Here is a 65,172-nt window from a genome sequence, read left to right as displayed (position 1 = left end):
AAAAAAAAAAAAAAAAAAAAAGCCCTTCTTGCTGGGATTCTCCAAGAACATTCAGAATCAGGGATTCAGAGGAAATTGGTTTGGGAATAGCTCTGTTCCCAGTTGGAGAATAAGGAGGAACTACAGCATCACGTCCTACCTCAGCAGCAGGCTCTGTGTGACTGTGGGCTCCCCCACCTGAAGTTCAAACACTTGCATGTACAGCAGACCAGGACATCTGATCCCAGTTACTGATGTACAGGTTAGTCTGAAAAGGCACCTAGCAGAATTTATTGCACCTGACCACCTTTAGACATCCACATCTTTTAACTGTTAGTCCTTTCTTCAGGACACAGAATTTCTCCTCCTTTCTCTCACAGTTTATATACACACGATATAATACACTGGGGCCTCCGGGCATGGCTAAATACAAAGACAGCACGCTTTCTGAAAAAAAAATAACCAAAATACAGTGGCATTATCAGCTTATTTGAATAGTTAAGGCCTTCTAGGGACAGACCGGGGTAGAAATCTGACCTTGTAAGAAAAGGAGTCGGTGTGTGGCTGCACAGAAACTGCTGCTGTGGCCAATGGGAGCTGCTGAAGTTGGAGATTTGGACTGTTGCCTCCTTCCATTTTGGTTGGTTGGAGTGTTTGCTTTTCAGCCTCTTTGATGCTGGAACTTCTCTTTAGAGAAGAAATATGGACTCTACTGGAACTGCCTTATCTGAGACTTGGTACCACTTCTTCCCATCCATCCTGTTTGCCTTGGACAAGCAACAATTACTTCAGTGAAGCACAAAAAAATTTCTCTGTAGCCTTTCTGCTGCTTTTCTTTCTCCACCAGACTACACCAAGATAGGGTAGGCACCACAGGCAGAAGTGTAGATAAGCCAATATTTCCAGCCAGTCAGTGTGGCAGCAAGGTTATAATCCTCCAAGGTGACACTAAGAAAAAAAAAGAAAAAAAAGAATTAGATGAAATGAACTCAATAGTCCAAAACCTGCAAATGAAATCCTGCTGAAGGATAGGCCACAGAAAAAACCCTGGGATCAACCCAAAAGCTGCACACACCAGCAGAGAAAATAGATTTTTTTAAATGCCTTCTTACAAAGTCTCAAAAACAGAACACAGACCTTGCTTTACAAGAGCTGGCAAACTGGCTGGGCCCCAAGGGTGATTTATTCAGTTGGCATTTAACATCAGGCCTTGCCATTTGGAAAGCCCTTATCAAAAAGAGTCTCCGAAGTCCTCCAAGCCCTGCTTTTCATTTCTCTACTGCCCGTTGCCTGCTCGGGAGGCAGCATCGCATTAGTCACACCATCCCCACGTGCTGGGGATGACAGTGCTGCTCTCCACATAAACTGAGGTCACGCCAGCGTAACTGCTGTGAGCAGAGTTCGGAGGCTGAATTCCTCAGGGGCAGACTCACTCTGGGTGTCTGGAAAGCACTGCACACAGCAAACCGGTCTGAAAGCCCTGTGTACCACGATGGCTTCTTCCCCCAAAGACCTCAAGGAGCACCAGGAACCCTGAGAGGGGGGACCGGTGGAAAGACCCCTGTGTACAGAGGGGATGCTGGGGGACAGACCCCATGGGGGTGTCAGCCTCACAACTGACGTGTCCCCGTTGCTCCACTCAAAGACCAGCCAAACTGGTGCAGGCTGAGCATTCCCTAGACTCAGACCCTGGGCAACTGGCCTGTGTGGCCACATCCTGAGGCAGCAGGACCCATCCCATGCCCAGGCCACCCCAACTCTCTGGGCCAACCTCGGCCTGGGAGGGACTACTTGAACTCCCAGGCTGTCCCGGCGTTAGGGGCACGGAGGCAGCACGGCAGCCTGGCCGTGAGAGGGCAGAAACACCCCGTTGTGAGGGGAGAAGGGGCTCAAAGCCGCCACCATGGCGAGGAACCCGGCTGAGGGTGCCCCTGGCCGCCCTCCCCGCCGCCGGCCGCCCTGCCCAGCCAAGATCCGCAGCCGGAACCCAGCGGGGGTTTAGTTCCCCATCAAAATCCCTCACGGAAGACTCGCCGCACCGAAGGGACAGAGGCGGCGGCCTCCCCCCGCACTCACCTGCCCCCTCCGGGAGCGGCCCGCGCCCGCCGCCCGCCCTGTCCCCATGGCCCGGGCCCTCGCACCACAACTTCGGCTCCCGGCCGAGCCCCGCCGGCCGCTCCTGCCCGCGCCTTCCCATTTGCCGCCAGACCTGTCAATCTGGGGCCGGGCCGCGGCTGCCGGCGGGGATTGGCTGGAGGGCGGGGGTGAGGCCTGGCTCAGCCAATGGGCCGAGCCCGCCTGAGGCGCAGGGTTCCGAGGGGGCGGGCGGGAGGAAGGTGCCGGGTTCCGCCGCTCCTTTCGAGCGGGGGCGGGGCCATCCTTACGGCGCGTGCGCGAAGACATCGCCCCCGACCCACCTCAGCCAACCGCGCGCAGCGGCGGCTTTAAGGGCTCGCTTGTGATTGGGCGGTTTCCGGAGGGCGCAAAGTAACGGGCGCTGTGATTGGAGGAGAGCGGGGTCGGCCGTTGTCTCGGCAACCAGGTGTACGCGTTCCCTCAGGCGCCGGTACCGCAGCCCCCCGAGACGCTCGAGCAGTCACCAGTAGGTACCGACCGCGCCCGGCCGCCTCACCGGGACAAGGAGGGGACACCCCCGGCGCGCACCTCTCTCACCCGGTCCGGTACCTGCCATTCCCAGCCTGCACCGCGCCATCACCGGGGCGGGGCCTTGCGGTGCTTCCGGTGGCTACGGAGAAGGCCTTCCCTCAGGCCGCTGCTTCCCTGCAGGCCCTTCCTGGTACTATCGGCCTGTGAGCGGGCAGCTGTCGCTGGAGCGGTTCGTTGCATGGAGAAAACAAAAGGTTCTGGCCGACCGGTTACATCTCTGCAGAAAACCAGCCCGGCCCGTCCAGGCCCTGTCTGTCTGCGGCACCTCAGTGGTTCTGACTGGTTTGTTTTGGAAACAAAATGGTGGGGCCACCCAGAGTGGTGACACTGGACGGGCAGTAGCTCTGTGACACGGACACCTGCCTTCCCACAGGTGCTTACAGGCGTTGTGAGGACAGGGGACAGGGCACATCAAGCAGAAAAGTGCTCCTCAGTAACCGTGTACAGCTGTAACAGGAACAGCACTTTTAAGCTGTTTTAAACAGTTATTTCACAGCTGAAGAAGGAAGACCCCAACCACGCAAAGGTTTTTCCTTCAAAGCACAGCAAGGATGCAAGGATTCATTAATAAAACCAACCAATTGGAAGCGTCAACTGAAACAACTTATATCCGCTGCCATTTAGAGCTGTTTCAGGTCCAAAATTGCTCCCCTTGGGGACAAACCAGCACAAGGGGATAAGGATCATCAGATCATAACCTTCTGGTTGCTGTGCGTTTTGCAAAGCAGTGGAAAGTTTGCTGTTTGCTCACTGACCTCTTCATCCTGTACATCACTTCCATAAGAGCCCTCTCCCTGACAGTTGCTCAGACCTCTTCCCCCCACTAACCTTCCCTCTAATTGCAGAGCTTACCTTAAGACCTGTACTGTCCTTGTTCAGAAGCACACATATTTTCAGTGACCTTATATTGATAGTTCCCCAATGCAGCACTAGTGCAGCTCTGTGACTGGCAGTAACTAATGCCAGAGCTTGATTAGATGAGGGATCAGTGTTTTTGTCATGATATGTCTGTGCAAGACTATGCAGTTTGAAAAATAGTAGTGACTTCACCTCACCATTTCTTGGCAGTCAACAAGAGCGCCAAGACAAGGCAGTTCATTCCAGGCCTGCAAAATGCAGTGCTTCATGGGTGGCACGAGGCAGCCCAGCATCCGAGTTCAGCAGGAGCTGGGCACTCAGCATCTCTCTTCAGATTTTTAATTTAGAGAGGGTCAGTCCAGTGAAGGGAGTTGTGAAGATGCCTGACTCAGTAAATGAGGACAATCTGCAAAAGCGATGGAACAGCACTGAGTCACCCTTAAAGCCCATTCATCAACAGTTGTGCTTCAAAGTGTTTTTTTCCCATTTGCTGCTTAAATAAAACAGGGAAATTCAATGCAGAAATGACTGCTGATTTCTTGACTTGAATACTGCATTAATGTTAGATTTGCCTTTAACTTACACATTTTAAATGAGAGCTGGAGTTGTAGTTACATGTTTCCTTTATCTCCATATTCAGAATTCTGGTATCGTTGGCTGTTCCTTTTAGGTTTTAAGATTTCCTCCAGCCCTTATAAATACCATAGAAAAGTAATCTCAGACTAAGAAAAAGAGGGATTTAACCCTCAGTCAAAGAGATTTCGGTATCACCCAGGGAGTAACAAAAATGTTTGAAGTTTATGGTTTTGTTTTGAATTTTTTTTGCAACTCATAATGGTCCTGTTTTGTAACAGGAATAGCGACTAAGTTTAGATCAAGGTTGTTAAATTAACTTTGTAATCACAACTGATAACAGGATGAGAAAAACGGTACAGGAATATTATTGGTTTAAACCTTGAAATTACTCCACATACAGCGCCCAGCTCTCTGCCATCTCCCTGCCTGTTCACCCACCTGTATTTGACCCCATTTCCAATCTTCTTGAGCTCTCCAGGACACACGTACATTGCATTTCTGAAATTCAGGAGCAAATTCAAAGAAATCAGTTGAGTTAATGCTTGTGTAGTGACAGTGCAAGATGACCCCTCTTATCTTTTGCTGTTCTTCACCCCGACCCTTCCCTGTTTTGCAGGAATTACATAGGTACTGCTGTTTTCTGGCCGGCAGAGGGAAGCAGAAAGATATTTTAGCCGTACTCGTCTCCCAGTTTGTGCTGCCGGGTTTCTTTTCAAGTCCGGCCAACGCTCACAGGTGCCAAGGGCCTCCTGGGCTTTCTGGATCCAGCTTTCAAGCTACTTCCTCTGCTGGTGGAAAAGAGGATGCCCATGGCCCCTGCTGACAGTCTCCTGCTGTCTGGTGATTACGTGGCAAACCCAGAACTCTGGAAATTAAGTACATTAAGAATTTCTGAAACTTTGTGTGCCGGGTATGTAAAGTAGGTAAATCAAGGAAGTATTTGGCATCTTCCTTCTTTCTTCTTCTGCCTTTGGCATCTTCTCTTTCTTCTCCTTCCTTTGATCTCTTCCTCCTTGCTTGTCTCTCCCATCTCAGTGATATCAGGAGTGTATTATCTCAGGTCTGAATAACAGCAATCAAGGACGTAAAGGACAAAAGATGAGGGAAAATGATCAAGGTAGAGAAGTTGCTTAAATGTCTTCTGTAGGCGCCATCAGTCTGTCTGGTCAGCTTCCAGGAGTTCCAGATGACCTGATGTTAAGTTCTGACTACAAGAGAAGTGGCAGAGTCTTAAGGTAGCTTCACAAAGCACTCCCTTCCCTTTGAGAATTTCCTGCTTGAAGGGCAGAGCGGGCAGGAAGCCAAACCACAAGCTACACAAGGGCTTGGCTGATTCTTTCTTAAGCTTTGTCCCTAGAGAAAAGTTACTGCACCAGGTAGGGGAGGGGAAGCATTAAATCCATTAACACCAGACCATTTGGGGGCTGCTGACTTAGTTTCCTCCACCAAAGGTGCTTGACCGTGTCCTCTTCAGCATGAGCCATTTTGGAGCACATTCCTTTAGCAGGGTAGTCAGGGATAAATCCCAGTACACGAAGTTTACCCACTTGTAATTTAGGCAACATAAAGAGCTTATTTGCTTCTTAGTACCTGACCCAGAATACTTCACAGGTGAGTTGACCCACTTTTGTAACTCCGCCAGTTCCCCGCTGTCTTCAATGCCCTGGTACCCGTAGGGATGTGTGGAGTTTGCCAGGTGTTGGAGGGGCTCACCTCCCACTCAGCACCCCCTTAGATGGCCAGAATACGACTCAAAGCACTCCAAGGGCACAGAGGTTTGCAGTCACTTTAGCAGGAGGTAGATTTCCAAGGGCGTGGAGATGCCTAATCTCCAATTACTTTCAACACCACTGAGGTGATGACGGGCACAGAGCTGGATGCACTGGATGGGAGAAGGGTTCTGTAGCTGTTTCTCTGACACGTGCTGTCCTGGAAGGCGCTAATCAAGAACGTGCTGCTGGAGTAGTAACTCCCCTTTATGGGGCAGGGCTGAGCGTGGGACTCCATCCAAGCCTCAGCAGGCTGGTCAGCAGGAGCAACCAAGCCTGGGCAACACCAGGGAACGGAGCTTGCAGATGCAGTTTTTTATCTGCTGCTTTGGAAACCTGCTGCAATTTTAATAGGCAGTTCTAGCAAATTGAACCAATCTTGCTTTCCTCAGCACAACCCTCTTGGTCCATGGACCACAGGGTGGAGAACCTCAAGCACGTGGCGGGGCTTCCACATGGCAGGGCCAGGTGGAGATGTGAGCCAAAGAGCAGAGCAGAGCAGTGCCTCTTCTGCTTCTAGTTCTTGGGGTTGATAAAAAAAGAGCTAGCTCAGAATCCCTGCCTACTCCGTGAGGACAAATCCTCAGACCACATCTTCAGAACTCTCCTCCTGTAAGTTTGGCATCCCAGGAGTGTCACTCAGGGGCTAAACCGAAACACCACGAAGGTCAGAGCAGCTCTGCTGAAGTTCCCCAAGTTACACCGCATACCTCAGCTTTTGGTTTGTCCTGGAGCATTCCCCTGCAGAGAAAAACAGGTGGAAAAGATTATTTGTGACTATTTGCATTATAGCTCTGGTGGCATTTTTCTGAGGAAGGCCAAATCTGCAAGGATTACATATACAAATAACAAAAACTGGAAACCTGGATTCTCTTCCAGTTTTAATGAAAGTGACACACGTTTGGGGTTTATTATTTTTAGCACTGTAGTAGGACTGTTACACTTGTCCGTGCATGTAGCAAGAAACAGCTCAGCTGCAGTAGAAAAACAGACTGGTGAAGTGATTTGCCCATGATCTCACTGTAAATCAACAGCATCTTCTCCAGCAGACAGCGCTGCCTGCCCACTCCCATCTCTTCTTCCCTTTAGTCTGCTCTTTTGCAAGACCAAGCAGAGCAAGAGCCTCCAATCTTCTCCCTGCCATTCCTGGTTGTTTCTTAAGGGGGAACGAGTCCTTCCAGGGTTGCTGCTGCTGGGTGGCCACCAGCACAGCCCTGTCTGGATGGTGATTTTTAATTAACCATATTAAATTTTAATCAATCATATAACTCACCCTATGCAGGCTGCCATTTCCCCACTTTTAACCTTGCATCTTTCCTGCTCCTTCTTGATCCTGCAAAAGCTTCTATGCAATCAAATCCCTTCACTCAGCCTCGTGTCTTTGCATGGGTGTAATAATGCCCAAATTACTTTATTTTCTACTCTCAGCTTGACATTATCTTGTTCTTCAATCCCATGCATCCTGTTCTCTTTCGCTCACTGTTAGGCCTGTGCTGTTTTTTGGGGGGCATCTGATCATTGTCTGGCTCCAGCTCTGAACTCATCAGAGTAGGAACTAAGTCACTTCCAGAAAGTTTTCCACAGGTACCTGGCAGACGAGACAATTAATGAAGTTCACATAATGGTAGAGTGCTCTCAAAGACCAGGAACTTCAGCTCTTTCCATCCTACACACTGGAATCATTTCACATTTATGTTAGTACAAAGCTATTTCTTTCATCTTTTGTGGTCCCAAATCCCACCTTTTTACCTGGGAATGGCAGAAGTAGGTCATTCTACCAAGGGCATTCAGCACTTCATGGGACCACACCTGAAAAGCTGTGTTGTATCATGTACAACACAGGCACTTTTTGATTTATTTGGCTCTATAAATAGAATCCTGCCCAGTCCTCTTTTTTTTGAAAAGCCCAAAAAGAGACCAAAGGCAGGAAAGGTGTGGTAGCTGCAAGTAATGCATCCTGCCCACATGCTGAATTAATGAGGTCCAGCTCAGATGTTACAGGTGAGATTTTTTTGATTTGCTGGGGCTCCCAGTCTATACAAATTGCCATGTAGACAGTAGGGAAATTTGATCTTCCTCATACTCGGGAAGATTCAGTTTTCCATGCAACTTGCATTAAAGGATTATAATTTTGAAACAATGAAGACACCTACCTCAATGCACATTTACAATTAAAGCGTAAAATCCAGGGGTGCAAGTGACAGCTTGGAAAATGATTTAGGAAACACAGTAATACCATCATTTATGCTCCTGGTACGCCTTCAGCTGGAATGTTACGTTTAGTTCTGGCCACCCTAACTCTAAAAAAAGGCTATGGCAGAAATAGACTCAATTTAGAAATAAGAGATATGATCATTAGAGTCCCCGTAAAAATTGAACACACTGAAGATGTTTAATTTAGAGAGAAGGCAAATAAGATGGCCTGAAGTGTATGTGAGATAATTAAGAAAAATGAAAATTAGCTTCTCCCGTATTGGCCAATTTGGCCTAAGCTACAACACATACAAAACAGAAGAATATCATCATAAACTTAAAATCCAATAAATTTAAACTTGAAAGAAGGAAGTAGTACAAACAGTGTTCATTCTCCATTTGTAAACTGGGATGGCGATTTACCATGAAAGCTGTTTGGTGCAACACGTATACTAGTAAAACATAAAATAATTAATAGTAGATCATTTGTGGAACTCACAGCCATAAGGGCCAGTAAGACCAATTTTAAGCAGGGTTTAAAAGTTTAGATACGTATGGACGTATATGGACTGTATGGACCATGGCTCTCTTCCAACATCGCTGCTCTCAGAGTTATTCCTAAAACTTGCTCCCTCTGTTTCCAGGTTCCACGCACTGCCTGCAAGGAAATCTCTATCCAGGTCTCCTACAAGATCTTGTCATGTTTTCAGTCCAAGCAAGACTTTAGCAAGGGAAATCTCTGACGTGTTCCAACAACCCATTGCTAGGAAGGCTGAGAAAATGCCCACTCCAGCACCCAATCAAGACCATGTAAGATTTGGGAGGACAGAAAATAGTGAGGTCAGGTGTTTCTGCCTGATCTGCTCTCTCACCCCAAGCTGTCGTGAACCTTGAGCACACATCTGGCAGTAACTCCTCAATACCACAGGAGGAGGAACACATCTCTGGCCCTGGGACAGCAGCAACCCCTGTCCTTGCCACATTGATACCAAAAAGACCCCATATCATCCCAGGAGATTTCATCCCAGAAACCCGACCTGCGTTGGTTGGTTAGAGGGAACTTCTGCCAAGAAGCTCAAGGCAGGTGAATGTTGCACCTGTAACAGGTACTGGGTTTTGAGGTTCAACCTCAGAGTTGGGAATCAGGTCTGCATACGTACAAGTGGTGTGATTGCCTGTGCCCTTCCACTCGCCGTGGAGCTCTGCCAGTTTAGATCAGCCCAGGACCTCACCTTCGGGTTCAGTTCCTCAACCTCCTGCTGATTCACCCTTGTGTAAGTCACTTAACTGTTCTCTGCCTGATGCTCCCCACCCATGCCACGGTCACCAGGCATCACCGGGGTGTTGTAAGCTTTGGTCCACAGGAATTCAGAATGTTTTCAGATAGGGAAGATATTAACAAAACACAAAGTGTTATTAACAATTATCAGATAGTTTATAATAATATATGCACTGCTAATGGACTTTTCTATCCCTTCAATGGTGTCTTGCTATAGCTGTGATTACTTTTTGATTGTTTTGTTATACTTTAGAGAGAGTTTTTGTCTTTTTCTGCTCAGCATTGTCTGCGTTGCAGCCATTTCCTAGTGAGCCTTCCCCTTTGAAACTGCATTTTAATGCAAGATACATCCACAAAATGCAAGACACATCCACAGTGTGGTGAGGCAGAGCATGTTGATGCTTTATGGTATTTGATGACTTTGCATAGCTGTTTAAGACAGAATGAAGACAACACGATTTAATAAGCTTAATAGGTTGCTACTCATCAGCCGAGACGTCTTAACTGGCTGCATGTGTGTTCTTGAAGCAATTCATGCTTTTATAAAGTAATTTGATAGAGTTTAAACATCAGCGAAGGTGTTTTAAACAAACACATCTTGCCTCACCATCTGGGTGTGCAAAGAAGCACACGTATGGAGTTACCAAGACTCAGCTGACATGGGGTAATCATGTTCACTCACACAACCCATACACTGAGACTCTGAACTTTCCTATAATGACTCACTCCAACTACGTACCTGCCCCGGCATGTTCTAAGTTGATTAAACTGGTTTGCAGGCCATAATTATTTTCTATATCATACTATAATGGATTCGCATCGTATTATTTTTAACATTGTAAGAATTTGCTTCTGGGAACGGCCTTCTTGAATTAATCACTGACTCATGATTTACTGTAGGAGATAATATCTAACCTACAAGAAGCAGAACAGGAAACAATCTATTTAAAAGATGGCAGTGCCTGATAATTTATGACTATAGACAAAGAGACATCTGAGAAGAAAAAGAAGGCCAGATCCTGTACATGGTCACTGCTCTCGCTCAGGCAAAAAGGAACTTTTGTCTAATAACTGGAGGATCAGCTTTTGAAGTAGTGACAGCTCTTGAATTAATCACTGACTCATGATTTACTGTAGGAGATAATATCTAACCTACAAGAAGCAGAACAGGAAACAATCTATTTAAAAGATGGCAGTGCCTGATAATTTATGACTATAGACAAAGAGACATCTGAGAAGAAAAAGAAGGCCAGATCCTGTACATGGTCACTGCTCTCGCTCAGGCAAAAAGGAACTTTTGTCTAATAACTGGAGGATCAGCTTTTGAAGCAGTGACAGCTGAAAGTTGATGAATATTGGAGAAAAAAAATGAGTGAGAAACAAAAAAAGACAGTGTCCCAAGCTGTCCTCCAAGCTCTGGGACCAAACCCTATATTAAAATGAATCCAGTTAAACATCATATCTATTGTAGGCATTTCACTAGTTGAATATAGAATCACAGAATGGTTTGGGTTGGAAGGGACCTTAAAGATCATCTTGTTCCAAACCACCGCCCTGGGTAGGGTCACCTCCCACTAGACCAGGTTGCTCAAAGCCCCGTCCAACCTGGCCTTGAACCCTTCCTCCAGGGATGGGGCAATATATGAAAGATAAGAAAAAAACCAGGGAAAAAGCATCAGCCTTTTTGCATTTGAGATGGGGCAATATATGAAAGATAAGAAAAAAAAACAGGGAAAAAGCATCAGTCTTTTTGCGTTTGAATCTTTTATGCAGTTTTCTTGCTACCTCCTCACTCTTGTGCATGAACTGGACTCCTCCACTTACATCAGTGAATTAGCCTTGGCTGTTGGACGTTTGCTCTAACTATAGCACCAGGACAGTGAGTGCAGCAAGTAGCTGAGCACTCAACAAGAGTGGTGTGACCTACTCCTCCAGGGACTTCTGGCACCTCTGTCCAAATTAATTAGCTCGGGGACCGCTAGTAGCAAAACAGCACCTTGGTGCAGGCTACAGGAGGTCAAAAACACACCAGCAGTTACCTACAGGCTTGAACCAACTGAAATACAGACTCTTCAAGTCATCCCTAGCTCAAAGGGATGCTCAAAATCCATCAGCCCACCCTGCAGTCCCAGCAGCAACAGCCACAGAGACATCCCATTTTCTCTGCAGCGCTTCCCAGGAGCTGCCACACAGATGTCCCTTTGGTGTCTTGGCAGCACCACCTGAAATTCCACGCTCAGTCTGTGACTTGAGCAAAACCGTACACCTAGAGCTGACGTCGGAGAGATCTGGAGGCAACAGTTAAACACACAAAGCCATATTTTCTGCAAGAGTTTCAAGTCCTCGGCGTCTGTGTAAATGCAACCTTTACACGCTGGGCAGTCACAAAGAGACCTACCTACAACTGGTAAGCACTCCCAGATTTTGGCCCTAATACTGCCTCCAGCCGTATCATTAGAGTCACTCACAATGGAGACAACTGGATTTTAAATGTGGGTTTTCCTTTGTTGGTAATTACCCACAGGTAAAGTCAGTTCAGAGGCATTCACAAGCCCTTTTTCTTTTTCTGAAACAGACCTCTATGGATTTCTGCAAGCAAAGCAACAACATTTCTGGCCAGACAGTGTTTGTGTCCAAAACCACAAGAGGATTACATTTGGGAAAAAAACCCTGGAAAATGGCCTTCTCCATATAGGTGAGCCTTGAGCTGGGAGGAGAAATGTTGCTGGTCATTTTAGTTCTGATTCTCCAGGGTGTAGAGCACCGTCACACACAAAATCTGGTCGCTCAGAGCTTCTCAAGGCATGTTTGATTTAAGCAGGTGTCAGGACACCAGTGAGTCTCCCTTCCAAGAGCTTTGGGTCGATCCCTTTGAACCTCTGCTGAGACAACCATCCGAAAACCATCCTGACAGTTTTGAGTAGCCGTAAGGAATCACTGGAACACCCCACAACTCGCTGTAAATGCCAGAGGCTTCAGGAGAAGCCACATTAGTGCATAATGTACCAAGCTCCACAGTAGTCCAGCTGCAAAAAGAAGCCTACCCCTGGCCCATTGCCTGGTGAGGTTGGAGACCTGGGCATGTTGCTTTGTAGCTTATCTTACAAGTTAGCCCATGCGTGAGTTCTCCTCCTGGTTGTTTGAGTCTTTAAAGTTGCTAATATCTCCATTTGTTCCTGTCCTGCTCAGGACAAAGTTTAGTGTTGCCTTATCAGTGTCCCTCGAAATAAGCTCTGCCCAAGACAGCACTTTTTAAGTCCAGAAGAGATTTCCCCACAGGGTCCTGTTATACCGGTTCTTTTTCCTTCTATTACATTCACTGGCTGATGCACTCTCTTTCCTCAGTGCCACCGTTGTGGCCTTGTTTGGTATTTACATCCCTTTCCTGTTTGTCTTGTAGGTCACTACAACATCAACAATTCCCTCCTCAAGGTGTCTCCCAAGGGTATAACATCTTGCTTCAAGTCAAAGACCTCCCGCCTAACGAGGATGGAGAGATCTACTCCAGAGCCTGCAGCCTGTTGGCCACGTAAACCTTACCAAGGGAGCAAAGAAAACTCCTTTCAGGGAAGACATACCACATTTTACCACATCAGGGGGATGGAGCACCTCTGCTACGAGGACAGGCTGAGGGAGCTGGGGTTGTTCAGCCTGAAGAAGAGGAGGCTCCGGGGAGACCTAATAGCGGCCTTCCAGTACCTGAAGGAGCCTACAGGAAGGCTGGGGAGAACCTGTTTAGAAAGGCCTGCAGTGACAGGACGAGGGGCAATGGCTTCAAGCTGGAGGGGAACAGATTTAGACTGGAGATGAGGAGAGGGTTCTTCACTGTGAGGGTGGTGGAGCACTGGAACAGGTTGCCCAGGGAGGTGGTTGAGGCCCCTTCCCTGGAGATATTCAAGGTGAGGCTCGACAAGGCCCTGGGCAACCTGGTCTAGTTGGGGGTGTCCCTGCTGACTGCGGGGGGGTGGGACTAGATGGCCTTTGGAGGTCCCTTCTGGCCTGGGCAATTCTATGATTCTATGATTCTATGATTTTTGTGGGACAAAAGGACATCAGAGAGCAGAGTGTCCCATGGTATCACTTAGTCCAACGTGGCCAGTTATTGCCACAGGTTTACAGGAACTGCCTCAGAGGTGGAAGCGTTACCGTGCGCTGCCTTGGAGGGGAGTGTGGGCTGGTGACACCCTGGAGCAGTGTATCAGAGGTACCTCTATCAGATGATCTCTCAGACATTTACAAACAGTAATTAAACACTGCACCACCCTTATGATGTAGGGGTAATTTCTTATCCCCATTTTACAGAGCAAGGAGCCGGAGCACACATGATCTGGAAAAAAAGATCCCTCACATCCCAGGCAGAGGTTTTCAGCGCTAGGCTGTGTTTTGTTTGCGTTGCCAATGCCTAATCTCACCCCCAGAGGAGGACACTGGCCTTAAAGAGTCAAATCTGGGCAGGAACGGTGGGAAATAGTCGTGGCTGCACAGCAGCTCAAGGACCCTGATGGATAAAGTATGGACATCTCCTCAGCCCCTGCTGAGGCTGGGAATTAGAATTGGAAAGAGGCTTTTAAAACTTTCAAGTACTTCCTTCAAGCCAGAACTGCCATTCCCATGTATTCCATCCTACCTCTTGTTTTAAAGAGATTAAAAAGCATGAAAGGAAACTCCCTTCTCCCAAGCTCTCCTCCCCCTTGGTATCCTTATGAGAAGACAAATAAATCTGCCTATCAGCAAATTGTTCAAGTAAATTTATTGTCACCGTGCAGTGACGTTGCCTGGCCTAAGATTAAGATCAACAATAAATTCCTGACCATGGTAAAGAATGAGAACATGAGAAAGCCCACAGCTCGCCTTACCCAACAGGTCTATCTTTACTACATCTCTCAGCAGCTGTATCTTATGAGAGGGGTTTTGTAAAAAGAGTGGGAAGCTGTAGGCTGGGAGGAAGCAATGCCAAGTGGCATTTGATAAGGACGGAGGGCTAGAGGAAAAGGCAAATTAAATATGAGGAGAGAAGATCGCCAGTGTGTATTATCAGAAAACACAAAAACACCCCACGCCCAGCTGCCAGGGTTAGAGCCTGCTCCCTCTCCCGTTTCAGTCAGTGGGAAAGAGTGGGAGGAACTCCCAGTTGGAGTCCTTTGGCATCTCTGTCTTGATTTCAGGACTATCTCGCTCTGGAGTAGCTGAGCAGCCAGGTCTCTACAAAGGCTGGACCTCTGGGAAATCTTTGTGGTTTACAGTAAACAAAGCAGGATGTCTGTGGCATTGAAATTGGACCCTTTTTTCCCCAGATCATTTCCCAAATATTTTGGCTTAGGAGGATAAAGCATCCACCTCCCCAGGGCACTTAACAAAATCCACAGCTTTTACTTCCAGTCTGGATGAGGCTTTGAGCAACCCAGTCTAGCAGGAGGTTAGACCCATGCCAGGGGGCTGGCCCAGTCTAGCAGGAGGTTAGACCCATGCCAAGGGGACTGGAACTTGATAATCTTTAAGGTCCCTTTCAACTCAAACCATTCTATGAGTCTATGATAAACCTCCGTCAGTTTGGTACAAGTTCCTCAAATCGAAGGTCCCTTCCAACTCGAACCATTCCATGAGTCTGTGATAAACCTCCGCCAGTTTGGTACAAGTTCCTCAAATCTTTTTTTCTCCTGACAGGCAGGAATTCTGTTTGACTCTCTGCTCCAGGCATCTCTCCTTCTAAAGATCCTCCTTCACCTGGGCAGCGATCACAAGAAAGCTTCCCTGGGCCAGGTGAAAATAAGAATTGTTCTGAAGTACTTCTCACTATTAGAGATAGCAAAACATGAATATGATTAAACAGCACTATTGCCCACTCAGCAGGAAAAAAACGAAGCACAGAAATTAGGAGAGCTCGCTTGCAAAGGCACGTGGACACCTGAAGACACACAGCATTTCTGAAAGGCACCTGACTCAGTAGCACATGGAGTGTAGGAGCTCTTGTGAATGAGGACAGTGGGTTTATGATGAGCACCAAGTGTCTAAATCTGTGTAAGATCAGAGTTTAGCATCTCCTGACACCTTCACATGGTCTAACATCACCCAAAGGGCCACACAGCAGTAACGTGGCAGAAGCAGCACTAGAGCCCCGACTTCTTCATCTGGCTTGTTCATCCATATTTTACAATATTATTTCTAAAGGCAAGATTGAAAAAAAACATGTTTGCAATGTAAAGGCCATTAAAGCATCACTGACTGTAGGGGCATTTGACAAACAGGTTCTGTGAGTTCTGGTGTGTGTGTAAAACTATCACATTATCCTGGCTGTTGGTACAACAGACGTTTCACCTGCAATATTTCTCTATTTGATTGGGAGAGAGAAGCACTTGCAGGAGAGAAGAGGGGAAAAAAAATCACCAAAAATTCCATCATAGGGTAGATAGAAGCTCTTGTGCCCCAGCTGGAGAGCAGCAATACAGAGCTCCTCAGCACAGCCTCCTTGGTTTCACACCCCTCTGCCTCTCCTGTCCTCCACGGGCTTCCCCACAGCTTTCCTGACGTAAAGCTGAGTAAAATGGGAGAAGAAACACATCCTGCAGCTTGTAATCAGGAAATGCCTGGGGAAGCGGGAGGAGGGACCCACCCTCGGCGAGGAATGGGTTAAACACACCACCCTGACTTACTGCTGGGCCACCAGTCCCTCCAGCTGGGCCACCAGTCCCTCCAGCCAGGACCAGTGGGGAGCTGCCTCACCCGACCGCTCACACGGGGATCAGTGATGAATTGTCACCCTCTGAGATGGGCATTGGGAAGAAGAAGGGCAGACACAAGGGTAGACCCTGCTGCTCCTCTTGAGCATGTCTTTCCTGGGCAGACACCCAACTCGTCATGGGGTGAGGCAGAGCTCACCTCAGGTGGATCATGTCCCTCGGTGCCCGTTGGCTAATTGGTGCCAGGCACAAGTAACATTATTTTTTCAGTTAGTCAGACTCCTATTTCTCACCCTGTTTATTTCTTCTAAGAGTCTCAAATCCTTCTGGGAGGTTACCAAAGGGCTGGACAAGCTGCCAACAGCAATACTGCTATTATTTCTAGGGTTTGAACTCACCCAGCTGCAGATTTTATACCAGGGAGAGAACACACCAGTGCCATTAGTGTCTCCAGAGCCCTCGCAGCAGCACAGCTGGGGTAATGGGCTTTTCTGGAGCCGTGTCCAGATCATATCCCGGACTTGCAACGTGCTGCATCAACACGCTGGCTCCCGAGAGCTCTTCTGCTGACTAAGCTGGGACAAGATCCCCAGCCAACGTAAATCAGGCTGTTTGAGTCAAAGGAGCAGAGCTAGGCCAGGTTATTCGTGCTGAAGATCTGGCCCACAACTGTTAAGGATGGTTACCAAATTAATTAAAGTGGAAGGAATGGGCTAGAAATACCTTCTGCAGGTGGCGGAGAAATACCATCTTTCATTTTTATCAATCTTTTCCGCCAACTTGATTAGAAACCCATGCAATACCATGTCAGTGCATGAAAAGGACAAGGGGACACCATGGCCACAGACAGAGCCAGCCACGTAGGCTTCACTCTGCCATTAGAAAAACCCCAACATCCAGCCTGAAAAGAGGGGAAGAAAATTCCACTGGGTGAAAACTCCCAGTCAGGAGATTAGAGGTGACTGGAGCCCTTTGCCCACAAGAGCACAACGTGTACAGAGCCATTCTGCACTGTACCACGGCGAGCAGACCTACAGGGGGCAAAATACTTCACAGTTAAATCAGTAGCAGCTTTATTAAAGGCTGGTTATTCAGCAATTGTTGGTGCCTGGGCTATTTGGAGCCAGGGTCTTGGTGTTTCCAGGAGCTCTGGGCAAGCCCTTGCTCAGGAGTCACAGTCAAATATATAATCAAGCCAAAACTCGACGTACTAAAGCTAAACTGAGGTCTGTGCACACCGAATGTGAGCACTAAACTCTGATCCTATGGCCAAGGACAGTTTCCAGCTGAAGATATCAGGGCATTCACACAAGCTGGGGTTTTAATACCCATCCGAAATTTAGTTACACGAATCCAAGGCACTACCTGAGGATGTGGGCGAGAAAGCAGAGCGTGGGGACCCTCTCTGGCCCCACTGAAGCTTTCCAGCAGCCACCAGCAGAGTTTCATTTCCCTCTGCCTTTGATCCTCTCCGATACCCAGCACAGCACCAGGGCATCTCCAAACACAACACGTGGGTGTCCTAACAAAACACGGGATGCCGCTTGGCCCTTTACGGCGATGGAGAACCACACCACAGCACGAGCTCCTCAGCTGCTTGCTTGATGATGCAAGGAATGAATAAGCATGAATAAAGGCATAGAAACTGGGTGTTATTTGTCGAAGTGAAGAGCAGCACCCTCCGCCCAGCACTGGGGATACCAGAGCTCTTGCACAACAGCCTCACACGCTGAATGTTTCTCTTTTTTTAATGCATCTCACCCAGAGAACCGGGGAAGTGTTCCCTCTCCTACAGTTGGAAGTGGCTCCCAGCACTGTGAGCAGCAGAACCTGTCTTTTTTTAATGCATCTCACCCAGAGAACCTGAGAAGTGTTCCCTCTCCTACAGCAACGGTGGGAAGTGGCTCCCAGTGCTGTGAGCAGCAGAACCCAGACACCAGCACAGGGTTCCTCAAACAGAGTGTCCATCAAACTCTGCAAAGCACGTGGTATCTCACAGTGAGCGGTCCTGTCCTCAGCCTGCAGTGGCTGGCAGCTGATGGCTCAGCAGCTAATTAGCAGGAGTTGGTAGTGTAGATTGGAATCACAGCATCACAGACTGGCAGGGGTCAGAAGGGACCTCTGGAGACCATCCGGCCCTACCCCTGGCCAAAGCAGGGTCACCCAGAGCAGGTGGCACAGGATGGTGTCCAGGTGGGTTTTGAATACCTCCAGAGAAGGAGACCCCACACCCTCTCTGGGCAGCCCGTTCCACGGCTCTGCCACCCTCACAGTGAAGAAGTTTTTCCTCATGTTCAGATGGAATTTCCCATGTCCAGTTTGTTCCCCTTGTCCTGTCACCAGGCTCCACTGAAAAGAGTCTGGCCCCATCCTCTTGCCACCCGCCCTTTAGATATTTACAGGCATTGATGAGATCCCCTCCTCGTCAGGAAGATGAGCATTGGCTAAAGCTGCTTTGAAAGTTTCCAGGTTTGCAGATTTTGAATAAATAATACAATTAACGGGCATTGCAAAAAAAATGCCTCTTGGTGCTTTCAACTGCCAAACCAAAGAGAAAACAGGAGCTGGGACTGACTGTGCCCATGGGAGACGTTACCCTGGTGGGGATCCTTTATCAGGGTGGAATATGTGAGGAGGGCAGTGTGGGCAGACCCCGTGCCTGCTCACGTGGAGGGTGGACCTGGGATGTGTCCCACGGCATCAGACCACGGTGCCCGTGCAGAACACGTGTCACACCTCTGCCGTGTCCCCGTGCCCGGACATCCTCCGCCGCGCAGCTTTTTTTTTTTTTTTTTTTTTTTCCACAAACCAGTCGAGTTGAGCGTTTCTGACCCGAGTCAGCACAAACCAGCCCCCGACCATCCGGAGCAGACACCGCTCCCCGAGGACGCTGCCCTCGTTTGTCAGCACCAACCCTTTTTGCACAACACGAGCGGGTTCATACTTTCACACGACCTTTGCTCGCTCGGAGGTGAAGCGCCTTCATCACTCCTATCTTAATCTTCAAAAGGAACTGGTGGGCTCCGGGCAAAGACTCAAGAATGCTTTCACATATTTGGGAGCTCTGCTTTACGCAACCTCTCCAGCAACTCGCCTTTGCTGGAAGGGATGAACGATACTGAGCCACTCAGCAAAACACCCACCCTCGGCAGGGGGTGGTGACTCCGCTCTTACCCTGGCGTGAATCAAGCAGCGTTTCCCTACACACAGCGGAGTTACCTTCATTTAAAACCTGGCAAAAGCAGAATTACCCAGAACCCGCACAGAAAAAGCACTGAAAAGTTCTCTGCTTCTGTCCCATGAAGAGAAAAAAAGGGGAAGGTGTTCGTGCGGTGTGGACATGCAGAGCTCCAGCCAGGCAAAACTTAGGACAGGTTCGTAGCCAGTGTGAAATGGATCACTGTGAAACCCAGCAAAATACACTATTCTTCTGCTGGGAACCTAAAAGTTAATGCAAGATGATTTTTTGATGCCATAAATGAGGAGTAATGCTCCTGGGATGAATGGAGTTGGACTAGTGTAACTGAGAAGAGAATCGGGCAAGTAGCGCTGTGCTTACACCGGTAGGAAGTTGCCTCAAAATCAACTTTTAGAACAATTTATAGAGGGATGGGAGGTCACCAAGAGCCCACAATATCACGTGCACAGAAGCCTAGAGTTCCTGCAGCCCTCCCTCCACCACGATGGAGGTTCCACCACACAGGGACCTGGAACAAGCCATCAGGGGACTCCCAGCTCCCTCCATCTGCACTTTGTACCAATTCCTTGTGTTGAGGCCCCTCAGATGGTGTGGAGGACGCGGTGCCCCCCCCAAACCACCCACCCCTTTGTCTCCAAGGGTGCTCCAACCTCTACTCTTACCTGCACAGCTCATGCTCATCCACAGGGTCAGGCTGAAATTGTGCCGTGGCAGGGCTGCAGGCAGGGCCTCGCAGAACCGACGCTGAATCAGAGAAATCCTGCTGAAGAAGGAGTTTATGATACAAAGATGAAGGAGTGCAGAGTGCTGGGAGAGATCTGCAAAGGCTGATAAAGCCTTCAAACTTATCTGGGCCTCCTCATCACGATAACAACACTTAAGTCATCTAAAATTCAACAGCCTGATGCATTTCAACATTTCAAAACCCCTTTCCCAGCGGGAGTGTGGCTGCTCTCTCTTCCCCAGTCACAAGACTCGGGTGCACATGGATGGAAACAGCAGAGGATGGAGAAGAGGGAAGAGGAAAATCCCTGGTTTTCACTGGTCAGAGGATTAATGAGAAAATGCCAGATTCCCCGTGGTATTTTTTCACTTAAATGGGAAGCAGCTGCAGACAGTTTCAGGGCAGGGGGTGAAGGGTTGGGGTGGGGAGTTTAAAGAGCCCCCGCAGCAGAGGGGAGGAGGCACTTGGGAGTGCACTGTAGCAGAGCGAGCAGTTACATTAGATGCCGCAGCAGAGGGGAGGAGGCACTTGGGAGTGCACTCTAGCAGAGTGAGCAGTTACATTAAACTCTTTTTCCCAAAGTTATCCTAATTTTTACAAAAATCCTCCTGTTGCCATTAATCTCCAGCATTCTAACAAGCACTAAATTTACTACCATGTTGTAAAAGTTTCCTTTCTGGCCACTTCCCCACTCCTTTGGAATAAGCTCAGTCTAGTGGTTTTAACTTAAGACAATAAACCAGGAACTCCAAGCTGGCCACGTTGCCATTAATCTCCAGCATTCTAACAAGCACTAAATTTACTACCATGTTGTAAAAGTTTCCTTTCTGGCCACTTCCCCACCCCCTTAGAATAAGCTCAGTCTAGTGGTTTTAATCAACCCTAATAAACCAGGAACTCCAAGCTGGCCACCTGGAACATGGCAGAGAGAGCCTGAGGTGCTCTTCTTATGACCAGAAGGAAACTGGGGCATTTCTTTTTGGCTCGCTTAAAATTTCACCAAAAATCTGTGTCACGTCATCCCTGGGTGGAAGAACTGTGCCTAGAGCTGCTGGGTAACCTCCACCACCCTGCCTGCAGCGCTGTGACGGCACGTCTGCGGCAGGGAGAGCCCAGGGCACCAGAGGGGAGGGCTCGGAAGTCCCGGCACGGGTCTGGCTGCACTGGGAGGATGGGAGGACGGAGCAGATGGGCAGCACTTGCTGTCCCTCAGCCCTTCACGGAGAGGCAGTTCAGACGGACAAACCCCTGCGGTGCCGACGACACCAAGCTCAGTGGTGTGGTCGACACGCTGGAGGGAAGGGATGCCATCCAGAGGGACCTGGACAGGCTGGAAAGGTGGGCTTGTGCAAATCGCATGAAGTTCAACCAAGCCAAGTGCAGGGTCCTGCACCTAGGACATGGCAATCCCAGGCACAAATACAGGTTGGGCAAAGAATGGCTGGAGAGGAGCCCTCAGGAGAAGGACTTGGGAGTGCTCATGGATGAGAAGCTCGACATGAGCTGGCAGAGCGCACTGGGAGAAGCACTTGCTGTCCCTCAGCCCTTCACGGAGAGACAGTGCCGATGACACCAAGCTTGGTGGTGTGGTCGACACGCTGGAGGGAAGGGATGCCTTCCAGAGGGATCTGGACAGGCTGGAGAGGTGGGCTTGTGCAAATCACATGAAGTTCAACCAAGCCAAGCACAGGGTCCTGCACCTGGGATGTGGCAATCCCAGGGACAAATACAGGTTGGGTGGAGAATGGCTGGAGAGGAGCCCTGAGAAGGACTTGGGAGTGCTCATGGACAGGAGAGCTGGGGAGGGACTCTTTGTCAGGGAGTGGAGTGACAGGACAAGGGGTAATGGTTTTAAATTGGAAGAGGGGAGATTTAGATTAGGTACCAGAAAGAAATTCTTTGGTGTGAGGGTGGTGAGAGCCTGGCCCAGGTTGCCCAGAGAAGCTGTGGCTGCCCCATCCCTGGAAGGGTTCAAGGCCAGGCTGGATGGGGCTTGGAGCAACCTGGTCTGGTGGGAGGTGTCCCTGCCCAGGGCAGGGGGTTGGAACTCAATGATCTTTAAGGTCCCTTCCAACTCTAGCCATTCTGTGATTCTAAAACCAGCCTTGAGTCCTCCTCATCTCCCGGCCCTTCTCAGCTCCAACCTCTGGAGCTGGGTGAAAACACTTCACTTTCCGCCTTTCAACCTTTATTACTACAGAATATCCAAAACAACAAAACCAACAACACAGTTACAAAAGGAGTTCACGGAGAAATGTGAAGCAGCCTGTGTTTGAAATGCTCTGTGTCACCGTACTGAGTCAAATATAAAACAACGCGTATTTATACATATATAAAATATAAAAGGAACAATACATCAGAAATGTATAAACAAGGGCTATGGAGGCCTTCGTGGTATTTACACACAGAGACACGGCGGGGTGGGGGGCACGGGGGCAGGCAGTGTCCGTTCAACAGTGAGTTTTAAATGCGTCTGTGAAAAGTCTGTGTGGAGGGGGAGAGAAGCTCAGAGCCGGGCTCAGCCCCGCTGGAAATGGTTTGAAGGTTCTGCACGACCGGTGGGTTGGGAGAAAACCCAAAGCCTGGGGTTGGATCAGTCACGGGCCGAGGCAAAGAGCGAGCGGAGGCAGCGCCCGGGCTCCCACAGCCACCCTGGTGGGGCTGCACAAGACAAGAGGAGGGTCAGGCCCATCGCCAGAAGGGAATAAAATAAAATAAAATAAAAAATAATAATAATAATAATAAACTCAACAGAGAGGAGTTCCACGTTCACATCGATAACAGATCTTCCAAGCAGTCTCCGGCCCGGTGAGGCCGAGGAGGCCCTTCCCCAGGGCGGCGTATTCAAGTAAAGGCAACGAGTTGAGTTCTGTTGGGTCAAACTCGCCGGCTTCGAGAGAAGTCCCAGTAAGTGCTGCCGGCGGCTCTTTATAGCTCCTTGAGGATGATCTGGAACTTGTCCTCTGCTTCCACCATGTCCAGGAGAAAGGCCATGTGGTTGCTGTAGTGCTGGATGATGTTGTTGTCCATGTTCACCAGGATCCTACAAGGAGAGGGGGAACGGTTGGGTCAGGACAGCACGTGGAAAGGTTTGTGGAGCAGCTTAGTCAGGAGGGATGGACCTTACTGCACACTCAGGATTCATGAACTGAGAATAACATCACTGGCAAGGCCTCATGGCACAGGGGTGGCCCTCTCTGAAGTGTCTCTACACAAAATTACCCAGAGAAGCTGTGGCTGCCCCATCCCTGGAGGGGTTCAAGGCCAGGCTGGATGGAGCTTTGAGCAGTGTGCTCTGGTGGGAGGTGTCCCTGCCCAGGGCAGGGGGATTGGAACTTGATGATTTTTAAGGTCCCTTCCAACTCTAACCGTTCTATGATTCTGAAATTCCCATTAAAACTTGCCTTTTCTGCCCTGTTATTGATCAGGGCTACATTATCCCACCGTGCTCCTCGCCAGCCGGGCTCGGGCAGGCAGAGGAAGGCACTGCAGCATCCGCCTTACCCAATTTGAGGGGCTCAGCCGTGATTAATTAATTAAAGCCGCGACACAACGCAAAGGAAACATCCTGCAGAGCTTTTCGCAACTCTACCCTCGACATGCCTAGGCCCGGCGTTCGCTAGGCAGGGAAATTAATCTGGATTTACAGCAGGGTGTGAATCCAGAGCAGAATCGCTCGCTCCTCGCCTCCCGCCCGGCTGCTTTCGGGGGTGCATTATTCTGAACAAGCCGAGGCCGCTTCGGGAGCAGATGGAAGCGGTTTGGAAGAGGACTCCTTTCTCCCAATCCAGAACAACCTCCCGTGCAGATGTGCCCTGAGCTTTGCCCGGGAGCCCTTTCTGCAAGGAACACGCTCGGGCAGCCCCAGCATCCCCAGGCAGCCGGTGGCAAATCCCTCCCCGTGCCCAGGGGCACGGCTCCAGCCCTGGAACCAGTTACAGGGAGACACACGGGGAGAAGGAAAACATTTCAACAGCTGCTTTAAACCTGAGGCTGCGGTTCCGTGCCAGGGCAGGAGCCCCTCATTACCGTAATGGAAGTAACGGGGCAGCTTTGCATCGCCCCACTGCCTTCCCATAAATCAGATGTGAAATTTGTAACCGTTTGGAGGAAACAAAGAGAACAAATTATCTTTCTTCGCAGCAAGCACATCCCCTCCAGGTTCCTGCTGGGGTCATTAATGGGGCAATAGCATTAATTGCGCAACGCTCCACCAGCCGAGATTAAAAAACAAGAAAAAGAAAAGGCTGAGCATCTCACAAATCTTAACAGTTTAACAAGCACAAACGTGGGGCCACAGCGGGTTCCAGCGACCAGCTCCTACCCATTTGCTCAGCTCGTGACAGCCCTGGCCAGCATGCCCAGATCTCAGAGGTGAAGCTGGGAGCTGTGTCTCCTTGTGTCCAGCCTGTTCTGGTGTCACCTCTCTCCCAAGGCTCACCATGACGCCGCTTCACAGCAGGACACAAACCACTTCACCCACAGCCTACGAGTCCCATCAGGGCACAGTCGGGGAAGAGCATCCCACCCAGCGCAGGGGGAGGCTGAGGTGGGGTCTGACACCACCCAGGGGTCTCCCCAGTGAACCATAACCCTCACGGCCACATCTCACCCCCTGGCACCAGACAGGGACTGCCGGGGGACAAGGACCCAGGTCCCCAGGGAGTCTGGCCTCCGATGGGTGCCAGCGTGGATGCCCAAGGGTGGGTTGTCACAAAGAGCCTTGCAACAGAGCAGCTCCAATTATCCCTGGCTATCTTAGCACAGGAAGCCAGAGAAGTCACCTGTGCCTCTTGCTGCCGTGCTTCCATCTGATTTCTCAACCACAAAAGATTCGAGGGAGTGTTGATTAGGAATCTGAGCCCTGCATTGTTTTTCTAGACCAAACCTCACCAAGATACGAAATTACTTATTATTGCTCTTGAGTCACCCTGAGACTAAGTTCATCTGAATGAGCTCATCGCCCTGAGAAGCCCATGGCTGATGGTAGGTCCTCACCCGCTGTGAGTCCAGGTAGTACCACTGAGCTTCACTAGTTTACACCAGATGAAGATCTGACCCTCAAGCTGTAATTACCAAGAGAGGATTGTTTAGGGTGGAGCAATAGGATAATATGATTCAAAGGAAAATTAAATCTGGGGGAGCAGGAAACGGCGTCCGACCCTGCCGTGGAGTAGACTGGAGAAAATCCTGTGTGTCCCCCACACTTCAGCAATAACCTGGGGCATCAGTCATGGCCAGCTTTCATTAAACTATATCTCTATTTTTTAAAAACCTAATTTCCAGGTGTTGCCTTTTCTTTTCATTAGGTACCTCTTTGCTCCTTCATTTTGGGGAAGAGATGGACAGGGCACCTGCCTGTTTTCCCTCCCAGTCATTATTAAACAACATTCACTACTGATCAGATCAAGTAATGAACAAAAACAAAGGAAAATAAAGTAGAGGTGGCCTCTGCCCTGAAGCAGTGCCATTTTCTGGTCCACTGCAAACTGATCAGTCCTTGGATCTCTCTTGCCATGCAGATGCTCACAGTCCCTGAAGCAGTGCCATTTTCTGGTCCACTGCAAACTCCTCAGTCCTCTCTCGCCATGCAGACGCTCACAGCCCGTTCAGAAAGCTCCAGCCCAAGCTGAAGTTGCCCGAGAGGAGCTGTTGGCTGATGATGGTCTGATGCCCCATGATGGCCACATCACAAGCCACCACCACAGCTGCCACACCTGGGCTCTGGCTCAGTCCTGAAGCTGAAATAATAAACTGACCACCCCTGTCATTGACAGTTGTTCTTCTTTGAGATCAGACATGAGGCACACTCTGGCTGAAGGTGTATGGGACAACCCGTCTCTAGAGGCTGCTGGTGTTGCTCTTTTAATGTGGGGAGAAAATTGCCATTTCTGGGGCTCATGGATGAGCAGCATCTGACATCACAGAGGGCCCCGAGTTCAGCAACAGGCAGAAGAGCCTCCTGTCAAATTCGGATACCTCACTGTAGCCTATCCATCATGTAAAATGAGGTCTATATCTAAAACCCCTCCTAAATGGGGATGGTTGCTCGGTTGTGGATTTAGAGATGATGGGGTTGTAACAGTGTCCCAGTTCAGTGACATCACATCACAGCTTGGAGGAGAATCACTGCCTCTCCCCGTCCCACCCTGCAGCTGCCTCCAAGTCTCACTTCAGCTCTGCTCCCCTTGAAGCAAACGGGCTAATCCCATGAGGATCGAGTTATGGTGACACCAAATGAGTTGGAAGATCCCATCCAAGGAGCTTTAGGACTTTCTCACCTCGCTGGTACCAGAAAGCAAGTGCAGAAGCAGAGCTTTGGACTAACCCTCGGCTCCCAAGGACTCTGTTCCCTTTGTCAGGCAGAGGAGCTCTCTGGGGGGCCGTGCTGGTGAGACCAGAGGGACCTGTCATCAGCTGTGCCTTTTCTGCCTGTCTCTCCCCGAGCTCCAACTCTGGACCAGGGCCAGGAACAACAATGAGTTCATCTCCCAGGCAGTCACTGCTGCTTGCGAAGCCTGATTACATCTCGCTGGCTCTGCAAGAAGGGCTCTGGATTTAGCTTTATGAAAATAAGCTTGGAAGTTTATGAGTCCTTCCCTTTCCATCAGCTGAAGGGAGAACTCGCTGCCAGAGATGGGGACGACCCAGAGGGAGTTCTTAGTCCAGAAAACATTTCTGAAAGTAGCGCTTGGCTCCACATCAAGCCCACTGCCCTCCACAGAAACGGCTGATCCTCAGCTCATGGAAACTACCACCACCAGTGCCCAGAAGGGTCCGATCCATCACTTCCAAAAGGGAGTGTGAAGTTTCCCATTGACCTGCCTGGTCCAGGGATGGGATGGCAAAGCTGGGGACAGACACTCCCCTTTCACATCTCCCCTCTTCTCCTCCCAGGCTGCCCAAGCTCTTATTTAGCAGCTACAGTCTCTTTCTGAGCCAGGGACCAGACCCTCGGTTCAGAGAAGCAAACATTTCTACCTCCCTGATGGCAGTAAGATAAAGTTCTCCATAACCTCAGGCTTTTAGACCTTTTTAGACACAAAGGATCATCCATTAAACTCCCCAAACAATTCCTCCTTCATCCAACTTCCTTTCCTTGGGAGACTTTACACTCCAAACAAATATAATACAAACAAGCATTATCCCAAATCTTTAAAGCCCAGAAACATCCAAGTTTTATATGCTCCAAATAGCACAGACTCACATGGCTTTACTTTTTATTATCTTGTTAAAATGCTGTGTCAGCCTATGGCAGGGAACCAAAGAGAATGGGGTTTTAGAGGCGCAGCATAAAAGCAGATGAGAGATTAACTTACCCTCTTTTGCATTTTTTGTAGACTTTATAAATGCTTTCTTCAGGAAGCCCATATTTTTCTGAAATCTGTGAGAGAAAACATGGCAATTCTTTGTACTTGTAAAATGAAATTCCTATGATAAAAATCAAAGATAACACTGAGCCAGGAGCATTCAGCAGCAAAGGATCCCCCCTCCCTTTTACTCAAGGAAAGAGGGCCAAGGCAAAGATCTGAACGGGACAGTGTGACCATGTCTGTGTCCCACAGTGGGCAGATGGACACGCTGCAGCTTGGTCATGGTTCTCTTTCTAAGGGCTACTGCCAGGCCAGGAACCTCGGGCAATAATCTAAATTTTCTTTCTCTCATTGCCTGGGCTGTTGGGGGCTTGATGTTTCGAGCTGCTGGGCCAGAGAGGCAAGAGAAATTACAGAAAGTGGTGGACTGTGTCTTCTGTGGATGCTTCTGCAGCTTTTGCTAAGATTTTAGCTGATCCACAAAGCTTTGACAGGAATTCTGTAGTTTTTCTCAAGCATTTTCTGTAGAGGATTTTTGACTCTTTGGGGTGAGGGATGGGGGAGGGAGAAGATGGCAAAGAATCCTCTCTGCTGACATTTTTTTTTTCCAAACTCTCTATTTTCAAAAGTTTGTAAAACCAACAGAGCTTAAAGTGCAGCCATAAAGCCTCCCCCCAAATCTGGGAGGTTTATTGTTTGTTTCCTTCCCAGCAATCTCCAAAGAGAGGGGGGTTATCAGAGATGCTGCTGATAATCATCACAGAAATATGTCTGTGCGCTCCTCAAACACAACAGAGGGAATTCCAGCAGGAGGCCAGAATTGGCTTCAGATTCCACATCCACAGCCCTGAGAACGGAAAAGGTGTTTTACAATGGAAAATATGAATGTGTTGTCGCAAGAGGAGACTTATATTATGAGCTGAAGAAAACATCTTGCCATAAGGTGTGTTCTTCTCCGCTGCAGCCTCAACAAGGTGCAGCCCATGCCAGAATTCACCTGCTACTCACAGTTTCCATTTCCATTCTCAAGAGAAAGCAGGCATGGGATATAAGCAGTCCTATATCCAGCCTCCCATATACCAAGCACCGTTGCCCTTTCATCTGCAGTTTGTTCATGTGCCACAGGTTTTTGGTAACACTTACAGCTGTTCTGAGGCCCTGGAGATCTGGTGTCTTCAACATGAGAGCATCAAACACTTCCTCAGACTCCCTCCGCACGTACAACAGGACTGAAAGAGAGAACACACAGCGCTGAGCCAGGGCTCTTCACGGCAGCTTCTCAGGGCAAAGCAGCCCCATATTCAAGATCCAAGGTTACTTGAGTCAAGTGAGACTCTACACCCAAGAAGAGTTCCCATCCCAGGGGTTACCTCTCTGAGGATCTTCTTCCTTGGTTTGCTTTGGGGGTATCGGGTCAAACTCCTCGGTGAATGAGGCTCCGTTCCGCTTTAAGGGCAGCCTAAGCAGGAGGAATACAGAGCTCTCAGGAGGACAGAACAGCAGCAGCAAAGAAAATCATTCCAACAACTGAACTATTGATTGAACAACCAATTACTCCGACAAACACCCAGCAATTAAATACCATTTTTTTATAATTATGGCAGCAGAGTGTCTACCAGAGTTGCAACGTCCTGCTTAAACCGTACAGGGAATCAGCGAGGGCAGGCAGTGGTTTTGGCATCACGTCATAAACAAAAGCCTTTTGCACCTTCATGTCATTGTTCCTCTACTGATACCATTAGACAGGGGATCAAGCCAGGGTAAATATGGTTCTCCCCACTCTGGACATATTACAAGTGGGATTTCTCCTTCATTCCAATGTATTTTACAGCAGTATCTGCCTCTGTGTATTTGAACCCTTCAGTGACAGTGCTGTGATCTTTTTTTTTCCCTCTTTCAAACATTATCTGAGTCAGAACAGCAGGACAGTCGTGGACCAGGCTCCTGATGGAGTGGCTCAATGACAGGGACAGAAAAGTGTCTGTGTTTCTGCATCCCCTGAGTCCATTCCAGGCCAAGGTTTAACCCATATTTTGATACTCAGGGCCATCAGGGAGACACTGTGCTGTGTTATTTTGCACCTGCAGATACCTACAAGCCTACGTCAGACAAACATGCACAGCCTGTACCAAACAACCACCACACACCCAAAGAAACAGAGCAGCTGAGGGATGGGAAATACAAACTGCTGCATCCTCACCTGTTCGCAGAGTTGGGACCAGCAGGAGGGAGCGCCTTGAAATGGAAAGGAAACATCAATCTTTAGTCTGCACAGGATCACTGTGTGCCAGTGAAGGGGGGGAAGGCAACATGGGTGCATTTTAAACATGATCTCCCTCCTCCCAGACCATCATTTTTCCTACACAATTAAACATCTGTATGTGTTTCTTAGATTAAATAAAACCTGATATAAAGAACCTGTCTAGATTCTCCTCCTCTGCCTAGGAGAGACCTGAACACATCAAGCCAGACCCAAAAGCAGGTCAAATCTCATCACCTGCTGGGATCAAGGAGCAGGTTTCTCAGTGAGTTCTTTGGTTGTAAACCAGGCTCAGACCCAGTCCCTGGTTTTGACGCTGGTGCATCAGTAGAGCAGCCACTGCGACAGGGTCCTACAGGATTGTCACAGATGGCTTTTCCCCTCTTTTTGACAAACTGAGTTTGTCAAGTTGTTTCTTGAGGGAATACTGATGAGCTCTGAGGGACACTGGGTCTAGGTTTCCTCAGGGTGAAGGGGATAGAGAAGGGGAGAGGACAAGTGAGAGAAATCCCAGACACACAGGGACTGATATGGTCACGTTTTATTACAGTTCACTTTCTGCTCATGTTTTTGCTGCCTCTCCAGTTCCCTGTGGAAGCTGCAGGTGATACCTGCAAACCACAGGAATATCTGGCTGGAAGGAACCTGGAAAGGTTATCTCACCCATCACTGCTGCACAACTATCTGGGCCACTCCTGACAGTTACGTCTTCAAGTTCACCACGTTTCCACAGAACTGTGGTTTGGTTTTGGTTTCTTTACATAACACAAGTCACGTCCCGGGGACTGATCAGTTTGGAAATGATGGGGGTGACAGATGAGGGCAACAGGTCGGTTGTTTTTGTGCAGGGACTTACCGTGCCACACCTCTGGAGGTTTGAAAAATGGACGTTGGGGATAAACAGGACTGGCTGGGTTTCCAGGTCAGTCTCTGGCCTCAGGAACGTGATTTCATTCCCTCTGAAGCCAGAGAGCAAACAGCCTTTCAGACCTACAGATGGAAAGTCCAGTTCAGCTCAGTTCAGACGGCAGTTTAAAAGGCAACTACATGCAGAGAAGGGAAAGCGCCTGCCCAAAGTCTCCCAACAGAAATATTAGAAAAAAGACAGGACCCCACAGAACCAGGTCTTCAGCGTTGTCTCCCCAAGGGAAGTCTCCCTGCCAAGACCCCGAGACAATTCAGAAAGGTTGGTCAGGATTAATAAAGGGCTTGGAGAGTCTTGGTGGAGACCAACCAGGCAAGGACCTGACTGACGAGCTCTTTCTGAATGGTTCTGATTTCATCAGGCTTGGAAATACCCAGGGCCAGATCTTGTGGAAGTTAACGGAGAAACCGACATGAATTTCAACACGCTACGGATCAGGTAACAAACACCAGCACTCACCATTGTTATTGGAGTCCAGGCACTTTCCTTTCCTTCTGAACTGTTTCCTTTCATCGTCCCGCATTTTCCTCTCTGCTCCCTGTGGGGAAGGGTAAGGCAAAAATTAGGACATCTACAGTTCTAATGTTGGCAAGAGAGGGTTTACTGGCTGTCTCTGGGAGGTCATCAGTAATGCAGCCTTGTTTCACAAATGCTCATCTCAGAGACCTTCTACAGAAGTTTCTGATACTTATAAATTAAAAATAAAAACCAAAATTTGCTTTTAAAAATGAAAAATGCAGACAAAAATAGCTGTGAGACATTTTTGCACGAGAAGATCTCTGAGGGTGGGGAAGAACCTCTAAGGGTTCTCCTCTCTTCTCTATTTAAGAGACTCTACTCTCTTCTGCTATTTAAAAACTTGTCAGAAATAGAGTTTATTACAAGGCACAATCCCATGTAGGTCTGATACGGGGAAAACTTTCCAATGACTCTGTTCTCCAAAAGCCTCAGCAGCGCAGACACATCCCCGCTGTCCTGTCTCGCTCAGCTGAGGGGACTGACCATCCCTGTTCCTCAGCCCTGACCTCCAGGCCATTCAGGACCCTCACAACCTTTCTGGTTTCCCTCTGGCCACCAGTTTAAAATTCCTCTTGGACAACCTGGTGGAAAAGCCGTGTTCTACCTTATCGCAGAATATCTTGATCTGGCAGACAGCACGGTGCACCAGTTGGCTGGTTCCGTTGCCGTAGTCGTAGGTGTCGATCTGGAGGTTGAGTGGGACACCCTTCACTCCCTTCTGGGAGGAGAAGTCAGTGCTCAGGCAGTTGACCCCGATAAACACCTGCAAATAGGAACAGAGATCGATACAGCTTATTGGTGCTGAAAACACTATTCTCAAACAGCAATGAGAGCCGTGGGTAGGAACCAAAGCAGCTTCTGAGACATCCTTCCAACCCTCCCGGCCTCAGCTGTTGGTTTCCCACCTGGGTGCAACCACCAGTCCTTCCCAGCCCCAGTGTCCCCCGACACCGACTGCAGCTCTCCATCTCTCCATGAACACTTGGGCCATCACTCCCATCAGCTCAGCCCAGATGCAAAGTCTGCCTGGGAATGCTCTTGCTGACATTTCTGATCTTTCATTTGAAGGAGGGACCCTCAGACAGCAGTGCCCTGGAGGGAGGGAGGAGGGCCCTCCCTCAGGAATTACAAATCACTGCTGCTGGTTAAATAAATATTCATCAAACGTTGGTCTCCTTTATCGCTAGGATGGAGTTACCTCCAGTGGAAACTTTTGAAGACAAGGTGAGCACAGATACAATCCACATCGTATCTCCAAATTACCAAACTATTTGTGTGACCTCGAAAATTCCCCTGGACTCTGGGGACAGATTTGCAGCTGGAGAAGCTCCCACCGCTCCCTCAGCAGGGCTCGGGCTGAGGACTTCAGCCCTGAAACCTAATGTCAGATCTAGACAGTATCTATATATAGAAAAGAAAACCACTTAACTGTGGTGTGAAGTTTAATTGCAAGGAGAGAAGTAACAGGTGCTACAGACAACCCAAATTCCTGACCCCTCCTGTCGCGGCTCCCAGCCCTCGCACCTCTCTGAAGTCTCACCTTTGCCTGCCCCAGGCCAGTCCAGGTACAGAGTTTCTGCTAAGAGTTAAATCCAGTTTTGCTGAGGTCCCCCTGAGGGCTTGCCACATACCTGACATATTTCCATTTCTGACAACTTTGCCTTGAAGACATTTGTTAACCTCTTGGGTTGTAAAAGACCAAGGTCGCCTTTGGGCTAAAAGAAGGGCTTATTGAGATCCCAAAGCAAACCAGGGTTTTCCCAAGCCACCAGCCTCAGATAGAGACGGGCTATTTTTGCTTTTCTGTTTTTTCTTCCTTACTTCATCTTTTTTTATATGCTCCTTTCAATCCACACTAGACACAAAGTGTTAACGAGAGGCTCTGAAGAGATGCAGAAGAGACAGCAGAGCTAGAAAGACGTTGATAAAAGCTTTACAGATTTTAAGGTCAAAAGGGATCTTGTGACCTGCCTGGCTCCCTTCCACATCACACAAGCCACAGAAGGGTGGTCAGTCATTTCTGCGTCAAAATGCTGCCTTGAAAGGAGGGTCTTTGTTCCCTAAGCTGTGGTTTATTTAAATAGGCTTCACCTACATGTGAGCAGAGACCTGATCCAGGCTCCCTGCTGCAAAAGGCTTTCTTCAGAGTTATCCATCAGCACTAAAAAAACATCTCTGAGCGAGTCTCAGGTGCACCCAGCGTGTTTATTAGCTAATGGCAACGCTTAAACACACAGAGGAGCATGGTGTCCTTCCTCACAGGCCTGGCAGACAAACACTACCTGGGGCCACTGGGATGGAATTGTTTGGATTTGAAACTCTCCCTGTCTTTCAGCTGAGAAGGTTTGGGGGGGGGACACGCCTGAGCCATCAGAAAGGAAGCTACAGCTCTGCTGTGGACCAAGGCCTCTCACATCCCTTCCACGAGCAGGTGGTTGGTTACCTTTGCTTCTTCGTGGATGTTCCAGACGAAGGACAGCGCGTTGTAGGCTAACTCCTCGATGTTCTGCACCGTGTTGAAGTTTTCTTTACAGTCAGCTGAAAGGCAATGGAGAAGCAGTTTATACTCTGGTTGCAGAACTGGTTACATGCCCGTGGCTTTTCCACTCCCCAAAAGTTGGCCTCGCGCTGACTCCAAGGCTAAAAGCAGCCTTGTAGTACAACAGAGCCCACCCCTGATACCATTGGGTGAACCTTAGTGTGTGTACGTAAGGGACAGGCCAGGAATGACTCTGGGGTATCGGCTGGTGACAGCTACTTGAGTGGTGATGTTAGATGTCAATGTAGATCCCTTCTAAATTCCAACAACCCTGTGTCTCACCCTGAGCTGCAGGGTGCTGAGTGAGGTGCTCAGCTGGATGGACAAAACCCATCTCCAGCCCAGCATAATGCTGTACAGCCTGTGTGGTGGCAGTGGAGAAAGTACCAAAAGCAGCACCAAAAGCTCAGATTCCTAGACTCCAAGATGCCACAGGTCACATCTCTAAGAGCCAAACCAGTTGAGCAGTTTCTGTCTCTCTGACTGAGGCTCTGATGTATTTGGGGCTCCCAGTATATGTCCCTTCACTTGGCAAACACCACCTTAAACCCCCAAGACCTCCTTAGCCAGAAAGGATCTGAAGTCAGCAGATCAGCCTGCTCCTCCCCACCTTCCCCCAGGCCAGATTCTGGAGCTTCAACTGTGTTATTGTGTGTTGGAAACGCAGTAAAATGGTGCTAGAAGTTATCAACCCCACCCAGCCATCCCCGACAGCCCCGCTCATACCAACATCAATGACCCTCTGCTTGGCCGTGGGCTGGCGGGAATGCCAGTGCTTCCAGAACTTGAGCTGCTCCGTCGGGATCTTTTCATTGTCAAAAACAATCATCACAACACTCTGCAACACAGGGAGGATACCCCATATCAGTGTATGCACAGCCCAAAACTTCGTGCCCTCACTGCCCTCTCCATCCAGCACATCCATGCAACGGCCAAGGGCAGCTCAGTGTCATCCTTGATGTTTTATTGCTGGGGAAACTGAGGCAGGCAAGGGGTTTGAGCACCACCGTCATGCAGGCAGGCAGTGACACAGCCAGGAGCAAAACCAAGATGCCCCATGTGCCCCCTAATTGCACTGCCCATGAGTTTCCACTGACTCCAAGGCACACAAGGATCCTGTGCTGGGGGAATGCTAGCGATGCTGCAGCAAGTATTAGGCTGGGACAGCCCAACTGGTCATTTTCTAGACATTCCTAGTTTCAGGAATCCTGAGATGTCCAAAGCATAGCCCTTAAATACTACTCAGGATTGTAAGAGCAGGTTTCTTTGCTGAGAATTCAAGTTCAGCTCAGTCTCGGGGGTCAGGCCACACATCCCAGGAGCAAGACAGAGAACCTCTCTGCAGCTCACAAGTCTTCCTGAGGGCCCCCAGGCAGCCCTCAGTGAGAGAAGCCTTTTGTGCATCCCTGACCTTACTGTCAAAGGTTTCAGCTGCCAGGTAACGTGAAGGCTGTTGCTGTGCATCAGAGGATTAGCTTGCTATGACTGAATCCATCCCATTCATTGCTTTAAGCCAACATGAGCCACAAAGCCATTACTCTTCATGCTCAGCTCTGTTCCCAGGCCAGTACAATTGCTGGATGTCTGATTCCAGCGTGTGTCAGCAAAATTGTCAGCTTGTCTCTTACCTTCACTTTATTTGAGGACAAATGTAAACATTTGCTGTCTCCAGCTGTCCGCAGCGTGATGGGGTAGAACTGTCCTTTGTTGAGGTAGGCCATGGGAGAGTCCCCAGATTTGATGTGAATGGCTTTGGGTGACCCCAGAGTGTATTCAAAGTCACTTGTATGGAACAAAGAGAGAAGGATGAATAAGCACACGCTGCTGTTTCGCTCCGACAGCAAAACAAGGAGACCTGCAGGTCTCCAGCCTTACGGGTGACAGACACTGCACACACGGGAGTCTCTGCCCCATTCCCCATCTCACCCACCCCTACGGCTGTGATGGAGCACCTCCTGCACAGCACACACTGATCCTGATCCTCCCCAGCACCCTGGGGAGCTGTAGTACTCAGATATCCTCATTTGGATTAACAAATCCTCTACGTTATCATAACCACTATTTTTCTGTGGAGGACTGCAGAGCCCCTGCACAATCAAAAGCCTAATCCAAGCTTAACAAAAATAGCTGCCTGCAATGAGATTTTTAAAACATCTTAAACTCAGATTCTTGGCTCCAAATTCACACCCACAGATGGCTGACCCAGGAAAACTGTGTCCTAATGGGTCCTGGAGAAACAGGAGGACCTTCAGGACACTGACTTCTGCTTGTTTATCCAAGTGCTTAAAAATGGACTTAGGAGCCCAGTTTGTACACTCTGAGTCTGGTGGGCAGCAACTTTAGTCTTTACAAAAAAGATTTGCAGTGTTACACAGGGGAAGGTGTCACTGTCAACAAGCACATTTAAAAGAGCCTGATTTTCAAGAAGCCCTGCTTTTGGGCGTTCACCAGCAACTGTGAGGGTTCAAACCACGAGGCTATAGCTCAAGCTATTTTCTTCTGTGGGGAATCTGTGCAAACAACCCCCTGTACACAAGTCTTCACACAGAGTGGCCTGCGTTAAGGTCCTGGAGCTGAAGATCATCATATTCCTATTTAGTCACAAACCCATCTCTTTCTCCTGCCCCACCTCCCCTGTGATGCCATCTCTGAGGATAGGCTGGGCACCTCCTGTTATCTAGAGCCAGGAGAGCCAGAGAACTTCAGTGCACAAAGAGACAGCAAACAGAAAGCCTCTCGCTCAGGAAGGCGAGCTGCTGTCTGTGTGAAAAGCCCCACGTCTGACAGCTGAGTCACGGAGTCAAGTGACTCAGGAGGCAAATAAAAAGTGGGAGGTGGAATAATGTGACCTACACGGAGGTTTGATGCGGTATCTAGAGCAGGAAAGCTCTGCCTGAGAGAGGGGTGGAAAGGAGGAGGAAATCTCTCTCATGTTTTATGAATGAGAGGCCGTGGCACCTTCTAAAATCAAGGCTGACTAACAGAGCTAAACCCAAAGCGAGCACCTAAACCTTAGATTAGGAGGAGGCTGCTCATCACCCTCATCAACTGCCATCCTCATTTTCCCTGTTATTTACCCCATTCCAAGTAGCTTGTGGAATGATGGTGCAGCCACCTGGATCTATCTGTAGCACAGGAGCCAAGAAGCGCTCACTGGGAAGGGGCACAGCAAACCCTCACCTGGGGGATCTCAGTGCCACATCTCCCCCTCCTGAAGGTCACGGTGCTGATGGGATGTGACCAGAGCAGTGGAAGCAGCCAGCACTGGATTTACACCAGTTTGGCCAACAGAATACAGCCTGAACCACACACCTCTCAAGCTAAAAACATGAACTGGCACAACTCCATCGGTAACTTGATTTTAAGATCGGGTCTGACTCATTTTTGGCAAAACATTTCACACCCTAATCCCTGCTTCCTGCTACAGACACTAAAGCTCATCACTGCTTTGTGGCTAAAAACTCACGGAACAGCAACTTGCTCTAAGACTCTCTGCAAAAGCATGAGATCTGAAAGTCTGCGGAGTTCATTGTCAAGACCAGGATTGGGCTGAGGAAAGGGATGCAGTTTTTCCCCAGAAAAAGGACACAGCCAAGTGCCCTGGACACCCAGACACGGTGGATCGGTGGTTACCTCTTAACACTGTCCGTGGCATAACTCTCGGGGCAAGGTGGCTCTGGCTGGGGTTTGAGGATATCACTGAAGAGTAGCGACTGTGGACAAGTGGAAACAAAACAGTCAAAAGCAGAATCTTTCATTGCTTTGTCCATCCACCTTCTCCCAGACATCACAACAGAGGCCACAGATAAAAGATGGACCCTCATTTCAAAGCCTTATCCTACTTTCCAGACCAGGGTAAAACCCCCAAGGGTTCAATGGGAAGGGTATCAAGCTTCTAATGCAAAAGCAAAGCTCCCACTGACTCCAGCATGAGCAAACCCCAGACTAGAGACGGCCTCACGCCACCCACTAACGGCTCTGACCTCCTGGGGATCCTCTTTGAAAGTGCTGTCTGGCTGCCACCTCTGCTGTGGTGGGGCTACAGGGATGGTCTCGAAGAGGGAGTTCAACGAGCTGTTGTCGTACACATCCCCTGGAGGGACCATGTAGTTGTCTGGGGTGGCATCCAGCTTGCTAGTGCCTGGTGGGAGCATGGCTGGCTTGTGAGGAGTAGGGATGCCTTCAAGACTTAAGCCGTTCTTCTTCTGTGGCTCACAGTACTCTTGGGTCATGGAAACGTTTTCAGACAAGAGCTTCATGAGATGGGCTGAGCCATCAAAGGATGCGATCTCTGGGTCGTACTCCATTCCGTGGCAGTGCCTGGTGGAGAAAGGGTCCTGTCTCAAACCAGGGCAGAGGGTGGACAACCCCAGCAAGTTGTCACAGCAAGATACAAGTGGCCTTGACGTGCTGCTGGGAAGCGAAGTGCCCGGTCTAGCTGCCAGGTGTGACCCTGAGTCAGCTCTGTACATCTCCTGCTTGATGGAGAGATGTGACAGACCCGTGGGTGATCTCCACCCACCCACACACCTCCCAGTGCCATCAGCAAGAGCCAGAGGCACTCAGCAGATAAAGGATGATCACAGAGAATCAGAGGATATAGTTTAGATGTGGTTTGGGGATGCAGATCGAGGGCCTACTCCATTATTTCTTTATTTAGGATATTAAACACTCGGAGCAGAAGGGATGATAAGAAATATAGAAAAGGTGTTTTACAATGGAAAATATGAATGTGTTGTCGCAAGAGGAGACTTATATTATGAGCTGAAGAAAACATCTTGCCATAAGGTGTGTTCTTCTCCGCTGCAGCCTCAACAAGGTGCAGCCCATGCCAGAATTCACCTGCTACTCACAGTTTCCATTTCCATTCTCAAGAGAAAGCAGGCATGGGATATAAGCAGTCCTATATCCAGCCTCCCATATACCAAGCACCGTTGCCCTTTCATCTGCAGTTTGTTCATGTGCCACAGGTTTTTGGTAACACTTACAGCTGTTCTGAGGCCCTGGAGATCTGGTGTCTTCAACATGAGAGCATCAAACACTTCCTCGGACTCCCTCCGCACGTACAACAGGACTGAAAGAGAGAACACACAGCGCTGAGCCAGGGCTCTTCACGGCAGCTTCTCAGGGCAAAGCAGCCCCATATTCAAGATCCAAGGTTACTTGAGTCAAGTGAGACTCTACACCCAAGAAGAGTTCCCATCCCAGGGGTTACCTCTCTGAGGATCTTCTTCCTTGGTTTGCTTTGGGGGTATCGGGTCAAACTCCTCGGTGAATGAGGCTCCGTTCCGCTTTAAGGGCAGCCTAAGCAGGAGGAATACAGAGCTCTCAGGAGGACAGAACAGCAGCAGCAAAGAAAACCATTCCAACAACTGAACTATTGATTGAACAACCAATTACTCTGACAAACATCCAGCAATTAAATACCATTTTTTAATAATTATGGCAGCAGAGTGTCTACCAGAGTTGCAACGTCCTGCTTAAACCGTACAGGGAATCAGCGAGGGCAGGCAGTGGTTTTGGCATCACGTCATAAACAAAAGCCTTTTGCACCTTCATGTCATTGTTCCTCTACTGATACCATTAGACAGGGGATCAAGCCAGGGTAAATATGGTTCTCCCCACTCTGGACATATTACAAGTGGGATTTCTCCTTCATTCCAATGTATTTTACAGCAGTATCTGCCTCTGTGTATTTGAACCCTTCAGTGACAGTGCTGTGATCTTTTTTTTTCCCTCTTTCAAACATTATCTGAGTCAGAACAGCAGGACAGTCGTGGACCAGGCTCCTGATGGAGTGGCTCAATGACAGGGACAGAAAAGTGGCTGGGTTTCTGCATCCCCGGAGTCCATTCCAGGCCAAGGTTTAACCCATATTTTGATACTCAGGGCCATCAGGGAGACACTGTGCTGTGTTATTTTGCACCTGCAGATACCTACAAGCCTACGTCAGACAAACATGCACAGCCTGTACCAAACAACCACCACACACCCAAAGAAACAGAGCAGCTGAGGGATGGGAAATACAAACTGCTGCATCCTCACCTGTTCGCAGAGTTGGGACCAGCAGGAGGGAGCGCCTTGAAATGGAAAGGAAACATCAATCTTTAGTCTGCACAGGATCACTGTGTGCCAGTGAAGGGGGGGAAGGCAACATGGGTGCATTTTAAACATGATCTCCCTCCTCCCAGACCATCATTTTTCCTACACAATTAAACATCTGTATGTGTTTCTTAGATTAAATAAAACCTGATATAAAGAACCTGTCTAGATTCTCCTCCTCTGCCTAGGAGAGACCTGAACACATCAAGCCAGACCCAAAAGCAGGTCAAATCTCATCACCTGCTGGGATCAAGGAGCAGGTTTCTCAGTGAGTTCTTTGGTTGTAAACCAGGCTCAGACCCAGTCCCTGGTTTTGACGCTGGTGCATCAGTAGAGCAGCCACTGCGACAGGGTCCTACAGGATTGTCACAGATGGCTTTTCCCCTCTTTTTGACAAACTGAGTTTGTCAAGTTGTTTCTTGAGGGAATACTGATGAGCTCTGAGGGACACTGGGTCTAGGTTTCCTCAGGGTGAAGGGGATAGAGAAGGGCAGAGGACAAGTGAGAGAAATCCCAGACACACAGGGACTGATATGGTCACGTTTTATTACAGTTCACTTTCTGCTCATGTTTTTGCTGCCTCTCCAGTTCCCTGTGGAAGCTGCAGGTGATACCTGCAAACCACAGGAATATCTGGCTGGAAGGAACCTGGAAAGGTTATCTCACCCATCACTGCTGCACAACTATCTGGGCCACTCCTGACAGTTACGTCTTCAAGTTCACCACGTTTCCACAGAACTGTGGTTTGGTTTTGGTTTCTTTACATAACACAAGTCACGTCCCGGGGACTGATCAGTTTGGAAATGATGGGGGTGACAGATGAGGGCAACAGGTCGGTTGTTTTTGTGCAGGGACTTACCGTGCCACACCTCTGGAGGTTTGAAAAATGGACGTTGGGGATAAACAGGACTGGCTGGGTTTCCAGGTCAGTCTCTGGCCTCAGGAACGTGATTTCATTCCCTCTGAAGCCAGAGAGCAAACAGCCTTTCAGACCTACAGATGGAAAGTCCAGTTCAGCTCAGTTCAGACGGCAGTTTAAAAGGCAACTACATGCAGAGAAGGGAAAGCGCCTGCCCAAAGTCTCCCAACAGAAATATTAGAAAAAAGACAGGACCCCACAGAACCAGGTCTTCAGCGTTGTCTCCCCAAGGGAAGTCTCCCTGCCAAGACCCCGAGACAATTCAGAAAGGTTGGTCAGGATTAATAAAGGGCTTGGAGAGTCTTGGTGGAGACCAACCAGGCAAGGACCTGACTGACGAGCTCTTTCTGAATGGTTCTGATTTCATCAGGCTTGGAAATACCCAGGGCCAGATCTTGTGGAAGTTAACGGAGAAACCGACATGAATTTCAACACGCTACGGATCAGGTAACAAACACCAGCACTCACCATTGTTATTGGAGTCCAGGCACTTTCCTTTCCTTCTGAACTGTTTCCTTTCATCGTCCCGCATTTTCCTCTCTGCTCCCTGTGGGGAAGGGTAAGGCAAAAATTAGGACATCTACAGTTCTAATGTTGGCAAGAGAGGGTTTACTGGCTGTCTCTGGGAGGTCATCAGTAATGCAGCCTTGTTTCACAAATGCTCATCTCAGAGACCTTCTACAGAAGTTTCTGATACTTATAAATTAAAAATAAAAACCAAAATTTGCTTTTAAAAATGAAAAATGCAGACAAAAATAGCTGTGAGACATTTTTGCACGAGAAGATCTCTGAGGGTGGGGAAGAACCTCTAAGGGTTCTCCTCTCTTCTCTATTTAAGAGACTGTCCTCTCTTCTGCTATTTAAAAACTTGTCAGAAATAGCGTTTATTAAGAGGCCCAATCCCATGTAGGTCTGATACGGGGAAAACTTTCCAATGACTCTGTTCTCCAAAAGCCTCAGCGGCGCAGACACATCCCCGCTGTCCTGTCTCGCTCAGCTGAGGGGACTGACCATCCCTGTTCCTCAGCCCTGACCTCCAGGCCATTCAGGACCCTCACAACCTTTCTGGTTTCCCTCTGGCCACCAGTTTAAAATTCCTCTTGGACAACCTGGTGGAAAAGCCGTGTTCTACCTTATCGCAGAATATCTTGATCTGGCAGACAGCACGGTGCACCAGTTGGCTGGTTCCGTTGCCGTAGTCGTAGGTGTCGATCTGGAGGTTGAGTGGGACACCCTTCACTCCCTTCTGGGAGGAGAAGTCAGTGCTCAGGCAGTTGACCCCGATAAACACCTGCAAATAGGAACAGAGATCGATACAGCTTATTGGTGCTGAAAACACTATTCTCAAACAGCAATGAGAGCCGTGGGTAGGAACCAAAGCAGCTTCTGAGACATCCTTCCAACCCTCCCGGCCTCAGCTGTTGGTTTCCCACCTGGGTGCAACCACCAGTCCTTCCCAGCCCCAGTGTCCCCCGACACCGACTGCAGCTCTCCATCTCTCCATGAACACTTGGGCCATCACTCCCATCAGCTCAGCCCAGATGCAAAGTCTGCCTGGGAATGCTCTTGCTGACATTTCTGATCTTTCATTTGAAGGAGGGACCCTCAGACAGCAGTGCCCTGGAGGGAGGGAGGAGGGCCCTCCCTCAGGAATTACAAATCACTGCTGCTGGTTAAATAAATATTCATCAAACGTTGGTCTCCTTTATCGCTAGGATGGAGTTACCTCCAGTGGAAACTTTTGAAGACAAGGTGAGCACAGATACAATCCACATCGTATCTCCAAATTACCAAACTATTTGTGTGACCTCGAAAATTCCCCTGGACTCTGGGGACAGATTTGCAGCTGGAGAAGCTCCCACCGCTCCCTCAGCAGGGCTCGGGCTGAGGACTTCAGCCCTGAAACCTAATGTCAGATCTAGACAGTATCTATATATAGAAAAGAAAACCACTTAACTGTGGTGTGAAGTTTAATTGCAAGGAGAGAAGTAACAGGTGCTACAGACAACCCAAATTCCTGACCCCTCCTGTCGCGGCTCCCAGCCCTCGCACCTCTCTGAAGTCTCACCTTTGCCTGCCCCAGGCCAGTCCAGGTACAGAGTTTCTGCTAAGAGTTAAATCCAGTTTTGCTGAGGTCCCCCTGAGGGCTTGCCACATACCTGACATATTTCCATTTCTGACAACTTTGCCTTGAAGACATTTGTTAACCTCTTGGGTTGTAAAAGACCAAGGTCGCCTTTGGGCTAAAAGAAGGGCTTATTGAGATCCCAAAGCAAACCAGGGTTTTCCCAAGCCACCAGCCTCAGATAGAGACGGGCTATTTTTGCTTTTCTGTTTTTTCTTCCTTACTTCATCTTTTTTTATATGCTCCTTTCAATCCACACTAGACACAAAGTGTTAACGAGAGGCTCTGAAGAGATGCAGAAGAGACAGCAGAGCTAGAAAGACGTTGATAAAAGCTTTACAGATTTTAAGGTCAAAAGGGATCTTGTGACCTGCCTGGCTCCCTTCCACATCACACAAGCCACAGAAGGGTGGTCAGTCATTTCTGCGTCAAAATGCTGCCTTGAAAGGAGGGTCTTTGTTCCCTAAGCTGTGGTTTATTTAAATAGGCTTCACCTACATGTGAGCAGAGACCTGATCCAGGCTCCCTGCTGCAAAAGGCTTTCTTCAGAGTTATCCATCAGCACTAAAAAAACATCTCTGAGCGAGTCTCAGGTGCACCCAGCGTGTTTATTAGCTAATGGCAACGCTTAAACACACAGAGGAGCATGGTGTCCTTCCTCACAGGCCTGGCAGACAAACACTACCTGGGGCCACTGGGATGGAATTGTTTGGATTTGAAACTCTCCCTGTCTTTCAGCTGAGAAGGTTTGGGGGGGGGGACACGCCTGAGCCATCAGAAAGGAAGCTACAGCTCTACTGTGGACCAAGGCCTCCCACATCCCTTCCACGAGCAGGTGGTTGGTTACCTTTGCTTCTTCGTGGATGTTCCAGACGAAGGACAGCGCGTTGTAGGCTAACTCCTCGATGTTCTGCACCGTGTTGAAGTTTTCTTTACAGTCAGCTGAAAGGCAATGGAGAAGCAGTTTATACTCTGGTTGCAGAACTGGTTACATGCCCGTGGCTTTTCCACTCCCCAAAAGTTGGCCTCGCACTGACTCCAAGGCTAAAAGCAGCCTTGTAGTACAACAGAGCCCACCCCTGATACCATTGGGTGAACCTTAGTGTGTGTACGTAAGGGACAGGCCAGGAATGACTCTGGGGTATCGGCTGGTGACAGCTACTTGAGTGGTGATGTTAGATGTCAATGTAGATCCCTTCTAAATTCCAACAACCCTGTGTCTCACCCTGAGCTGCAGGGTGCTGAGTGAGGTGCTCAGCTGGATGGACAAAACCCATCTCCAGCCCAGCATAATGCTGTACAGCCTGTGTGGTGGCAGTGGAGAAAGTACCAAAAGTAGTACCAAAAGCTCAGACTCCTAGACTCCAAGGGGCCACAAGTCACATCTCTAAGAGCCAAACCAGTTCAGCTGTTTCTGTCTCTTTGACTGAGGCTCTTTGATGCATTTGGGGCTCCCAGTGTATGTTCCTTCACTTGGCAAACACCACCTTAAACCCCCAAGACCTCCTTAGCCAGAAAGGATCTGAAGTCAGCAGATCAGCCTGCTCCTCCCCACCTTCCCCCAGGCCAGATTCTGGAGCTTCAACTGTGTTATTGTGTGTTGGAAACGCAGTAAAATGGTGCTAGAAGTTATCAACCCCACCCAGCCATCCCCGACAGCCCCGCTCATACCAACATCAATGACCCTCTGCTTGGCCGTGGGCTGGCGGGAATGCCAGTGCTTCCAGAACTTGAGCTGCTCCGTCGGGATCTTTTCATTGTCAAAAACAATCATCACAACACTCTGCAACACAGGGAGGATACCCCATATCAGTGTATGCACAGCCCAAAACTTCATGCCCTCGCTGCCCTTTCCATCCAGCGCATCCATACAACGGCCAAGGGCAGCTCAGTGTCATCCTTGATGTTTTATTGCTGGGGAAACCGAGGCAGGCAAGGGGTTTGAGCACCACCGTCATGCAGGCAGGCAGTGACACAGCCAGGAGCAAAACCAAGATGCCCCATGTGCCCCCTAATTGCACTGCCCATGAGTTTCCACTGACTCCAAGGCACACAAGGATCCTGTGCTGGGGGAATGCTAGCGATGCTGCAGCAAGTATTAGGCTGGGACAGCCCAACTGGTCATTTTCTAGACATTCCTAGTTTCAGGAATCCTGAGATGTCCAAAGCGTAGCCCTTAAATACTACTCAGGATTGTAAGAGCAGGTTTCTTTGCTGAGAATTCAAGTTCAGCTCAGTCTCGGGGGTCAGGCCACACATCCCAGGAGCAAGACAGAGAACCTCTCTGCAGCTCAGAAGTCTTCCTGAGGGCCCCTAGGCAGCCCTCAGTGAGAGAAGCCTTTTGTGCATCCCTGACCTTACTGTCAAAGGTTTCAGCTGCCAGGTAACGTGAAGGCTGTTGCTGTGCATCAGAGGATTAGCTTGCTATGACTGAATCCATCCCATTCATTGCTTTAAGCCAACATGAGCCACAAAGCCATTACTCTTCATGCTCAGCTCTGTTCCCAGGCCAGTACAATTGCTGGATGTCTGATTCGAGCGTGTGTCAGCAAAATTGTCAGCTTGTCTCTTACCTTCACTTTATTTGAGGACAAATGTAAACATTTGCTGTCTCCAGCTGTCCGCAGCGTGATGGGGTAGAACTGTCCTTTGTTGAGGTAGGCCATGGGAGAGTCCCCAGATTTGATGTGAATGGCTTTGGGTGACCCCAGAGTGTATTCAAAGTCACTTGTATGGAACAAAGAGAGAAGGATGAATAAGCACACGCTGCTGTTTCGCTCCGACAGCAAAACAAGGAGACCTGCAGGTCTCCAGCCTTACGGGTGACAGACACTGCACACACGGGAGTCTCTGCCCCATTCCCCATCTCACCCACCCCTACGGCTGTGATGGAGCACCTCCTGCACAGCACACACTGATCCTGATCCTCCCCAGCACCCTGGGGAGCTGTAGTACTCAGATATCCTCATTTGGATTAACAAATCCTCTACGTTATCATAACCACTATTTTTCTGTGGAGGACTGCAGAGCCCCTGCACAATCAAAAGCCTAATCCAAGCTTAACAAAAATAGCTGCCTGCAATGAGATTTTTAAAACATCTTAAACTCAGATTCTTGGCTCCAAATTCACACCCACAGATGGCTGACCCAGGAAAACTGTGTCCTAATGGGTCCTGGAGAAACAGGAGGACCTTCAGGACACTGACTTCTGCTTGTTTATCCAAGTGCTTAAAAATGGACTTAGGAGCCCAGTTTGTACACTCTGAGTCTGGTGGGCAGCAACTTTAGTCTTTACAAAAAAGATTTGCAGTGTTACACAGGGGAAGGTGTCACTGTCAACAAGCACATTTAAAAGAGCCTGATTTTCAAGAAGCCCTGCTTTTGGGCGTTCACCAGCAACTGTGAGGGTTCAAACCACGAGGCTATAGCTCAAGCTATTTTCTTCTGTGGGGAATCTGTGCAAACAACCCCCTGTACACAAGTCTTCACACAGAGTGGCCTGCGTTAAGGTCCTGGAGCTGAAGATCATCATATTCCTATTTAGTCACAAACCCATCTCTTTCTCCTGCCCCACCTCCCCTGTGATGCCATCTCTGAGGATAGGCTGGGCACCTCCTGTTATCTAGAGCCAGGAGAGCCAGAGAACTTCAGTGCACAAAGAGACAGCAAACAGAAAGCCTCTCGCTCAGGAAGGCGAGCTGCTGTCTGTGTGAAAAGCCCCACGTCTGACAGCTGAGTCACGGAGTCAAGTGACTCAGGAGGCAAATAAAAAGTGGGAGGTGGAATAATGTGACCTACACGGAGGTTTGATGCGGTATCTAGAGCAGGAAAGCTCTGCCTGAGAGAGGGGTGGAAAGGAGGAGGAAATCTCTCTCATGTTTTATGAATGAGAGGCCGTGGCACCTTCTAAAATCAAGGCTGACTAACAGAGCTAAACCCAAAGCGAGCACCTAAACCTTAGATTAGGAGGAGGCTGCTCATCACCCTCATCAACTGCCATCCTCATTTTCCCTGTTATTTACCCCATTCCAAGTAGCTTGTGGAATGATGGTGCAGCCACCTGGATCTATCTGTAGCACAGGAGCCAAGAAGCGCTCACTGGGAAGGGGCACAGCAAACCCTCACCTGGGGGATCTCAGTGCCACATCTCCCCCTCCTGCAGGTCACGGTGCTGATGGGATGTGACCAGAGCAGTGGAAGCAGCCAGCACTGGATTTACACCAGTTTGGCCAACAGAATACAGCCTGAACCACACACCTCTCAAGCTAAAAACATGAACTGGCACAACTCCATCGGTAACTTGATTTTAAGATCGGGTCTGACTCATTTTTGGCAAAACATTTCACACCCTAATCCCTGCTTCCTGCTACAGACACTAAAGCTCATCACTGCTTTGTGGCTAAAAACTCATGGAACAGCAACTTGCTCTGAGACTCTCTGCAAAAGCATGAGATCTGAAAGTCTGCGGAGTTCATTGTCAAGACCAGGATTGGGCTGAGGAAAGGGATGCAGTTTTTCCCCAGAAAAAGGACACAGCCAAGTGCCCTGGACACCCAGACACGGTGGATCGGTGGTTACCTCTTAACACTGTCCGTGGCATAACTCTCGGGGCAAGGTGGCTCTGGCTGGGGTTTGAGGATATCACTGAAGAGTAGCGACTGTGGACAAGTGGAAACAAAACAGTCAAAAGCAGAATCTTTCATTGCTTTGTCCATCCACCTTCTCCCAGACATCACAACAGAGGCCACAGATAAAAGATGGACCCTCATTTCAAAGCCTTATCCTACTTTCAAAAACAGGGTAAAACCCCCAAGGGTTCAATGGGAAGGGTATCAAGCTTCTAATGCAAAAGCAAAGCTCCCACTGACTCCAGCATGAGCAAACCCCAGACTAGAGACGGCCTCACGCCACCCACTAACGGCTCTGACCTCCTGGGGATCCTCTTTGAAAGTGCTGTCTGGCTGCCACCTCTGCTGTGGTGGGGCTACAGGGATGGTCTCGAAGAGGGAGTTCAACGAGCTGTTGTCGTACACATCCCCTGGAGGGACCATGTAGTTGTCTGGGGTGGCATCCAGCTTGCTAGTGCCTGGTGGGAGCATGGCTGGCTTGTGAGGAGTAGGGATGCCTTCAAGACTTAAGCCGTTCTTCTTCTGTGGCTCACAGTACTCTTGGGTCATGGAAACGTTTTCAGACAAGAGCTTCATGAGATGGGCTGAGCCATCAAAGGATGCGATCTCTGGGTCGTACTCCATTCCGTGGCAGTGCCTGGTGGAGAAAGGGTCCTGTCTCAAACCAGGGCAGAGGGTGGACAACCCCAGCAAGTTGTCACAGCAAGATACAAGTGGCCTTGACGTGCTGCTGGGAAGCGAAGTGCCCGGTCTAGCTGCCAGGTGTGACCCTGAGTCAGCTCTGTACATCTCCTGCTTGATGGAGAGATGTGACAGACCCGTGGGTGATCTCCACCCACCCACACACCTCCCAGTGCCATCAGCAAGAGCCAGAGGCACTCAGCAGATAAAGGATGATCACAGAGAATCAGAGGATATAGTTTAGATGTGGTTTGGGGATGCAGATCGAGGGCCTACTCCATTATTTCTTTATTTAGGATATTAAACACTCGGAGCAGAAGGGATGATAAGAAATATAACTGCTACATGGTCTTTCCGTCTTAGTCTTTTTAGGGCTCATTGACACTGAATGTTGATCTTTTAAAACCACCCCTTTTTTTAAAAAAAAAAAAGCTGATTTTTGTACAAATTCACCAACTCCAGGAGCAAAAGTCCCAGAGAACGTGAGATCAGTGAAAAACCGACAGGGCTGCAGGGCTGGAAGTGAGGTGCATGGCCCAGGCTTCAGAACAGAGAAGACTAAGTAGAGGAGCTGCCGAGTGATACAGATGGGTACAAAAATGCACTCTTCTTCCACATGGAAACCATCCCTTTGTGCAGCATCCCAAGAACTGCAGCGGTGACTCCATGACCCTGCTGACTCTGCAGCCCTCGCTGAGCTGGGGAAAGGTGGCTTATTGCCCCTGTCACCACGCTCAGAAACCAACCCAACCCCACCATCAGCAGCCCACACACCCCTTGGCTGCACAAACTGCCCCCAAGGGAAGTAAAGCTGAACGAGCAGCTCCCACCCACTCTGCTTCCAGAGCTTCACCTTCGGGTATATAATGAAATTTCTGTAGTTAATAAAAAATACACCACTAACCAGAAGGCAGTGGCCTTTCAGAGAGGAGAAACCAGCTTAACTCAGCTTACTTAGGGAGCAGGAATGAAGTATCATTCAAGAGGTTTATTCTGTCAGGTAAAACAGACAACCATAAAAGGTTGCCAAAGTACACAGCACCCAGGAAGGGGAACTGAACTCACAGTGGCAAATGAGCCATTAATTTAATAGTTAATTATCTGAAAACCTCAGAGGACAAATGGGAGTCACTGGAAGAGAATCCTGGAAGCAAGTGGAACAGAAATCCTTATCAGCCTAGTGAATGGAAGAGGACTTTGTCATTCCCTTCTCGCTGCCAATGCTTAATCCCTTTCCCCTTTCCCATTGTCTCAAAGTAGGAAATAAAGACAAATTCTTCAGTTGCTGCAAATCAGCACAGCTCCTCCGAGCACAGCTAGACAGATCCTCAGTTGTGTAAATGGGTGTAGCTCAATTTATACCTGCTTGGGCTCTGGCCTAAAGAATTTTAATATACGTCTCAGGGTTAATAACCTCCACTGTTGTTGGTAATAACACTCTGCTTTGATGTCTATTTTATGCAAGCTAAGAGACCCATCATGCATGCAAGCAGCTGCAGGAGAATTAGACAGCTAGAGAGAGCAAAAACTGAAGCTCACCTCTTTCCTAGTTCATTGCGTCCCATCATACCAGATGGAAGAATCCTCTTCTCCTTTGGGACCTAGAGCAAGGCAGAACAAAGAGTTTGTTTATTGTTAGATTTTATTAATGGAAAACACGGGCAAAATTAGCCTTGTCTGTGTAGTAAGTGAAGTCTCGTAGATAAAACACTGGATGAATAATAAACACCGGGTGAGGACACAGGAGACCTGGGCTTTCTTGCTGGTTCTGCCACGGGTTCCCAAGGCAACCTTAGGCCAGTCACATCGTTTTGCTCTGGGAAGGGCCTTCAAAAGCACCCAAGTGAGTGGGAACATCAGTCCTATTGGCTTCAATTAGGGCTAAATCATATCCATATTTATTGAAGCCCCATCCTCCAGCAACACTGGAAAAATAAAGATGCTAGGGTCTGTCAGGCACCTAGTTATTCCAGCCCCTTGTCTCCCAAAGTCTTCCTGTTTCTTGTATGAAAGCTTTTGGGTAAAAAACCCCATCAGATTTAGACTGAAGACACCCAAGTTCAGTTTTCCACCCTGTTCTGGTGTCTCTCTAGAGTAAAATGGTGCTTTGTGCCTCAGTCTAGCGCCTTTGCACTGGGGATAATCATGGCAATCCACGCCTGGAGGTGTTATGAGGGTCATAGCACAAAAAACAGGGAGAGCTCAGGACGTGGGTACCCTCCTAAGGTGGCTGAGCACAGATTTTACCTTCATGCTGCTCCCCTGGGACAAACTCTCCCCGAGAGCCCCAGCCCCACTGGGAACGTACCATGTAGTAGTCATAGAGCAGGCTGAGGGCAGCCACGCTGTCATCGTCCCCGTTCACCCTCATCATAGCTTTGGTTGCTGCGGTCAAGGGGTTCTCCAGGTAGGTTTTCCAGGCTTCATCTTCATTGGTATATGGGAATTTCTGGAAGTTCATGGTGTCATTCTTCATCAGACGCACAGACCTAAAACTGAGCCAGACAGAGGAACCGGAATGAAGGATACTCATTTTCCACTGCAATTTCCATGCCACCCAGCTGAAAACACAAAGGGCTTCCCAAAGGCACTGCTGGAATGGAGAAGAGATGCTTTCCCAGTCCTTAACTCCCAGAATCTTTGGGATTACCAACTCCTCTGCCCGTAGCTATGTACAAAATTAGGCCAGAGTCTCTCTGGTGGGGCCCTGCAGGGAGACAGAGGTATCTCTGCTTCCCTCCTCCTGCCCCAGGGATGCAAAACACCACGGCATCGTCTGCACCCACTCCTTCCTCAGCAAGAGCACGCTCCCAACCAGCCTGACCACGCACCATCAAGGTGGGATGTTGGTCAGAAACTCCAATACAACATGATCAGGAGACTGCAACATTTTTCCTTGAATTTAGAGCTCAAGGCCAGTGCAGCCCACAAGTGTAAGGGATCACTCACCGTCCACTTGACCTACCCAGATGAAACCAAACCCCACCATTTTTCTTTGGTTTAGTTCCAATAGAACTTAGGTAGGTTTTTTTTTTCAATCATTTGTATATGATTTTACTTTGAGGGAAGCAGACGGGTAGATCACAACACCCTTCCACTAAAGAATTCCTGGCCGAGGTGAGGCTGCTGGGACTACATGAGCCGAGAGGCAACATACCGAAATAACGCCCTGCCTGTCCTCTCTTCTGGCACTTTCTCCAGGCCTCTCCATCTTATGTTAATAAACTGTCAGACACTTAATTACCCAAACATTGGTCATCTTTCCTTTTCCTCCAGCAAATCCTACCGGCAGCCTCCCCGCTTCCCCCGGCTGCTCCGTGCTCCGGGTTCATCCCGCTCAGAGGAGAGGGTGAATCGGGGGCCAGACTCCTGCCGCTCCGGGTTCATCCCGCTCAGAGGAGAGGGAGAATTGGGGGCTGGACTCATACCACGTCCCTCAGACACGCGTGTACGGTGTCACCACAACGGCTCTGGCTACTCATCATAAAAAGCAAGCTTTTTTTTGTGGACAAAAATAACTTTTTTTCATCAAAATGGAAATGTCAGGAAGGGCAGACTGGGTTTTAGTAGCAGTTGTTGTTCATAATAAAAAAAATACATAAGAAGATTTTTTTCATCAAAATGGAAATGTCAGGAAGAGCAGACTGGGTTTTAGTAGCAGAAGTTGTTCATAATAAAAAAAAATACAAGAAGGAGGATTTCTTTAAGTCTCCAAAGTTGCCAAGAGCAGAACATTTTGAGTTGCTGATAATTTTATGGAAAGGCAAAGAAAATCTACGGTGAGGCTGCTGGGACTACATGAGCCGAGAGGCAACATACCGAAATAACGCCCTGCCTGTCCTCTCTTCTGGCACTTTCTCCAGGCCTCTCCATCTTATGTTAATAAACTGTCAGACACTTAATTACCCAAACATTGGTCATCTTTCCTTTTCCTCCAGCAAATCCTACCGGCAGCCTCCCCGCTTCCCCCGGCTGCTCCGTGCTCCGGGTTCATCCCGCTCAGAGGAGAGGGAGAATTGGGGGCTGGACTCATACCACGTCCCTCAGACACGCGTGTACGGTGTCACCACAACGGCTCTGGCTACTCATCATAAAAAGCAAGCTTTTTTTTGTGGACAAAAATCACTTTTTTTCATCAAAATGGAAATGTCAGGAAGAGCAGACTGGGTTTTAGTAGCAGAAGTTGTTCATAATAAAAAAAAATACAAGAAGGAGGATTTCTTTAAGTCTCCAAAGTTGCCAAGAGCAGAACATTTTCAGTTGGTGATATTTTTACGGAAAGACAAAGAAAATCTATGGGAATTTAGGTAATGAATGCTACATTTAAATGGCATTTTTATAAGGAATATGCTATTTCCATTAAGCTACTTTGCATATGTTTATAATAAGTCCTGGGCTAGACTTTCAAGTGAATCATTCGGAGAGCAACAATTCCTCTTGAAAGCAATCTGGCACCTCTGAAACTCCCAGTTATTGCCAACCACGATGGATACTGCCGGCTCGTTCTGTCTGAGCTGCCCACACTGGCAGGGTGAAACACCAGGCACCTAAAGGATGCTCCTCTGCTGGAAACAGGAAGAATGTGGAAATAGACCTCTGAAGGGGTAAAAGATGCTGGTCCATCCTCCCTGGCAGCTCAACTAAGATGGCTTCACTCCTCCATGTGCACTGATCTCTCTCGCTGCCACGTCTCCAGCAGGGAATACACACCTAAACCCCACATGGACAGCTTTGGGATGCTCCTGGATCAAACTCCAGAGCTCTCCTTGGCCAAGCAGGTCCTAGAATGGTACAGTCTCTCCCAGAGCATCACCAGGGGCTGCCTCTGCTGTCCTTGTCACCTTTTTATTAAAGAACAGGTTGCTTCCACACAGAGTCCCTCCACATCTAGTCCGCACAGCGGAGAAGCTGGTACCAGCTCTGCCAGTGGCCTGAGGCACCCAATTCCCACCGGTTTCTTGGCTCACGTGGTGGCAGGCCTAGAGTAAAATGGTGCTTTGTGCCTCAGTCTAGCGCCTTTGCACTGGGGATAATCATGGCAATCCACGCCTGGAGGTGTTATGAGGGTCATAGCACAAAAAACAGGGAGAGCTCAGGACGTGGGTACCCTCCTAAGGTGGCTGAGCACAGATTTTACCTTCATGCTGCTCCCCTGGGACAAACTCTCCCCGAGAGCCCCAGCCCCACTGGGAACGTACCATGTAGTAGTCATAGAGCAGGCTGAGGGCAGCCACGCTGTCATCGTCCCCGTTCACCCTCATCATAGCTTTGGTTGCTGCGGTCAAGGGGTTCTCCAGGTAGGTTTTCCAGGCTTCATCTTCATTGGTATATGGGAATTTCTGGAAGTTCATGGTGTCATTCTTCATCAGACGCACAGACCTAAAACTGAGCCAGACAGAGGAACCGGAATGAAGGATACTCATTTTCCACTGCAATTTCCATGCCACCCAGCTGAAAACACAAAGGGCTTCCCAAAGGCACTGCTGGAATGGAGAAGAGATGCTTTCCCAGTCCTTAACTCCCAGAATCTTTGGGATTACCAACTCCTCTGCCCGTAGCTATGTACAAAATTAGGCCAGAGTCTCTCTGGTGGGGCCCTGCAGGGAGACAGAGGTATCTCTGCTTCCCTCCTCCTGCCCCAGGGATGCAAAACACCACGGCATCGTCTGCACCCACTCCTTCCTCAGCAAGAGCACGCTCCCAACCAGCCTGACCACGCACCATCAAGGTGGGATGTTGGTCAGAAACTCCAATACAACATGATCAGGAGACTGCAACATTTTTCCTTGAATTTAGAGCTCAAGGCCAGTGCAGCCCACAAGTGTAAGGGATCACTCACCGTCCACTTGACCTACCCAGATGAAACCAAACCCCACCATTTTTCTTTGGTTTAGTTCCAATAGAACTTAGGTAGGTTTTTTTTTTCAATCATTTGTATATGATTTTACTTTGAGGGAAGCAGACGGGTAGATCACAACACCCTTCCACTAAAGAATTCCTGGCCGAGGTGAGGCTGCTGGGACTACATGAGCCGAGAGGCAACATACCGAAATAACGCCCTGCCTGTCCTCTCTTCTGGCACTTTCTCCAGGCCTCTCCATCTTATGTTAATAAACTGTCAGACACTTAATTACCCAAACATTGGTCATCTTTCCTTTTCCTCCAGCAAATCCTACCGGCAGCCTCCCCGCTTCCCCCGGCTGCTCCGTGCTCCGGGTTCATCCCGCTCAGAGGAGAGGGAGAATTGGGGGCTGGACTCATACCACGTCCCTCAGACACGCGTGTACGGTGTCACCACAACGGCTCTGGCTACTCATCATAAAAAGCAAGCTTTTTTTTGTGGACAAAAATCACTTTTTTTCATCAAAATGGAAATGTCAGGAAGAGCAGACTGGGTTTTAGTAGCAGAAGTTGTTCATAATAAAAAAAAATACAAGAAGGAGGATTTCTTTAAGTCTCCAAAGTTGCCAAGAGCAGAACATTTTCAGTTGGTGATATTTTTACGGAAAGACAAAGAAAATCTATGGGAATTTAGGTAATGAATGCTACATTTAAATGGCATTTTTATAAGGAATATGCTATTTCCATTAAGCTACTTTGCATATGTTTATAATAAGTCCTGGGCTAGACTTTCAAGTGAATCATTCGGAGAGCAACAATTCCTCTTGAAAGCAATCTGGCACCTCTGAAACTCCCAGTTATTGCCAACCACAATGGATACTGCTAGCTTGTTCTGTGTGAGCTGCCCACATGACAGGGTGAAACACCAAAGGATGCTCCTCTGCTGGAAACAGGATGGATGTGGAAGTGGACCTCTGAAGGGGTAAAAGATGCTGGTCCATCCTCCCTGGCAGCTCAACTAAGATGGCTTCACTCCTCCATGTGCACTGATCTCTCTCGCTGCCACGTCTCCAGCAGGGAATACACACCTAAACCCCACATGGACAGCTTTGGGATGCTCCTGGATCAAACTCCAGAGCTCTCCTTGGCCAAGCAGGTCCTAGAATGGTACAGTCTCTCCCAGAGCATCACCAGGGGCTGCCTCTGCTGTCCTTGTCACCTTTTTATTAAAGAACAGGTTGCTTCCACACAGAGTCCCTCCACATCTAGTCCGCACAGCGGAGAAGCTGGTACCAGCTCTGCCAGTGGCCTGAGGCACCCAATTCCCACCGGTTTCTTTGCTCACGTTGTGGCAGGCACCAGAGCTCAGGTTGGTAACAGGGAGCAGCTCCTTCCACGTTACGGTTCTGGCCACCACCAGCTTCCATCAGGTGCTGGTGTTAAGAGAGATGCTGAGCTGGCTCCTCTTCTCCCTCGCACGTCGGGGATGATGCACTACCACCAGTTTCACCCCGCGCATGAAACTTCAACCAGGTGTTTTGCCAGTTTCGTTGTCTTTAGCGTTTCTCACGCAGCCCTCCCTCCCTCCCTCCCCTTCAGTGCCGCTGCTGTCTCCGAGGAGAGCAATCGGCATGACTCAGATTTCACCGCTCTCGACTCGGCGATGGGCTGTTCGGTCCTGTCCGGGCAGGAATCCTCACCCGCTCTCAATCCCATCTTCTCAAGGAAGAATAGGCAGCAACAGGGCTCGCTCTCAAGGGTGAGACTCAGCTCCTATCACTTGTAATCACCATAGATAAACACACCGCGGTAAGATGTAGCAACAAAGCACTCAGGAGCTTAAAAAAGCACAGATATTGCAGGGAAAAAATGCTTTGGAGCTGTCTTCTCCCTCATTCAAGCCTTCAACTGAAGCCTCCCTTGTTGTATGACTCTTCTGCCTCCCCACCTTGTCACTTGTCGCACAACCACTGAATGCATGAACAATGTTTTAGCATTTTATCACCTGGTCTGCAATCTGTAGGCAGTGGGAAGTTGAGAAGGGGGGTGCTTCAAGTCTCAACCACCTGCAGCTGTGTCCAGTTTATGAAGAATACAAGTTTGCATCGGTCCCAGTGAGCTTGCATTGATTCAGCCAAGCTGACGACTTGGACAAGAGTGACGTGATGGGGATTGCACGTTTATTCCATCTTGTTTCTTCTCCAGAGTTCATCTGATCCCTAATAGTCACTGAAATGTATCTGAATGGAGCCAGGTGAATCGCCTCGAATGAAACTCTGCAGGTGAGATGGACACAGACTTCATCCCAGCTGGCTTTTCTGGAGAGGTCTGCTCTGACCCCCATCCAGAAGATCAACAAGCCTAAGCAGTATCTGAAGTAAGAGGGTGATTTGAGGAGATAAGCAGGTATCATGACACGTTTATAGGCACCTTTTTGCCATCAGATGCATTTCAGTTCACGCAGCTACAGCGTACCCTCATGCCAGTTTCCTCCTACAACCAACGTCCAACTCAGCAGAGGTGCAGGAGAGAGATGTCCAAATCCAGATCCAAACACACATGAACTTTACTTCCATCGCTCCCCGCGGTGCTCCCTCCGTGGGGCTCTGCCGTGTTTGCCCACCACAAACCCTCTGCTCTCTGTTTGGCCAAACAAACTCTCCTTTTTTTGCCAGCAGTCGCCTCGGCACGGCGGCTCAGACAAAGGGAGGACGATGGGTGAGTGAAACACAAACACGTGGGACCAGCGGCCGCCCTTCTTGTGTGCACAGACTCACCCCGCCGGAGCCTGGGGGTCATGTGCAAAGCAGCCCATCGTCTGGGGAAGGGAGCAGTCTGTTTGTTTCCAAACAGTTTAGAATTTGACACAAGGTGATACCAGCCCCCTTTTTTCCCCCAGCTCCATCCCACCCCATCTCTGTTTCCCCCTATTTATCTGCCAAGTCTACCATAACAGTGGCCTCCTGATTACGAATAAACACTCAGGGCTATGCTGAAACAGGAGAATATGCCCAAAGGGTCTAGGTGGGGAGATCAGCCAAGCAGGAAAGAAAGCCTTGTATTCCTTTTGCCTTTTGTTGGGTTTCAGTGGGTGGTTTTGCCAGCCTTTAAGCTTTGTGTTGCTTGTCTTTGTTCTCTCCCCTATAACTGATTAGGCCTCCAATCTAAATATTAGCCATGCCAGATGCTAATGGCTACAGAGAAACATCACATTGTCAAAGGAACAGAGAATCCATGGCAACCAGCAGCAGGAACTCAAAGCCACAGAATAAAGACCCTGGTCTGCAGGACTTCAGAGATACCCCAGGCAGTTCTCACCAGGGCTTTCATTAGCTCTGGCTTTGTGTATCGCACTCATCTCCCTATTGAAACAGCCCTGATGTTCCCCAAGAGCCTCTTATCGGTACTATGGGGAAAAATCAACACTACATTCAAGAGTCATAGAATTGTCTAGGTTGGAAGGGACCTTTAAGATCATCTAGTCTAACCAAGAGAGCACCGATGAAGAGCAGCATTTGCCATGACTACGTTCTGGGGCAGAGATTTTAGCCCATAAACCAGGCTCTCTTGCCAAGGAAGAACAGCATCCCACAAAGTGGCCTTGTTGCTAAATCCAAACATCCCAGCTGAATTCTGATTTTATCCTATCTTTGCAAGTTCAATAAACAAGCACATCTGAAGACAACGTGACCATAGAGCCACCAGTGAGCACAGTCACAGGCCCATTCACACACTTGGGCAAAAATCCAGACAGAGACAGAACCAGGAAAAAAAAATAAAAACAAAACAAAACACAAAAAGAAACATGACAAACACACAGACTAATGATGGAAGCATTGCCTAGATGCCAAGGACAATACGGTGTCGATCCATAGGTGTCAAAGGCTCAGGAGGCCACTAATCTCATGGACCCTGACCTCCACTGCCTACAGGACTGTACTATTTTCTCTGGATAGTATTTTCTCAGGTGTCTCCCTGTTCCTGGAAACAGGAGGCCTGTGTGGCACACGAACAGGACAGGACAACCCCATCGCACTCATCCAGACCTCCAGCAGAGATGCACCCAGCAGGGCATCCACCTGCATTTAATGAGCACGGAGCAGAGGTGTGTAGTGGCTGGGATGGAAAGAAAAGGGACCACCATGAGCATCTTGGAGAAGTGGCCCTTGTTTCAAAGGGCGCTGAGAGTCCTCAGCATGGACACAGGGCAGAGGAAGGTGGGATCTCCCTGCGTCTGGCTCCGGCCATACAGCAGGGAAGGTGTGGTGCATCCTCCGTCCGTGTGGGATGGAGGAGGCTGGAGAGTGGGACGATGCTGGGGGAGACAGAACCCTGCCAAGCTCTTTAACCAAACCCCCCACCCCAGCTCTGCTTCCGAGCTGAAACCCCTCAGGATGGTTTGCAGGCTGAAGCCAAAGTGTGGTGGAGCCAGACAACCTTCCAGGGACAGGCTTAATACGCCAGTAACTCACCAGTCTCTTGGCCCTCTGGGGTCACTTACAGCTCCTGTAGGACCCACAAAGCCAAGATCTGAGCTCAGAATTCCTCCATTTTTACACCAGCCTAAGTCCTTGCTTTTAAAGCTCTTTATTATCACAGGAGGAGAAACTGAGGCACTGGGATTGACATTAAAATGACTTCTCCGAGGCTGCTCAGTCAAGATGAGAGAACAGAACCAGACCTGAACCTCTGCCATACACCCTTGCCAGCACTGGATGGGTTCCTGCCTTTCTAGCCTGAAGGGCTCCATGAGAGGATTCAGCATTGAGTGATGTTTGGGGGACACCAGCTGGTATTGTGTTTTACCTGATAACATCATCCTTGAGGTATCCACCCACACAATCGCATTTCACAAATGATCTGTGCTTTAGTGCCTTCCCTGCCTCACAAAACAAATTACAGCAGAGAATTAGTTCGCAGTTCAGGGATTACGGCCCATTTTTTTCCCAAAGCAGTTTATGGTGTCGGGTGCTGCAGATTTGGGGTGTCCTGAGTCTCAGGGGGATCTGCCTCCAGAGGGAGGACACCAAAACCAGCCCCTGAGCATCTGCTACCACCGGGCACTCCTGAAGGGCTGGTCTAAACTTCACTCTCCTTCTGATTTTCATTGTGGACAGATAAGGACACCTTACATATACATGTATTCATGAATACAAACCTTCATCTCCACCAACACATAACACAGACACACAGACACTGCATTGAAGCTCCCAGTCCTTCAAACACCATAAAAAAAGATTACACACGATGAAAAGAGCTTCATAATTCCAAGAGTTTAGGTGCTTTCAGTTACTTTTGTTTGCAGTGCTTATGGATTTCCCCTTCAGCTTCCATATCCAAAACCCTGGCTACTTGCTATTTTATTTTTTAATTCTCTTATATTCACTGATTCCAAGAGCTGTGGCCTTTAAATAATAATATTAAAAATTCACAGTTTTATAAGACTTGGATTAAAAAACCCCAGTAGTAGCACTAAAGGGATATGCAATCTTTTGCAACAAAGTGTGTTTCTTTTTTACTGCTCTTCAGGTAATCTGATTTTAATCTAGTAATCAATTATTATGGGTCATTTGTGCTGTAGCAGGGCCCAGAGGTGCTGACTGAGAACAGAGCCCAGTTTTACTCCAGTTTGTGTACTCCCCTCGTGACCTCCTGTCAGAGGATTCTGCAGTAACATCTAAATGATGTTACATGTTTCTGTGTGAACGTCCGCACTCGTTTAAAAAAGCAGCGAGAGCAGAGATTAATATTAACCTCAGAGAGTATTTGTCACTTCAGATTTAAGCGTTGGGTCTCAGGCTTCCTACGTGAGAGGAGGCTTCCTCCAAGAGCCTAGAGGACAGTTCCATCCTCCCATTTTAGGCTGGGATGGGCTGATCTCTCCCCATCACCTGCAAATTCAGCCAGTGAACAAACCTGGCACCTGGCTTTAAACCATCTGAAGGTGGATGAGTCCTCCAGTAAATTGCCCAAGAGGATACACGAAGCGTGTGTCAGGGCAGGACACTCCACACAAGCCTCACGCCACGTGGCTTGTTCTCCTGCCCCACCAGGACTGTCCCTGCCCCATGTCCACCAGCGGCGGTACCTTCAGCTGCACGGAGGACTATGTGCAGACCTGGTGAGACACAGCCAGGGTTGGCCTCTCCTCTTCTGTTTTTCTCTTTTTTTTCCCCCATCCTGGAGGGAACTTTTCAGGCTGTCCAGATCTATAATGCGCTTGGCTGACGTACTCTCTATGCACACCCTAATTTGTTTAATGTATTCTGATTCAGAGTGTCCAGTACACACTGTCCTCCATGGCCAGGCAAGCCTTTTACTTTGCTATTCAATAAAAAAAAAATAGCATAATGTGTTTAAAACAATGTTTTTGCCAAACAAATACGACTCATCCCACTTTAGGTATAAGCCTATTAAACAACACACTTCTGGAGAGCAACATGACAGCTCAGACAGCAAAGAGAGAATGGTGAAAAGAGACAAAAACCTGAGAGAGGAGGTGGCTGGCACCTGGGAACCAAGCACTTTGGTAAATGATGCCTGGTCTTTTCCTCTGAACGCTTGTGGTTATGAACACTTTGGGGACAAGGACCCATTTTTGGATCAGAGCTACGCTCCCCAGCCAGAACAACACAACAGCTCAAGGAATAACAAGAAGCCAGGACACTTTTTTATCTTCCAAGCCTTTGTAACCTTGTCTGTTTGCAATGGAGCCCCAGCCAGAACAGAAGCCTCTGCTATGTAACCAGTTCCACTGATTCACCTATTTTTCAGCTGCTGCCTTTATCATCCCAGAGGATGAATCCTGGTTCCTGCACCGACCAGCTCTCCCCACCAGTCACCGAGCGCTTGCAGGTGCAATGCAAGAGCAAGTGCATTTTGGGATGAACACTTCACAATGATCAACAATTCAAACAGCAGGCTGAACAAAGCAGGAGCAGATCCCCATCAGCGTTAACTGTCTTTATTCCACACATTTCTCTTGGTAACACCAGATGTACCGATCGCCTGAAAATGTGACCCAAAGCCTCAAAGCGGAGATACTATGTAAATGTTGATTTATCTCTGCTTTGAGTCTGGAGTTTATTCAGAGGGCTTTTACCCCTTTGTTGCGAATTGCATAGCAGTTATTTGATTGTTGTTTCTTTAATTTACAAATCTCCCTTTCTCTTTACATAACTTTAAGAAAAAATAAAGCCCACGTCTCCCTTGAAAGCGTACCTCGCTCCAGCCCGGTTATCCCTTGTGTGCTTTACTGCCAGGATTTTATAAAAGGGCTTTAACTTTTCATTCACCAGGAGCATAACTCAAGTTTTAATAACACACCTTATGCATGACAAAAATTTGCTTCTGGCGATCATGGTTTCGACCACAAAACCACAACTGGGAGTAACTCCTGGTTAACTCTTTCAAGCCCACGCATCGCCGAGTTAGACATAAGTTCAATTTAGAAGACTATGGAAATTATCAGTTAGAATATTTTATAATAGGCAAAACATCTCAATTCTCTCATGCCACGCTAGCCTTTTCCCAGTCCTTTCTGTGAAATTAGAGAGGCAAAGGGAGAGATGAGATTACCCTCCCTGTCATTTTGGGTGATGGCATCAGTCCAGGGGGGATATCGCAGCTCCCGTAAGACCAGCAACATCTGGGCACATGTCACAGCTCCCATCGGTCCTCTCTGTGCTCAGCCCATGGTGGGGGCTGTTGGAGACACACAGACACTGCTGCCCTTATCAGATCCTCTAAGTACTGCTCCTAAGAGCCCTTTCCTTCCACTGATGTCTACAAAGCTACACCCTGGGTGATTAACCAGAGGTTAACAGCTACTGCAGCAGCCCCATTGCTCAGACGTTGGGCTTTAGCAGCTCTTCACAAGGGTCCTCCTCCCCCGGTGACACCTTTTTCCCTCGCACTAAACCCAAAAGCTGAACATCTCAGCTATGCCTTTGGTACCACCAAGTTCCCAGCTCCCTTATCTCCTATCACTGCTCCCTGTCAGCCCCTGGGCAGCTTTCGGGTGAGGTGCTCCAGGCCCATTGTGCTCCCAAAAGGTTTCAGGAGGAGCCGGGCAGTGCCTGTCCCTGCCCCTTTGACAAGGCATCACTGGGATGGAGTTTCTACACTCCCAAGAGAATTTTTTTCCCCTCCCAGCTGTGGGTTAATGAACTAAAGTGAAATTTTCAGAAATCTCCAAGTGTATCCTCAGGTTGAATCTAATGGAAAAGGTTGCACAGAGCCTTCTGTGACCAAAGAGAGCCCCACACCGGGATCTGTCCCAGGGACCCAGAGCAAAGAGCAGCCTCTGCATTTTATCTGCCTGGGGAGTTGGGGTCTGAATCACAAAAGGGAAGCAGCTCCCATCAATTCCCCCTTCCCCATGTGAAAGGCACAGGGGTTAACAGTCCGTTAGTAAGAGAAGAGTCAAGCAACCGTGTAATTCATCAGGTAACATAATGCCCCAGTCCGTAATTAGCAATACATCAATCTAATTCTGCACGGCACCGTGTACACACACACAAACACTCCGTAGCATTCTCAGAGTAAACCACATGGCCTGACTCTTAAGTTTTAAAAGCATCAAGTATAAATTACCCAAAGAGTTCAGAAAGGGAAAATTTAAGGCACTGATCCTTAATCGATCCAAGCACAAAGATCCCAATATTTACATAAAATAATAATTAGTGCTACACCTTTTCAGGGTTACTAATTATTAAGAGATTAGCTGTCACAACACCTCTGTCAGGCTTGTAAACACGTACAGGTACGTGTTTTTCTTTCAAAAGACACCTTCTGAAGCACCGTACCTCTGCACAGAAGCATATATGGACAGATCACAGAATCACAGGATGGTTTGGGTTGGAAGGGACCTTAAGGCTCAGCCAGTTCCAACCTCCCTGCCCTGGGCAGGGACACCTCCCACCACACCAGGTTGCTCCAAGCCCCATCCAACCTGACCTTGAACAATATTTCTTCAATATATTTCTTTATATATTTATATATTCTTTTCTTGAATATATTTCTTTATATTTTTTATTATACACATTGATTTCATATAGGGCTATATACCTAGATAGCTTTTTTAGGCTGGATTGACAGCAGCATTCACTACCATTATTCACTATTCCTCCAGCCTTTACTACACCAGGTCATACCAATATGACATTTGTTTGCTTTTATTCCAGAGGCGCGAGGCACGGCATAGCTGTGCAAATGCAGACCATCACCATCCAAAGTCCTCCAAAATATTTTGGAGGGCTCAAGATCAGAAACAAGAGTTAGACGGGACCAAGAAAACATTAAATGCTTTTTCTCATTTGAAAAAAAAAATTAAAAATCAATCATAATTGCTCAATAGAATTATAATGTGAATCTATTGACTCTAGAAAAATTAAGAGGAAAAAAGAAAAAAAATGAAAAAAGGGAAAAAAGAAAAAAAAAAGAAAAAAGAAAAAAGGGGAAAAAATAAAAAAAGGGGGGAAAAAGGAAAAAAAGGGGGGAAAAAGGAAAAAAAACATAATTTTTTTGGCTCTGGTGTCTTATTCCATCTGTTTAGGGCAGCCCTCAGCTAAAGATCTTCCATAAAAGGAAAAAAAGGGGGGGAAAAAGGAAAAAAAGGGGGGGAAAAAGGAAAAAAAGGGGGGGAAAAAGGAAAAAAAGGGGGGGAAAAAGGAAAAAACAAGCAAAAAAAAAAAAGGAACACCACAGAACTCCGACCCCTAAAAAACTAAAAACTCATCCCAAACTGGTAAATACTTTGGAAATTATTTTCGAAGGAAAAAACAAACAAACAAACAACAGACCACACATTCAGCGTAGCCCATGTTAGATTTTGTTGGATAGAGGCAGAAGAGACTTGTCTCTAGACAGAAACCCAATGTGTCAAATTTTAGTCTTGGGGGAAAAAAAAAAAAAAATCCTGATTTTAAACAGCTGTCAAATACTAACACCGAGAAGTGATTCCTCCCAAGAGCAGCAACAGGTTAGTGGGGAACAGAAAGTCTGAAAAATGCTCTCATCCCATTCTTTTACTTCCACTTGGAAACAGCTGGGCAGCCGGATTATCCCGAGGAGTCTAATTCATTCAGACCCAAAGCACTTAAACAAGCCTCAGAAGAAACACTCAAGCTTTTAGAGAGGAGTGGGTAAACAGAAAAAGAGAAGAAAAAAAAAAAAAAAAAAGAAGGGCAAAAAACCAAACTCTCTACTTACTCCAGTTCATTAGACATATTTCCCCACGTTTCCAAATCTTTGCAGCCGGCAAATTGCGATGACTTCTCTCTTCTTAGTACCTGCTAAAGACAGACATTGCCTGTGAAGTGTTTGATTTATGTTGAGGTTTGGGAGCAGGTATGTGGCTGGCAGGCGGGGGATTGGCTGCCGGCACAGGTGCCCTGGGACAGGTACACCCAGGCAGGTGCAGCCGTAACCCTCTGCCTGCCGGGACCCGGGAGGGAGGGACCCAGGGGAAACCCCTCGGGGGTAAAAAGGGGAGAGGAGAAAAAAAAAAGAAAAAAAAGAAAAAAAAAAAAAAGGTAGGATAAAGGAGTGGAATAATCAGTTATTCGAGAAGAAAAAAAAAAAAAAAAAAAAAAAAAAAAAAAAAAAAGGTAGGATAAAGGAGTGGAATAATCAGTTATTCATCTCTCTGATAATTAGTTTCAGTTTGGTGGACGTGTTCCATACGCCCCGGTGCCAAATAGCTGTCATTTTTTATAAAGCTGGGGGTTGATTTGTCCTTTGCTGTTTCTTTATATATAAATACACAGACAAAAAAAACAACATACAGATATATATAAAGGAATAAATTAGGAAAGAAGAAAAGCCTCTTAGTTTCCTCTCATTCCTGTAGGGTTACTGTACTGACAGGCTAACCCCCTTTTTTCCCTTTTTTCCCCTTCCCTTGCTGCTCACCGCAGAAAACCTCCGGAGGTGTTGGGGTTTTTCCTCCCTGTAAAACATAACTTTAAAACGCTTTAGACGCCGAGACACGCAGCGAATATACTGGCTCGGGGGATCTTTGGGTTAAAAGCTGGATGTGTAAGGGAAGCAGGTCTGGGGAATAACCTTTTTCCGTACCGTTTTCACGCACACTGTCCTGCCTTCCATGGCACAGGGGGAGCCCAGGGACACGCCGTTGGGGAGCCGGCCGTGGGGATCCCACCCAGGCACCAGCTCTGGAGCAACTCACCTGCAAACGGGGGAAAAAAAGATTGATGCAATAGAACAAAACTCATCAGGGATTCAAGCACTCCTGTTGGATGGTTTCTGTCATCCGTGTTGCAACCAGGAGGCAAAGGATGGGCTCAGCAGGTGACTCATGTTGACTGGATTTGGAAGGCAGAAGAGGATTTTTACGAGACAAGCCGGTACAAGCCTTAAAACAAAGGGAAAAAGAA

The 65,172-nt window shown here is 48.5% G+C and overlaps 2 protein-coding genes across 4 annotated transcripts in view; both read right to left on the bottom strand.

Annotated features, from left to right (window-relative positions):
- NIPAL3 (NIPA-like domain containing 3) overlaps positions 1–6,315 on the bottom strand; it is a 16,062-nt gene extending 9,747 nt beyond the window's left edge. The window contains exons 1-2 of one of the 2 annotated variants that reach the window (XM_014948642.1): positions 4,519–6,315; positions 517–927 (exon numbers count right to left, since the gene is read on the bottom strand). In XM_014948642.1, coding sequence (XP_014804128.1) covers positions 517–615 — 99 coding nt within the window. In that variant the 5' untranslated portion in view covers positions 616–927; positions 4,519–6,315. Of the gene's footprint in view, positions 1–516; positions 928–2,055; positions 2,170–4,518 lie in introns of those variants that run through there. The other variant, XM_014948641.1, reaches the window with a different exon arrangement.
- A 15,777-nt stretch (positions 6,316–22,092) lies between these two features.
- Positions 22,093–64,112, bottom strand: GRHL3 (grainyhead-like transcription factor 3). 2 transcript variants are annotated; one of them, XM_014948638.1, is made up of 16 exons: positions 63,986–64,112; positions 53,131–53,317; positions 49,472–49,533; positions 47,552–47,888; positions 47,202–47,281; positions 45,197–45,350; positions 44,295–44,406; positions 43,471–43,565; positions 41,631–41,789; positions 40,967–41,045; positions 40,439–40,572; positions 39,523–39,557; positions 38,693–38,781; positions 38,466–38,551; positions 27,241–27,305; positions 22,093–22,964 (listed from the first exon to the last, which is right to left on the bottom strand). In XM_014948638.1, exons 1-16 carry the CDS (start codon positions 64,000–64,002, stop codon positions 22,850–22,852), a joined length of 1,806 nt encoding a protein of 601 aa, XP_014804124.1. In that variant the 5' UTR covers positions 64,003–64,112; the 3' UTR covers positions 22,093–22,849. The 2 variants fall into 2 exon arrangements, with proteins under 2 accessions (XP_014804124.1, XP_014804125.1); XM_014948639.1 differs by lacking the exons at positions 53,131–53,317; positions 63,986–64,112 and adding an exon at positions 50,241–50,432.
- Positions 64,113–65,172: the final 1,060 nt, after the last annotated feature.

Source organism: Calidris pugnax, unplaced genomic scaffold (assembly GCF_001431845.1).
Source record: "Calidris pugnax isolate Ruff unplaced genomic scaffold, ASM143184v1 scaffold162, whole genome shotgun sequence".
NCBI classification, from domain to species: domain Eukaryota; kingdom Metazoa; phylum Chordata; class Aves; order Charadriiformes; family Scolopacidae; genus Calidris; species Calidris pugnax.
The sequence above is the reverse complement of the archived record's forward strand: the minus strand, read 5'-3'. Positions and strand labels throughout refer to the sequence as shown.

Coding starts and splice junctions, on each gene's coding strand:
- GRHL3 (XM_014948638.1), bottom strand. Junction 49,534..53,130: donor TGCTCTATGACTACTACATG/GTACGTTCCCAG, acceptor GCCTTGCTCTAG/GTCCCAAAGGAGAAGAGGAT. Junction 43,566..44,294: donor GCAGAGGGTCATTGATGTTG/GTATGAGCGGGG, acceptor ATTGCCTTTCAG/CTGACTGTAAAGAAAACTTC.